The sequence below is a fragment of the Nansenia antarctica genome (assembly GCF_963989245.1).
Source record: "Nansenia antarctica genome assembly, chromosome: 6".
Taxonomy (NCBI): domain Eukaryota; kingdom Metazoa; phylum Chordata; class Actinopteri; order Argentiniformes; family Microstomatidae; genus Nansenia; species Nansenia antarctica.
The window spans coordinates 11307483-11373150 of record NC_137676.1 but is presented as its reverse complement, the minus strand read 5'-3'; the positions used below and the strand labels follow the sequence as shown (position 1 = coordinate 11373150).

At 46.3% G+C, this 65668-nt stretch overlaps 2 protein-coding genes across 4 annotated transcripts; both read left to right on the top strand.

Annotated features, from left to right (window-relative positions):
* The first annotated feature begins 17487 nt into the window (after window positions 1–17487).
* On the top strand, window positions 17488–29157 carry LOC308160162 (protein FAM110A). 2 transcript variants are annotated; one of them, XM_080534053.1, is made up of 3 exons: window positions 17488–17660; window positions 24801–25164; window positions 25628–29157. In XM_080534053.1, exon 3 carries the CDS (start codon window positions 25629–25631, stop codon window positions 27045–27047), a length of 1419 nt encoding a protein of 472 aa, XP_080390179.1. In that variant the 5' UTR covers window positions 17488–17660; window positions 24801–25164; window position 25628; the 3' UTR covers window positions 27048–29157. The 2 variants fall into 2 exon arrangements, with proteins under 2 accessions (XP_080390179.1, XP_080390178.1); XM_080534052.1 differs by having other exon boundaries at window positions 17488–17767.
* Window positions 29158–51337: 22180 nt separating this feature from the next.
* On the top strand, window positions 51338–62353 carry nsfl1c (NSFL1 (p97) cofactor (p47)). 2 transcript variants are annotated; one of them, XM_080534056.1, is made up of 9 exons: window positions 51338–51453; window positions 52127–52236; window positions 52628–52705; window positions 54399–54564; window positions 54854–54949; window positions 57604–57713; window positions 59630–59767; window positions 60537–60701; window positions 61096–62353. In XM_080534056.1, exons 1-9 carry the CDS (start codon window positions 51352–51354, stop codon window positions 61256–61258), a joined length of 1128 nt encoding a protein of 375 aa, XP_080390182.1. In that variant the 5' UTR covers window positions 51338–51351; the 3' UTR covers window positions 61259–62353. The 2 variants fall into 2 exon arrangements, with proteins under 2 accessions (XP_080390182.1, XP_080390181.1); XM_080534055.1 differs by having other exon boundaries at window positions 60525–60701.
* The last annotated feature ends 3315 nt before the right edge of the window (window positions 62354–65668 follow it).

The following is a 65668-nucleotide window of genomic DNA, read 5'->3' as shown; positions in this document are numbered from 1 at the left end:
CTCGAGTGTGATATTGCTTTTATACAACAGTTCTACAGCGCGATTTATTAGTTAACAGTAATAAGCGACAACAGATTATGATTTGTTTGTTTATTTATTTAATCATAAAAATAAACAAAAAATAGTTCCGCAACTGAACTTCAAATGGACTGTTGCCTAGTAACCTGAACACAAACATGTAGTCTAATTAACGGTCATTTAGTAGAACATCTGTGCGGCGGAGTGATACATATAGTTAAAGGTCCCAGTGCTGTTATACTGTATATCAGCACTCATGGAATGCCTCTTGTCCAATCAAATTACTTGGTCGGAACTAACTGTTGTATAATATAATATAGAATGATTGCAACCATCTCAAGTGATGAGCATGATCATTCCAGTTCTAATCCAGTAAGTGCCTGTCAGGTGTGAGTTCATAGTGGCCAGTCCGTCATGAGTCACAACATCAACAACGTGTGTATGATTAATATGCTTGGTTCGGAAAGTGATAGGATGCATTTTATCATTGTGCTTAGGTAAACCCTAAAATACTCTATCATTAGGAATTATGTTGTACAAGTTGTAATATCTGAACTGTTAAGATTGAGCAAACTCTCTGTCATGAACAAACTGACTTGTCAGCTTGTCGGTGTAACTGGACCTGAGCCAAACATAGAGACCACAGCTAGTGGGGACCAGCATAGAACCTGGGTCAATAGGTCAGTATATTTAGGACCAGCCAGTCAGCTGACCAGGGTCAGGTAGCTGGGTTGTCAGGACAATCAGCCACTTTTGGGAGATGGGGACTTCTCGTCAACAACCCTACCTAGACTCAACGGAGCCCTGTCTTTGGGAATGATTTGCATGACAAACAGCTGGCTGCTTGATCAGCAACTTTTGCCTATATCAAGCCGCTGCAAAGTGTCATTAGGTGCGAGTCTCTCACCGTTGCTTGCCGTGTATTGAGAGGCTGACCCAGCGCTGTAATGGAATAAATCTATCTTAATTGTCTACCTCGAGCATTAATTAATTATCATAAGGAAGCAACACATCTCGGCCTGCCGCCCTTCATCGAACATTCATCTTATCAATTGGCGTTTAACGAACAGGATCCTAGATTCAGCGAGACAGGTAGGGCAGATAAACACAGTGTGGTTGTGTGCTTAACCTGAATTGTTGTTCTAGAGGGAAAAACCTGTAATTTTTTTCCTTGAATGAAGGAAAGGGGATGAATTTGATGATGGGGGGGCCAATGATTAAATTTGACTAAATATTGAAGGTTGAGTATTGATGTGTACATAAAGGTCATTTATTCACACATAGGATAATACGGTATAAAAAGGACAGAGCTGCTAGGTGTCACTCTGGAGGAGATTAATACTGATACTGGATATTGATTAATTCATAGAAGAATTGATTAAACGGAATTGGGCATTCCGTGGGTTTTTATTTATGTTTTTATCTGTAAGGTACAGACATGTGTTTATCTGTATGGTACAGAAATATGGTATTGTGTTATAGCACAGGATTTGAAACTATGAAGTAGAATGTTGATTAAGATGGTTAAATGAATAAGGTATTGACACGCAAGTGGTTATGGTATGTAAGTTGAAGTGTGATCTAAAGAAAGTGTTTTAAAGTGGTCTAGTAATGTGGTATTATGTAGAGAAACAGGATAATGAAAGATATAGGTCAGCGGTAAAAAAGACAGTTGTAGGACGATAAGACGTTGAACGGATACGGCATTTGTGTTAATGGTAAAGCGCAACAGATTTGAGTGACAAGATTGATTTATTGAGACAGGAGAGAACAGATGAGACGTGGATTTAATTGACCTTGATGAAACGCAATACAACAGACTGAATTAAAGTATATAACACGAACGGTGTAACTATAAAGCTCTAACGAGACAATTTAGATAAAAGAATTCCTTTTTACTAACATTGTGTGCAGTGTAATTAATCAAACATGGGGAATCGAATGTCTAGGACGGCAAATTGTGAGAAACGGATTATTAAGTACAAGTCGGTTAGGGACTTGCCACGAGGGGAAAAGAAAGCTATTAATAAACTATTGGAAATTGATCCACACATAATTGATATTCCGATAAAATACACTGATACAGTGACACCAAAAGGATGGATTTTACTTAAATTAGGACCATTCTATGCAGAACCGTTTCTAACAAAGATTGCGGAATGGAGTGACGATAATTTCCCAAGTATCGGGAGTTTTGAAAAGAATAAACTAAAGATTATTGATGAATATTTGATATCAAACAAAAGCATTTGCGACCCATTATGGGATATTGATTACATGAAAGAAGTCTATCAAGCATGGGTAATAATGTCTAATCAATGGCCTGGTAATATTGTCAGAAAGAAGGAACACAATAGGTCTAACCCGATACCCAAGGTAAAGGAGATACAGAGCGTGTCTCCTCCTGTACAGCCGGAACAGGCGGAGCAGGCTGTGATACGCAGCGTGGTCCGGGTGCAGGCACCATTGTTAAATATAGAGGAGAAAGTACTGTATAAACCATTAACCCTGACTGACGTATCTGCAATCATAGTCGACGCACCCAGACCCTTGATTAACCCAAAAGGATTCATAAATTGGTATAAAACAATGTTGCTCCATGGTAATTTGAATGGCACGGATTTAAGATACATTCTGATCACGTTAATGCCAGATGTTGAAATTGATACTTTGATAAATGCTTGTGAAACTTTGAATGAAAATAATGATGGGCCATGTAGAGGTAATACAATTAATGAACGATTCCCATGGTTTAATAAACAACACAAAGTGACTCACATTGAACAATTAACCAAATTTCTAAACGAACATGCCAGCCAAAACCGTGATATCTCACAGATTCTGAACTGTAAACGTAAGCCTAATGAAACAATGTCTGACTTTGTAATCAGATTCCAAAATACCTGGAGAGAAAAGGCGAATTTGGAATTAGATGACAAACCTAACGCATTCTTTACAAATATGATTCTAGATGGTATTGGAGAAGATGCAAAGAACTTCAAATTATCAACACCAGACATTTTCTCAATGACACCAGCATTGATTGAAAAACGAATAAGGGAATTAGAAGCTTTGGGATTGTTTAATAAGCGACATCAACCACAAGTCTTGGAGCTTGCGCAATACGCGGACCTAGAGGGATGGAATGAATACTAAGCATTATGGGTAATGAAGTCTTACGTGAAGCATGTCGAGTGATAGAGTTATAGGGAAATCATTGAGTTAAGTAATAATAATCCTTGTATTGATTAACATATTGTAAACAAATGATAAAGAGTGAAATGAATAACTATTGTATTTTCAGGACAAGCTAAATAGCTTAGCACAAACAGCAAAAGGTGGTAAGAGACACGAGTGCACTTGTGCTCCACAACGCTGCACCAGGGACGACGCTCTGAACCAACACTATTAATAGAACTGCCCTTGCAAACAAGACGCAGCTCGGTGACACAGGGACAGACACGCAGAGAACACATAGAAGTGTTAGACATGAAAATGTAGTTGTCTCTTATTGTAATTATCATACAATTCTGCATTGACTCAGTAAACGTAACATTTGAATTTACTTAGTAAACAGAGACATGCATTGATGACTGTTGATGTTCACACAAGCAAAGAGGAATATGTGACATTTTGATTGATGAATAATCCCGAACGGACAACACAACTCTTGCCAATTCTATCTCCTGACAGACCCAAGAAAATGCAGAAACACTGAGCGACGGACTAAAAAAACGGGGGCGTTGCTGAGGGCCAATCTAACAGAAGTGGGGGCTGAAATGACAGTGAACGATTGACGGATGAGAGAAAGGGGAAACCACAAATAATAATTCTCTGTGTAACTGTAAATGAAAATGTTGTTTTTCTGTGTGGAAGCGGAAACATGATAATGACATGACAGACTACAGACTTTGATAAAGCAATTACACATACGAATATGACAGTACTTCACACGATCAACAGTGTTAATCGGCCAACAGCTGAATGCACGAGCATTACACATTGATGCAACATTTATGATAGAAAACCATTCACACTGACTCAAGAGTGTCTCTGATAAATCTACTAAAACCAACGGGTGATTGACTGAGAAATATTTGATTATAAGAGAGGGATAGAACATTTAAATGTTCACAGCAAATTTACACCTTAATGCAAAATAAGCTCATAGTGTACATAGACCAACGGGGAAGTATTCAAGCCATCAGTAACGATTGTGATCAGAATTTTTAACATACGGGTAGAATAGAACCTATCTACCTCATTAAAAGTATGCTTATGGGAATTGACTCAGATTGCACATTGACAGTAAATAAACTAAGTATTGAAGAACTGATTTGGATATTAAAGGGACGGTTCACGGTTTTTCACAACACACGTCCTAGTTTGATACCCATGGCATGAACTTCAAATGACAAATCCTTTTGTTTCCTCTAGGAGCATTGATGAAGGACGAGTTAACCATTTTGAGAGAAACTAAATGTCTGTCTACCTGTACTTAACGATTGTGCAATCCCTGTATCTAAAAATGTCTCAGCAGGCAAGTGCAGAACTCACTAGAGGGGGGGGACCACAGGGGGCCCAACCCACTCTCAACTCTGACGATGAGACCCAAGCAAAGGGGAAAACACGTATTATAACAAACGATTACTGATTCCAGTACCATAATGATGACTATCTCTGCTATTAACAATTATTCTTGATGTTGTTGTGAATTAAGATTGAAACTAGGACAAGAGATACCGGACAGACGATGCGGGCCGAGAGAAACCGTGTGATCCTGGCCTCGTGGGGGATAAGATGGATGGCCACAATTTTATCGGTTCTGTATACGATCTGGGTGTTAACTAACGAAACAGACTTTACTTTAACTGAAGACTCTGATACTAATCTTGTTCGCATGCGTCGTGACATCCAGGGAGTTAAACCAAATAGCGCACTAGACTCAGTTGCAGGAGTTTGCCAGTTTGTTGACAATTGTTGTACGTATTCACCACAACAGGAGTAAACCTTTAAGATCAGACAATGGGGACATAGAACAATAGGGGAGAGAAAAGTAGGGGGTAAGGATTTAGAGTTTCAATAACACTGTTAAAACATTTGAGCAAGCAGCATGAGGGTGAATGAAATAATTTCTACTGTGAGTCTCTCAATAACACAGCAACAATACAAGAGGACGACAAGGCGAAAGACAACAATGTTCCAGCGTCTCAGATAGTGCCTCATTGCGACCGGAAAAGCATGATGGTCCCTCTGTTGAAGATCGACCTAGGATATCGAAGAACCAAGAAACTGATTGACGATATCCCTATTTGTTAAAAATGTACAATTATGTAACAAACTATGGAAAAACATTTGATTTGACTTAATGATGGAAATGATATCTACTTTATTTGTAATGAGTAGTTAGACATAGCAATGAGAAACCTATTTGGATATTTTCTCCTTTAAACAACAAAGGTTTTTATCCAAAGAAGGTGATTATTAATCAGAGTAGTTAACCACAAAGTGACCTTTTACTCATGCCAAGTCAATTGTGGAGTGAGATGTTTGTTCACTTTGTCAGGCCACATGACTGAGAAATTGTATTTGTCTATGGGGAAAGTCCTTTGATGACAATTCCGGGGGAGGAATGCAAGATCTCAGCCATGTGGAAAGAAAGAGAAATAATTAAAGTTACTATCCATTAGAGAAGAAAAAAAAGAGTGGGCTGATAGGATGCATTTTATCATTGTGCTTAGGTAAACCCTAAAATACTCTATCATTAGGAATTATGTTGTACAAGTTGTAATATCTGAACTGTTAAGATTGAGCAAACTCTCTGTCATGAACAAACTGACTTGTCAGCTTGTCGGTGTAACTGGACCTGAGCCAAACATAGAGACCACAGCTAGTGGGGACCAGCATAGAACCTGGGTCAATAGGTCAGTATATTTAGGACCAGCCAGTCAGCTGACCAGGGTCAGGTAGCTGGGTTGTCAGGACAATCAGCCACTTTTGGGAGATGGGGACTTCTCGTCAACAACCCTACCTAGACTCAACGGAGCCCTGTCTTTGGGAATGATTTGCATGACAAACAGCTGGCTGCTTGATCAGCAACTTTTGCCTATATCAAGCCGCTGCAAAGTGTCATTAGGTGCGAGTCTCTCACCGTTGCTTGCCGTGTATTGAGAGGCTGACCCAGCGCTGTAATGGAATAAATCTATCTTAATTGTCTACCTCGAGCATTAATTAATTATCATAAGGAAGCAACACATCTCGGCCTGCCGCCCTTCATCGAACATTCATCTTATCAGAAAGCTAAACCAGCAGTGAAGAAATCCAGGAAAGCTTTTGTGACTTATCGGGGCTAGCTGAAATAAACATGGTAATTATATAAGGGAGTCAAAACAGAATCAAAACAAAGACTCTATTTCTGCTTGAGGAGGGCTAAGAATAGATACGTTAAGGAGAGGAAGCAACGTGCTGAGCAGAGGGGAGTAGAGGAATACAGCACAACAGAGTTGTGATTCATTTACACATACAAACACACACACACACACACACATTTTACATTTACATTTTAGACATTTAGAAGCCTTTATCCGAAGTGACTTACAACAAGTACATTTGTCTAACTAAGGGAATCAACTATACATCAGTCATCATAAGAAAAACAAATCTATGCTAGGACCAGGGGCCATTTGCAGTCACAATGCTTGGAGAGGGAAGAATTACGTTTTTTTCATAGTAGAGAAACTGTACAGGAGGGTAGTGGGGATGAACAGACGCACACACACACACGCACACACGCACACACACACGCACACACACACACGCACGCACACGCACACAGAGGAGCTGTCAGCTGTGACAGAGTACCTACGTCCTGGCCCGGCCTTCTACTGCCACACCAACTGTGAATGCCAGGAAACCAGATGTATAAATAGTTGGTCTGATGGGGAGGAGTGATAAACCCAGGGAGAGACAGCCAGATGGATGGATGAATGGACAAACAGACAGACAGAGGCAGGCAGGCAGGCAGGCAGGCAGATAGACAGACAGACAGACAGACAGACAGATAGGCAGGCAGACAGACAGACAGACAGACAGACAGATAGGCAGATAGACAGACAGGTAGGCAGGCAGGCAGACAGACAGACAGACAGGCAGGCAGGCAGGCAGGCAGGCAGGCAGGCAGGCTGGCAGGCAGGCAGGCAGGCTGGCAGGCTGGCAGGCAGATAAACAGACAGGGGACAGGAGACGGATGAAAGATAGTTCACTCCAAACCTTTGTTATTGTCTTCCGTGGCGTCTGTTTGTTTGTTGTAGAAACCTTGAAGAAGTGTGTGAAGAGATGCCTTGACAACCAAACCTCGACACCATCAGGATTCCAGGAACAGTCTAGACCGTGATGGTTCTGGCACAGGACCTTCACACTGTAAACAATGAACGTAAACACATGCATTTATGGGAATGTGTCATATGTGTCATAATGTGTTCCCGAGTTATCCTGGGAATCTTTACCAGTAATGAGGTACCAGTAATTAGTACAGACAGTAGAACCAAGTTATATCAACAACTCCCTATTAAAACACCCAGCCAAGGAAATTATGTTAGATCGCATGGTTGGTGGGACTGGGAGTTAGATCCCATGGTTGGTGTGAGTGGTCTAAGAGAGTTCACTTCAGGGAAAAGGGAAGAGAGGGACACAGGACTAAATAAATAAACACATGTGGGACAGGAAGTGATGTCACTGCCCTCTGGATCCCTGGAGCACTGGGTCCCTCTGTGTGATGTCCGTCCTCCAGCTTGGCCCCCAGCTCAATGCTGAGCAGTGATGAGGTTCCTGGCACTTCACTGGAAGTCATTGACAACACAATCATCTGGCAGAGGTGCACCATAGCAAAATAGACCCCCCCCCCCCACACACACACACACCCACCTTCCTATCCCCCACACCCACCTTCCTCTTCCACACACCCCCTCTCCCAAGCTCCCCACCCCCTTAAAGAGTGCTTAAAGTCTGTGGAAATAAGCTCCTGTTATAGATGGAGGAAAACTGTGTCATAAGGAAGGAAGGTGAACATCATCACTGACGGTAAAGACCTTGTTGTCAAGCTTATCAGAGTCAGAATCACAAACAGAATTGCTTTTATTACATCTAATGTACAGGTACACAAGAGTAAAGTTCTTAGGCTTCGGTTCAAGTGATAAAGTGATGGTAGTCGTACTACAGTGGGACCAGTCGTACGGCAGTAGAAACAGTAGTGCAGTAGGAACAGTAGGTTTCAATATATATTTAACCAGGCTGCTCTTCCATGTTCACATACTGTACATAGCCCAGTAGAACAGCGGAGGCTGGTGGAGGCGGAAATCATAGGGCGGGCTAAAACCATGTGATTTCTACCTCCACCAGCCTCCCCTGCAGTAGAAAGACCTACAGGAGATGGATGCAGCAGCACATCCGTGAGAACTTTGACCTTTGCAGAACACTTGTTTTGTTACTGACTTCGTCAGAGCTTCCCTCAGGCACCTCCACACACACACGCACACACACACACACATGCACACACACACACACACACACACACACACACACGCACACACACACACACACGCACATGCACATGCACATGCACACACACACATGCACACACACACACACACACACACACACACACACACATGCACACACACACACACACACACACACACACACACACACTCTCTCTCTCTCTCTCTCTCTCTCTCTCTCTCTCTCCCCCCTGTTCCCTGTCCCGGCTGCTCTTTGATGTGGAAAGCACACTAATTGCATCATGGTTGTTGTGAGAGGGACATCTAAGACCACTTATCCAAATGTTTTGCTTCTTTCCTCTAATTGAATGACTGAAGGTTTCTGCAGAGGAGAGTAACTATTAATTATTGCTGCAGCAACAGAGTCAAGTGCTCTCTGCTCTATTCTTAGTCTGTATCAGGGGAGGCTGTTGGAGGTAGAAATTGGAGGACGGGCTCATTGTAATGCATGGAATGGAATGAGGAATAGTATCAAACATGTGTGTTTGATACCATTCCTGATACCATTCCTCATTCTGTTCCATGCATTACAATGAGCCTGTCCTCCGATGTCTACCTCCAACAGCCTCCCTTGGTCTGTATACACCTAAACAATGAAGTGAAAGAAACACATCACTTCCCCTCTGAGTTTAGGTTCTCCTGAATTAGTTCATTAAAGCAGTTTGGTGCCAAAACATTAGGTCATCCTTCTGCTTGCTTTGCATAACGTTAGCTTTATTATCCCCTATCTCTCTCACACTCATTCGCTTGCTCGTGCATGCACGTGCGAGAGCACGCACACACACACACACACACACACACAGCTGCTAATGAAAGTGTGTGTCAGTGTGTGAGCTCCCCTCCCCCTAGCTCTTCTTGGCTGGTGTCCAGTGGCCAGCTATGGTTGTGACTGTGCCTTTGAGCTGTTGAGATAACACATGTTAATAAGACTCTCTCCTTGTGATGGCCAACACAGGGACCTTGAGGGTGCAAAAGATATGGGTCATGGAGGTATCAGTGAAGCGATCCTGGCTTTAACTTAGATGTATACATAGATATTGGCACATAATGAAGTCTTTGTATTTAACCTTTATTTATACTGGGGAAACACACACAAACACACACACTTTTGCAGGTGCACAATATAATTGCAAAAAAAAAAATACAACACAGTAACATACAGAAATCAATACATCATATAAAGCCACAACATTATGGGCCAGTTTCACAGACAAGGCTTAAGCCTAATCCTGGACTAAAAAGCATCTTCAATGGAGATTTTACATTGAAAGTGTGATTTAGTCCAGGACTAGGCTTAAGCCTTGTCTGTGAAACCGGCCCAATATGTTATAATTGTAATAATATATACTGTATATATATATATATATATATATATATATATATATATATATATTAATAAAGTTGTCAGTAGCCCGTCTAGTTGAGCTTTTAGTTCCCCCGTGACGTCAGCAGCATTGGAAAGATAATGGAACGCCAGTGTTCTAATCATTTAGAATTCAATAAAATAAAATAAAGTTTTCTAATCTTCACTCTTTTCACACATGTCACCTTTAACCTACTACAGCAAATTGGCTGTGCAATCTGTAGCGTGGGCCTACCTTTATGTGAGTGAGAGAAGGATAGACTACGATATAATAATACTCTGTGTCAGATTGGATAACGTTGGAAACACTGCTGCTATTGTTCCAATGTTCACAGTCTTGTCACCCAAGCAACGAGATGCAGCTTTTTCCAAACTGGGAACGGACCAATAGTGGGATTGTGAACGTACCAACGTGGGACAATGTGGGGGACGGGTGCCCGGTTTTGAAAATAGATCAAATAAACCTTAGTCGCAAATGTAATGGTTAAATGGTCTTATATATACATATATCTAAACAATAAAATAATATATAGAAATATATTCAGAAATATATTAGGAAGTTCGTGAAATAATGTCGCGATATTCGAATCAGTGCACGGTCTACACTTGGTATGGCCCGCGCCAAAGTTGAATGTTGCCCATAGCGTACCAATCCTCACCACACCACCGGACACGTTTTACGGTTCTACCGTTAATCTGGAGTTGCCTGTACCAACACATCGCGGTTTGATACTGGAGCTCGCGGAATCCTTGTGAAAGATAAACAAGTTGATGTCAGTCTCTCTTTAGCCTAAGAAAGGTGAGTTCACGACGGCTGATAGTATCACACGTTTGAGTTTCCCAGTAACAACAATTCAATAGCGGTCTCTCATACGGGAGTGGCGTCATATCGGCACGGGTTTAAAAGCTTTAGCCGCAGGTTACGGGTTTGAGTCATCCTAACAACGTGTTACCTTTTACCTGCCAGCTTGCCGACAACCTATGAATGAATGGTCTTTATTGTCATTGATATAGTACAGGTACCATACAACGACATTTGGGGAAAATCAAATGTGTACGCATGTTGGGGGGCGGGGATTGTTGCGCAACTTTACGACTTGTGATTTTGTTTTAAGAGGCTACAGACAGTAGTTGGCCTAACATTTTTGCCTGAGGAAATGTGAAGGTGTGAAAGAGATTGAGTGGAAGGAGAGGTGTCTGTCGTTTGAACGGGTCAAGATGGACGTGACGTGTAGCTGACTGACGTCGTGACATGTGTATTGTCACCTCAGTGTCAGGCCTGGCTATGGGGGAGATTGTGTATGAAATTCATTGTGTGAGTTCTTGTTTTGTGGGTTGATGCAGTAATGCAAAAGCCCTTTAGTAGTAATAAGTAATATATAATTATTATTATAATCATGATGCATGCAGTTTACTCAGTGCTCAAAGACACTAGCTAGGCCTGCAGCATCTCCTAGTAGGCCTGTTCACACGGTCCAGGGCTTCTGTACATCTGACCTCTGGAGAATAATGTCTACTTCTCCAAGTAGAAGGGAGACCTGGAGGATATGAGGGGTCAGTCAAGCCAGCAAATGGAGAGGGGGGGGGGTACTCATACACACACAGTTAGTTTATTTACCATCCACAGGGTTTATGTGGAAGGGCTGTAGTTCCTCTGTTTCCCTGAGAGGAAAGGAAGTGTGTGTGTGTGAGAGAAACGGCGGTGGTTTCCTGTATTGGCCTGAGTACTGGCCCCTCTCTTCCTTTGAAATAGAGTCAACTCAGACACCTCATCTAGTTGCTTTTCTGTTATCTAGAGTTTGAACATAGTTTAGCTATGTTGATACTTGTCATTAAACCAAAGATTTGAACTCTTTGACTGCCCCCCGGCAAAATGAAATAACCCAGGCTACATAAATCCATAGTTCCCTTTGGCTCACAACAGCAACATCAACAACAAAAGCAAACTCGAACCCTGTCATTTACATTCCTCATCCTCCCCAGGAATGTGCCTCCTCACACTAGAGCTATTCCCAGCTAGCGCTAGCTTCCTTAGCTAGGCCTCAGTTTGGTACCATTCTCTCTTGTTTTCCCGGGAACATTTTGCAGAGATCTCTGGAAATGTGTGGGCGGTGACCAAGTGTGCTCCACTGCATGCGCCAACGTGCTGCGAGCTACAGAGGTTGTCCTGATATGATCTGTCAGACGGCACAGCAAGACAACACCACAGGGGATGGAACTGCTCGTGCCTCTGAAATAGAGACAGAGCGTCTGTTAACGCGTTTGACAGCCTAGACACACTCAGAGCCTTTTGGCATACTTGACTGATGAGCATGCGCCCAAACTGACTATAGTGGGAGAGGTCTTGCGTTCCAGCTCGACGCTCACACGGGCAATTGGGATGCGGTATTACCCAGGAACACGTTGATGTCTGGGAGGCTTCTCCACCAGCCTGACAGGGTGTCCCGACCCTGACCCCTGACCCCGAACCTGCACACTGCCTTTACAGCACATATAACACCGGACGTCCTTAGACAAGTCACAACAAGGTATTTTGGGATGTTCTCTGGAATAGAAGACAACAAGACGATGCCCCTCACTAACTTTGTCACCATAGTCATTTAGGAGGTTTAACACAGGTTCTGAGTGAAGGACAGTTTCCAACAATGAGATGATGCGACTCGGGAGACGCCCATGCGCACCTGCACCTGCTTTCATCATCCTAAACACACTCACACACACACACACACACACACACATTCAACTAATCAGCCCCCCCCCCCCCACACACACACACACACACATAATGTAAACATTCAACTAATCAGCCGCACATAGTATAACCATCTTATAGGTTTCAAACTGCTGCTCAGGGTTTGACTAGCCTAGTCTTCACTGCGCCATCTGGGTAGTGGGATTGCTTGATCACCAGTCAGACAGTTTCTCTAGTTTTCATTATTTCTTTATGGGAGCTTTGCTGCAGTTGCATGGCTTCACATTACATGTGTGGTTGGCAGGCTGGCTAGCTGGTTGGCTGACTGGCCCATTGAAACAGATCTCTTGCTTATTGAAGCAGATGTCTTCTAGAGTCATAATTATGACTCTTATATGCTATTTAAGCACTCATAATGATAATTATGAGTGCTTAAATAGCATAGTGTAGACACATACTGACATGTCATTACATTGGTGTGACCAGGTTGTGTCATTGCAGAATGTAATTAACACAGTGATTAGCAGTCTATCTGAGTTGACCCTCTGATTGGACACTCTCCAGATGATTTCTGGCCTTTTAACTAACACCACAGAGTAGATTCAACATCTAGTTTACACAGCTAGTTGAGTCCTCTCCTCCCTTCTCCTGACTCAGACACACAGCAGAGGAGACACTGGCTTTGTGGGATTTCGTAGGAAAAACCCCACATTGCTGCTGTGGTAAAATTGTTACCGTTTGTCATGTCTGGGAATCCCTCCTCCTCTCTCCCTCCCTGTTTTCTCTCTCTCTCCACTCCTCGCACTCTCTCTCCCTCCCCCTCCCTCTGTGTGTGTAAATGGTAAACAGACTGCACTTATATAGCGCCTTTTTTGCTGCTCCAAAGCGCTTTACAACGGCCTCTCATTCACCCATTCACACACCAATGGCGACAAGCTGCGATGCAAGGCGCTGGCCCGCTCACTGGGAGCAATTTTGGGGTTCAGTGTCCTTGTCAAGGATACTTCGACACGTGGCCAGCCGGGGCTCAAACCGCCGATCTGCCAACCTTGTGATCATTAGGCGGCGAGGCGAGGAACTGTGAGTGTCAGGACGTCTGACCTGGCCTGTGTGGCCTATCAGGTGGTGAACAGTTTACGCTGCCACGCCAGCCCACTCTGTGTTACGGCACTCCTGGACAGGGAGAGTCACGTGTGTGTGTGTGTGTCTCATGCTTGCTTGTTGCAACACGTTAGTGAGTGTGAAGGTTGACCCTGTGGAACTGACACATTTCACAAACCTTGATAAGACATTAGAATTATAACTGTTGTTTATCATGACCCATACAAATGGACTGTTTCATAAGCAAATATGTGTGTGTGTGTGTGTGTGTGTGTGTGTGTGTGTGTGTGTGTGTGTGTGTGTGTGTGTGTGTGTGTGTTATAGAGAATCAGGGCCTGCTCGGGCAAGCTGATGTGTAATATGAGCTGTAATGTTAGACGTCAGCCTGGCAAAGTCAGATCTGTGGAATGTTTAGTGTGTGTGTGTGTGTGTGTGTGTGTGTGTGTGTGTGTGTGTGTGTGTGTGTGTGTGAGTGTGTGAGTGTGTGTGAGAGAGCTTTAGTAACCCTGTACTGTAGTATCCACTTTCTGTCTCCTATAAAAAGACTGAGAGCATCGATCAATATGGACATTTCTGAATGAACAGATACAGAGTTTGGTTTGGAGGAGGTCTGTCCTTTTGGGATGTGTGTGTGTGTGTGTGTGTGTGTGGTCATAGCCACGGGGTCTGTAAGGATTTAGGATGAAATATGGGGGGAGGGTTGGTGCAGAAGGAGGAGAGGGAGAAGGAGAGAAGGGTTACACCAGGGTTGATGTTAGGATGTCCCATAGTTGTAATGTCACAGTTAAGTATGACACCGTGTTCACCCTTCACTGCAGACCTGGTGTGTTGTCCCATGCAGAGTGTGTGTGAGGGGTAGGGTTGGGTACCGTTTGGGTTTTATCCGGTACCGGTACCTAACCGATACTTTAAAAACGGTACCGGTACCAAAACGGTACTTAATTCGGTACTTTAGATTTTTTAAAATGACATATATATATATATAATAATAACACGGTCGACAACATTAAACAGCTTTTCACTTTTTTATTGCTGAGGCACAATATATATTAGTTAAATATACACTCAAATTAAAATAAATGAAAATAAAACTCCTGAGCCTTGGGGACTCCATTAAGCTGGGCGTGCCTATCGTTGGTAATGACGTCGAACACGAGTACACACTTGTTCGGCAGCCCCTCAAGGACATCAGAATATTCTTAGAAAAGGGATCTAGTGAAGAGGCATGCCCCAGAACCAAGAAGACCAAGAGGAAATATAACTCTGATAAACTGGAGCCCTCCACCTCGTCAAAATCCAAACTCTGTTGCCGCTCAGCTACTACTACTCCCCTCCCCCTCTCTGGTCCATGATGACATGACGATTCATTTTTCAGACACAGTAGTAGGATAAGGACAGTACCCGAATATCAAGAGATCCCCGATCATGTTGTCCACCTCGCAGAGACGCAGCCACACATCCGCACAACGTCATCAACAGACCCGTCGAATCCTGGAGTGCACTGTCCAATCAAAGGCTTGCGTTCGTAAACTCGCTCTGAGAGCGTCGCAGCGCACACTGGACCCGACGTCATAAGGGGAGCAAGTCATTTGATTGGACAGAAGGCATTCCACGAGTGGTGATCAGAATTCCAGAACGAGTTTACGGAACGCACCCATAAGTCGAGCGTCGCGTTACGCCAACCCGCTAGCGGAAGTTGCTATTAGCAAAAGCCTTCTCGTTATCCTTCCGTACTCGCTGCTTTCACTGAGTGGAAATTTAACAGGCGATGTGACGTCACGACTTAGAAAAATAGAGAAAGAGATAGAAAAGTACCGAAATGAGGTACCGAAATCTCCTTTGCGATTCGGTACGGGTACATACCGAATGTAAACGTAACCGGTACCTACCGGTACCGATTTTCGGTACCCAACCCTAGTGAGGGGCCGTCTGTGTTGCCGTGGATGGAGGAGAGTTTCATAACCTTACGACCTGGGTGTGTGTGTGTGTGCGTGTGTGTGCGTGTGGATTCACATCAGCAGTTCATCGCCTTTCCTGTAATTCACACACACACACACTAGGGATGGACGGTTTTTCGGTTAAACCGAAAACCGGGGTTTATAAAAATAGAAACGGTTTTTTATCAAAACCGTCTGAAACCGTTTTTTTTTTTTTTTTTTTTTTTTTAGAAGAATAAAATAGAATAAGAATAAAACTGGAACATGTCACATGTTTGTCGTGTGTGAAAATAACAATGATACAGTCTGAATCTGCCGCGCAATGAGTGAGAGGTTTGGTCAGTTGTGAAGAATAACTGAGGATTAATATCTAATTGGGATTATATTTAAGGGTAACGAATCACTCTATGGGAAAGATAGTTGCCTTCAGTTATTGGTAGATAGGAAAGGTTTTTTACAATTACTCGCTTACATTTAATAAGATCATTTTCGCTGCTCTCTGTAAAGCGCATTGGGTCACTTTTGTGAGAAATGCGCTATAGAAATAAAATGTGATTTTGATTTGATATCAATCAATCAAACTTTATTTATGTTCTATAGCACAAATCATGCATTGAATGTAACTCCAAGTGCAGTATTTACTAAACCACAATATAATAAAACAAGAGCTATACGGATCAAGAGTGTTTGTGCACAGCGCCACTGTGTGTGAAGGCGCTACTGAAAGTGATGACAGAACGCATGTCTCAGAAGATACGCGGTCACTTAGTGACGCAAAGGTAGTTCTGTATTTATCTCTATCTGTATTAGTACATTTATTTTGAAAGCTCTATTTTGACAGCTCTACCATGGGCACTTTTATTTTGATGAGGCATTCTTTGTTGATTGACTTACGACAGTTCAGGACGAGTCAGTCTCGCGGCATGTGGTTTTTATGAAAAGCTTTAAGTATGTTCACTGCATAATTCTAAGTCTAATATTTCAGTGATTATTGAGCAGTATTCAAATATTTCAATACATTGAGCAGCAGCTGAAACTTTGTCTGAGAACCAAGATATTGAGAAAGCAGTTCATTCAATGAAGACGCTGTTCCAAGAGATGATCTTCCGTGCAGGCGTGCACCCTGGATCAGCGGAGCTGGTGTGTTAAGTGTTCATGTGTTTTCATGTATGGTGTAGCTTACAAAAGTCTGCCTTTCCACTTATATTTGTGAAACTAAGTAGCCTAAATGTGTTGCGACTGTGCTTACGGTGTTTTAATGGTGTTCGACATGAGTGTATTGTAGCAGTAGGGCTCAATTATTTGATATTGGCGCTCTTTTTTGTTTTTCTGTAAAAATAAATAAATATATATATATTTTTCGGTTAACCGGAAAACCGCGGTTTTACTCTCTGACGGTTTTTCGGTTTCAATAATTGGAAACCGTCCATCCCTAACACACACACACACACACACACAGCCAGCCTAGTCGTTCCTAGGTATTCCCTCTGCAGCTGAGGTAGTGTAAGGAGGGGATATCCTCTCCGTCTCTCTATGAGGTGATTGTCTTTAATGACATGGCTGACTGGCATCTGCTCACTGAGAATGGCCAGAGGGACAGGGAAGAGGAGAGGGGAGGGGGAGGAGAGAGAGAAGGGGGGGGGGTCAGAAAGTGTGAGGGAAGGGACTTGGAGGAAAGGAGCCTGTTCCTGTCTCCAGAGCACCACTTTCTGGTTGGAGGCATGGAGGTGGAGTCAGAGGAGGAGGAGTCAGGGCAGGAAGAAGAGTATTAGAACTGAGGGAGAGGGAGTTACAGGTTAGTGTTCAGAGTTACTCACCACACACACACACACACACACACTCTCACACGGAGGAGACAGGATACACACACACACACACACACACACTCGGCTGCGCCGGTCTCTCTCCTAGTGAGCTCTCTGTCCGGAGGACTTCAGGTTGCAGGATAGAAGAATTCTAGAAACTTCTGTGGATTCCTCTCTCTAACACACACAGTAAGTCACCTGGGACTGGAGGAGGAGAGTTCCTCTCTCTAACACACACAGTAAGTCACCTGGGACTGGAGGAGGAGAGCTGTGGATTCCTCTCTCTAACACACACAGTAAGTCACCTGGGACTGGAGGAGGAGAGTTGAGGAACTGACAACAGGAACTGACACAAGGTCTTTTGTGGAGGAGGAGTGTTTTGTGTGTGTGTGTGTGTGTGTGTGTGTGTGTCTGTCTGTCTGTGTCTGGGTGTAGGTCTGTCAGTTCTGTTAGTAGAGGTAACAGCTCTGAATCGTCAAGGACCAGCTGAATGTAGATGACAGTCAGTCACCATACACTGTTTATGACTAGAAACAAGGGATTAGCAGTTGGCTAGACAATTATGTTTCTTTTCTGTGTGTGTGTGTGTGTGTGTGTGTCTCATGCCTCTATCTCGCTTGTGTGTGTCTCAAGGCTCTGTTTTGTGTGTGTGTGTGTGTGTGTGTGTGTGCGCGTGCGTGTGTGTGTGCGTGCGTGTGTGTGTCTCCCCCATGCCCTCGTGCTGTAGGAATGTTCCTCCTCTAAAAATACTGGCCTTGATTATAATACTTAACAGCCTCGCTCCAAAACTATTCTCCCTCTCTCTCTCTCTCTCTCTCTCTCTCTCTCTCTCTCTCTCTCTCTCTCTCTCTCTCTCTCTCTCTCTCTCTCTCTCTCTCTCTGTCTCTCCCCCTTTCTCTCCCCCATAAATTGGGTGAAAGTTTTGGCCCAGTGAAAGTGAAGGTATTTGAGAGTCGACAGGTTTTTAATCAGGCATGAGTTCAGATCACGTTGTTCAGCGTTATCACACTGTTTATGTACACGTGTGTGTGTGTGTGTGTGTGTGTGTGTTTAGTGTAGATTGAGTTGAGAGCACGTTGTTCAGTGTTATCTGAGGTTCCATCTAGTTGAACCCCGCAGCTCTGGGCAGGGGTCAACAGGTTGGAGAGGGAGTGTGTGTGTGTGTGTGTGTGTGTGTGTGTTTAGTGGCCGTATCTCCTAGGTCGACAGCTAAAACAAACAGTAACTGGGCCTCTCTCTGCCCTGCTCTGGACTTTGACTGCCAGGGTTCCTCTGTCTGCCACAGCACCCCAAGGGTTAATCATTGGATCGTGTGTGTGTGTGTGTGTGTGTGTGATGTTGCGGCGTGGTGTTGGTTGTGTACGTGTGTGTGTGTGACTGGCTGCAGGCGTCAGCGCGGTGTTGGAATGCTCTCTCACACTCTTGTTGATTCTGCTGCCGTGTTTAATACCCTTCCTCATTCCGTTCCTGCACTACAATGAGCCTGTCAGTCTGACATGCCGGCTAGTCAGAGACAGTTAGGGACAGGGAGCTGATGGGAATCCTTTTTTTTCTCGGGTTTTGGACTTCAGGGGAACACGGTTGCTGTTGCACATCATCATGATTATGTTAAAAGAGGAAGGTGTGTGTGTGTTCATTGGTGGGGGGAGGGAAGGGAGAGAGGTAGCACGTACAGCAGGTGAGGGAGGGGGGGGGGCAGTGAAAATGAAAGAGCTTGATGCTATGATAACTGTGTTACGCTCTAATAGACAAGCAGGCTTTTGGCGTGGGGGGTGCTAGGGGTCTCTGGTTGACTATCTTCCTCCCCAAACTGGAGGCTGGAGGTGTGTATACAGTGCAGCTTATGTGTGGAGCAGATAGCCTGACCCCTGACCCCTAAGGTCATCGGACTGGACGTCTGAATCCCAGGAGATATGCTGATGTGGCGTCTCTACAGCATCAGCCTTTCTGTGTGTGTGTGTGTGTGTGTGTGTGTGTGTGTGTGTGTGTGTGTGTGTGTGTGCGTGCGTGCGTGTCCCTGTGTGTGTGTATCCATCTTCTCCTGTCTTCCTGACTCCAGTTAAAAGCTCCTAAATCCTCCCTAGACGAGGGCCTGATAACCTTTGACCTCTCCATTGTGGTCAGCGTGGGACCGTCTGATCTGTCCAGCCTTTAGTCAGGCCCTTGGCCTGGGCCTGCTACTGGGTTCTAGTGGAGATGTCCAGTCTTTAGTCAGGCCCTTGGCCTGGGCCTGCTACTGTGTTCCAGGGTGTAAATGCTAAGGGTTATGATTAGGGATGCTCCGATCTGGATTTTTGGGGCCGATACCGATCACCGATTTGTTTCCTCAAGATCAACCGATACCGATACCGATACCGATTTTTAAAAAAATACATAACTGACTGGATAGCCTAAATATTTTTTGCTTTTTAGACAAAAGTTTTGATCCATTAGGCACCAAGCAAACGCAGACCCATTTTTATGGCATAGTAAAGGTCTGGCCTATCACCCAGTTAGGGCCTGAAGCCCAAGTCAGTCGATATGGCTGTATAAAAGACATCATAAACGTGGCCTTCATGGTTTACATACTGTTACGTCCTCCTATGTTTTCTGTTCAGTTATCTGTCTTCCCCAGGAAAAGGAAAAAAAAAAAAAAAAAGATCGGTTTTTGCGATCGGCCATTTTTGCCGATCACCGATCGAGTCATTTGGAGTGAAATCGGCCGATTTAAATCGGTGGCCGATAAATCGGAGCATCCCTAGTTATGATTAGGGTTAAGGGATCGTCGCCCACTTAGCATCTACTGTCTACAGAAGCTGTCCAGCCCTTTGGCCTTCCTGACAATGTTGTTATTCCTGGAGGTCCGAGGACACAGAGACAGAGAGGTCTATGACCAGCAGGTCAAAGCTTTGATTGGCCAGCTGGCTTATCTACTGTACTCCACCCCCCCGCCTCCCCCGTGGTCGGCGTGACAACCTGAGGAATATTCATTCATATGTCATTTCTTTATCTGCAGGAATTCCTCTGTGAGGTATAAACAACACTGTTCAGTCCTGCCCTCTTCCTCTCTCTCACTTGCTTTCTCTTGCTCTCTTTCTCTCAATCTCTCTCTCTCTTCCTCGCTCTTTCTCATCTCTCTCTCTTTCTCTCCCTCACTCCCTCTCCCCCTCCCCCTCACATGTGTGTAGAATGGTGTGTACTATATGGTATTCTGGTAACCATGGCACCCAGTGACAGTCATTTTTGGATGGCAGGGAGCAGCCCCAGCGGTCCTCTGTAATTATCCCTCAGCTGTTAACTGTCCCTCTCTCTCTAAGTCCTCTCTCTCTAGTCCTCTCTCTCTAGTCCTCTCTCTCTAGTCCTCTCTCTCTAGTCCCTGTCCCTCTCTCTCTAGTCCTCCTCTCTCTCTCTCTCTCTCTCTCTCTCTCTCTCTCTCTCTCTCTCTCTCTCTCTTTCTCTCTCTCTCTCTCTCTCTCTCTCTCTCTCTCTCTCTCTCTTTCTCTCTCTCTCTCTCTCTCTCTCTCTCTCTCTCTCTCTCATCCCTCAGCTGTTCTCTGGGACTTATTCGTGCTGCTCCACCCTTACCCAGCATGCTCAGTGGTGCCTGAGCTTTTCCACTGTCACTGTCGGCACCAGTGATTGGCCCAAAGCCTCAGACTGCTATGTTTCCATTTCTGAGAACCAGCCCCAGAGGGTAGACTTGGGCAGGGTTTGGGGGGTAGACTTGGGCAGGGTTTGGGGGGTAGACTTGGGCAGGGTTTGGGGGGTAGACTTGGGCAGGGTTTGGGGGGTAGACTTGGGCAGGGTTTGGGGGGTAGACTTGGGCAGGTTTTGTGTTGGGGGTTATGTGTTGCTTGGCTAGGCTAGTCTACAGGAGGCTACTGTACTTGTTATGTTACAAAAGAGTGGGACTCTTGTCTCTAGTGGAAAAGTGCTGTGAGATGATGTGTGTGTGTGTGTGTGTGTGTGTGTGTGTGTGTCTGTGTGTGTGTCTGTGTGTGTGTCTGCGTGTGCGTCTGCGTGTGTGTGTGTCTGCGCGTGTGTGTGTGTGTGTGTGTGTCTGTGTGTGTGTGTCATGTTTGCAATATTGGGGTACGGATAACAAAGAGAGGATTAGAGGATTATGGTAGAGGGAGAATATAGAGAATATAGACCCATTAAGAATGAAGGGATAGATACAGGGATGGTTAAATGAAGGGGTGGAGGGATGGATAGATGATGTGGTGGGTGGGTGGAGGGATGAAGCCATGGGGTGAGTGGAGTGAGGGGTGGATGGATGGATGCAGGGATGGGTTTATATGGGTGTTGGTACCAAGGGAGGAGGAGAGTTTTTTTCAGCGTCGCCAGCAGAGGTTTACCATAATCACCAGAACAATGAGTCTGTCTCTGTGTGATTACAGCCAGCATGGGAACACATCACAGACACAGCACATGATTAAGGTCAAGTTGTGTGTGTCTGTGTGTGTATGTGTGTGTATGTGTGTGTATGTGTGTGTCTGTGTGTGTCTGTGTGTGTCTGTGTGTGTCTGTGTGTCTGGAGTGCTTTACCGTCGCTGTGGATGTGAGTGACCCACTCTTCATCATCATCATCACCACCTTCATCAGTCAGGTCAAACCCTGCTGCTGCCAGCTAGTCATCAGCAACTGTGTTACTATTATAAGCCTGCATCTCTGAGACAGCTGTGTGTGTGTGTGTGTGTGCGTGTGTGCGTGCGCGCGCATGTCCTTCCTAACCACTATACCGTAGATATCCTGTTCTTCGTTATGATGGCAGGAAGATCAAAGGAGTGTGTTATGGTAGAGAATGTGCTGTCAGGCCTGCTCTCTCTCTTTCTCTCTCTCACCCCCTCTCTCTGATGATGATGCTGTGTGTGTGTCTGTGTGTCTGTGTGTCTGTGTGTGTGTGTGTGTGTGTCTGTGTCTGTGTCTGTGTCTGTGTCTGTGTCTGTGTCTGTGTCTGTGTCTGTGTGTGTGTGTGTGTGTGTGTGTGTGTGTGTGTGTGTGTGTGTAGGGATCGGGGACAGGGGCTCAGGGATGGAAGGAGGGGAAATATGGAGGCAGGGAGGGAAGGATGGTGGGAGAGAGGGAAGATGTCTATAAAAAGACTAATTAAAAATGTGCGTATGAATACGATCAGAGTGTTGAGGAGGGGAAAAGCAGGAAGAGGAGGAGAAGCACTGTCGCTCTTCATGTAATGTAATCCAACGGTCTGATGATGTATCAGACGTAAATAAATGGGGAAAAAAGCTATTTTTCTATTTATTTTCTAAGACTGAAAGTGAAGAAGGAGAGAAGAGAGGATGAGAGCTGGAGAGAAAAGATAGGAGAGAGAAGGGAAAAGAGAGAGAAGAGCAGCTGTAATCTTGGACCAGGAAAGATAAAGGAGCAGGATCAGTCCTCTCTTTCTTTCTTTCTCTCTCTCTCTCTCTCTCTCTCTCTCTCTCTCTCTCTCTCTCTCTCTCTCTCTCTCTCTCTCTCTCTCTCTCTCTCTCTGTATGTATTAATACAGGATCATAGAGCATTACACTCATCTTTGTCAGACAGTGGTCAAGCTACTGACTGTTAACCTGGGCTTAGAGGCTTAGGCTGGAGAGGAGAGGACAGGAGAAGACAGGAGAGGACAGGAGAGGACAGGAGAGGAGAGGAGAGGACAGGAGAGGAGAGGACAGGACAGGAGAAGAGGGGAGGGGACAGGAGAGGAGGGGACAGGAGAAGAGGGGAGGGGACAGGAGAGGAGGGGACAGGAGAGGAGAGGACAGGAGAGGAGGGGAGAGGACAGGAGAGGAGAGGAGGGGACAGGAGAGGAGGGGACAGGAGAGGAGAGGAGAGGAGAGGAGGGGACAGGAGAGGACAGGAGAGGACAGGAGAGGAGAGGAGGGGACAGGAGAGGAGAGGAGAGGAGGGGACAGGAGAGGAGGGGACAGGGGGGGTGGAGGGGACAGGAGAGGAGGGGACAGGAGAGGACAGGAGAGGAGAGGAGAGGAGAGGAGAGGACGGGAGAGGAGAGGAGAGGAGAGGAGGGGACAGGAGAGGAGAGGACGGGAGAGGAGAGGAGAGGAGAGGAGGGGACAGGAGAGGAGAGGACGGGAGAGGAGGGGAGAGGAGAGGAGAGGACAGGAGAGGAGGGGACAGGAGAGGAGGGGACAGGAGAGGAGAGGACAGGAGAGGAGGGGACAGGAGAGGAGGGGACAGGAGAGGAGAGGACAGGAGAGGAGAGGAGAGGACAGGAGAGGAGGGGACAGGAGAGGAGGGGACGAGACGGAAGGGGAGGGGAGGGGAGGTGAGGTGTGGGGACAGGAGAGGAGAGGACAGGAGAGGACAGGACGGGAGAGGAGGGGACAGGAGAGGAGAGGACAGGACGGGAGAGGAGGGGACAGGAGAGGAGAGGAGGGGACAGGAGAGGAGAGGACGGGAGAGAAGGGGAGAGGAGAGGACAGGAGAGGAGGGGACGGGACGGAAGGGAAGGGGAGGGGAGGTGAGGTGAGGGGATGTGTTTGTTTGTTCCCTGTATGATTGAATAGATAGCGCTGCACTACAAATGAAAACTTTATTCATATTGCCCATTTCATACAACAGGGCTTAACAGGAAAAATAAACAACTTTTCACTCAGACTTTCTCTCTCTCTCTCTGTCTTTCACTCTTTCTCTCTCTCTCTCTCTCTCTCTCTCTCTCTCTCTCTCTCTCTCTCTCTCTCTCTCTCTTTCTCTTGTTGAACAAAGAGCAGCAAGTTGAGGATGTCAATGTTTTCATAATGTTTTTATCATGTTGTAAACATTTTTTCCTATGACTGAAGGTTTGATGCAACTGCATGTAAAAGGTTGCAGCTGTTTCACCCCTCCTTTCTCTCTCTTTTTCCCCTCCCCTCTTTCTCTCTCTCCTTTTTTCCCCATTCTCTGCTGCCTTTGAAAGAATTTCATTTGAATGAAAATTCAGTCCAAGTGTTTTGTTGTCAGTGGGGGGAGGGGTGCAATTGGTCGGAATCCTTTCCACCACAGCCAATAGCAGCCCAGCTCCCAGCCTCCCCCCCTCCCCCCTGTCCTGCTGAGCGTCCCAGGCCGGCTGCTGATTGGCTGTGCTGGGAGGCCGCAGCCGGGGGTTGTGTGTGTGGGGGGGGAGGAGTTAGCCAGTGTATTAAAGCCTCTCGTTCCGTCTGTCTCTCTTGACTGTAGAGAGAGAGAAGCTCTGTGCGCGTGTGTGTGTGTGAGTGAGTGACGCTATCGCTCCCTGTGTGTGTGTGTACACTGTGGCTCTGTGTGTCTGATAAAGTAGGGCAGAGAGAGAGAGAGGGAGAGGAGCTGGTTCCTGTGTTTCTCGTTCTCGGTCTGACTTTCTCCTCTCTCTCTCACCAGAAGCAGGGAAAACCTGCGGAGCGGCAACGGGAATCTGTCTGTCTGAGGATTACAGGACGGACGGACGGACGGACGGGAGGCTGAGACAGTGTGACCCGGAGGTCAGTTCGTCTGTCTGTCTGTCCGGCAGCGCTGGAGTTAAAGGACCCGGTTAGTCACGGCTAAGCGTTAGCAGCTAACGCCGGGAGTCCACTGCTGTTCGCCTGGGTCGGTGGTCCGGACCGATGTGGAATGCGACCTCTGACCCTGGCCCACTAGAAGCCTTTCACTGAGGAGAGCACAGATTAAAGAACAGAGGCACGGAAGAGAGGTGGAAGAAGAAAAGGAGGAGTGAGAAGTGAGACCAGCAGGAGAAGATAAACGGGTAAGGAAGTTAAAGGGTTCTGGGGACGGGGGGGAGGGGGGGGAGAGAAGAAGAAAAGAGGAGATACAAAGGGGAGTTTTCTGAGGCTTAGAAAGACGTGTGGTAGCTAGTCTCACCCCTCCCTGACTCTGCCGTCTAGTCCCCTCAGACTTGACCCTCTGTCTCACCCTCTGTCTCGTCCTTGTATTCTCACCGCTCTCACCTGTCTCATGTTGATAGACTACACTCTAGATGCCCCCCCCCCCCCACACACACACACATACAGTATACACTCTAAACCATGAAGCCTTCTAGGTTTCCTTATCCTGTCTCTAACCCTGCTTCTCCTGTCAGTAGGTCTCTGGGGGTCTTGGCCGTAACTACAAAGCACTTAGTGATAAAAACCTCATAACAAAAGAGATCTCTGTAAATACATTACATTTATTTATGTATTAATCCCGCACCCTCCCTTTCCAATCCGCAGTATGCCTGTGGAGACCCTACATCCACCGTCTGGCCGTCTGGCCGGGGGCCCCTTCACCTCCGCCATGCCCTTCCGCATCCTCAACAAGGGGCCGGACTACTTCCGACGGCCGGCGGATCACGGGGCACGCAAGCTGAGCGCCGTGGAGCGCCTGGAGGCCGACAAGGCCAAGTACGTGAAGAGCCAACAAGTAGTCCTCACACGACAGGAGCCTGTCAAACCGCCAATCATCCGCAAGCCCCTCCTCTCTCCCGGCATGATGATGCAGTGCCGGATAAACACGCCCCCGGCGCGCAAGACCCCCCGCCGGCTGGCCGATGCCGAGAATGGTGGGGGTACTGGCTGGGGGGGCAGGAGGGGACCCCCTCTGAACCTGGAGATACTCAACAACCTGATCAACAACGTGTGTGACGGACCACCCCCCTCCTCCTCCTCGCCCTCCCCCGTCCCCTCCTCCCCCTCTGCCTCCTCCCCCTCCTCGGGGGGGAAGAGCATCGGGAGTGCAGGCCTCTCATTGGACCAGGACAGGGGCGGACGCCTCCTCAACAACCTCAAACCGGCCAATCAGTGCAGCACCTCCTCCACCACCTCTTCCTGCGGCTCCTCCCCACTCAGACCCCCCCACCTCCAGACTCCCCCGGCTGAGCCCAGCCGCAGGCCCCCCCCTGTCCCGGCCAGGGCCTCCAGGGCGGGGGTCCCAGCCCCCTACAGCTCCCCTAACTCAGTGACGGTGCGGCGGGTGGATGTCCGGCCCCAGGCCGAGGTGAGGAAGCCCCTCCAGAGGCCTCCACTCCAGTCGCTGGTCAAACCCCCGGTCCCAGTCAAGCCCAGGCAGACCGCCCAGCCCCAGGTAGCCCAGCCCCAAGCCCCCCCTCCACACCAACCTCCCAACAACACCCTTGCCCAGACCCTCCCAGCCCCTCCGGCCTACCCTCCAGCCAGCCCCAGCCCCATGCTTCTCCGGGCGGGCATGATGCCCCCAGCCTCCCCCGCCTTCACCCGCCTGTCCTCGGCCAGTTCCCGCGGGTCCCGTAAGCACCCCTCGCTGCACCGCTCCAAGTCGGACCTCAGTGATCGCTACTCGCGCGCCACGGCCGACCTGGAGCGCTTCTTCAACTACTGCGGCCTGGACCCTGGAGAGGTGGACGGGCTAGGCGGCGTGGAACGCTTCGTCAGGGCCAGCTCCGACATCGTGTCCGTTTCCAAGCTCCGTAGCGTCAGCACGCCCAGCTCCGAGTGCGGCGGCGGCGGGGACCGGGCCTGGGAGGAGGGGGAGGAGGACAGGGAGGAGGAGGGGCCGGTCGCAGCCAATGAGCGTGTTCCGTACGGGATCTCGGTCATCGAGAGGAACGCTCGCGTCATTAAGTGGCTCTACGGGATCCGGCAGGCGAAGGATGTCAACGCAGTTTCTAACGTTTAGACCCTGGGGGGTGGAGGGAGGGGGGAGAGGCGCTGGAACCACACCCAGGCCCTCTCCATGTTGAGGTGATTATTTATTGCTAGTTCCCACAGGCCGTAGAGGTCCAGGTGGTTGTCTGAGCTGTAGGACAGGCGCTGTTCTGTTGCCTTATGTCACGTTTACCGAGTTCTAGATTTTTGGTGTTTAATGTTGTTTTTGGAGGGGGAGGAGCTTGTTCACTTGGAACTCTAGAACATTCTACGGAACATTCTGTGGGGAACATTTGATTGAACGTTGTGTGGAGAACATTCTGCGGAGACCATTTTGTGGAGCGTCTTGTAGAGAACATTTTATTGAACATTGTGTGGAGAAGGTGGAAGATGACTTTACCTAGGCTGCAGGTCAGGTCTGCTCCGCTAAGAGACAAGATGGAGGACATGTCTGCCTGGTCCTCAGAACACAGACTGAAAGCAATAATAGCGGTCCTAGTGACTGGTGCGAATGATGCTGATGGTAGAGGGGCTGTGAGACTGGTCCCTACTGCCAGCCAGGTACGGAGGGTGTGTGTGTGTGTGTGTGTGTGTGTGTGTGTGTGTGTGTGTGTGTGTGTGATTGTGTGTGACTGTGTGTGTGTGTGTGTGTGTGACTGGAAGATGAGTACTACATTGATACTGTGAAAATCAGAGGCTTCCATGTTTGTTTTTGTATTTTCGAACCGTTGGCTGAAAGACTGTTAAAGAACAGACACTGTTGCTGTCGGCACGCCAACGGACGGGTGTTGGGGTGTTTATATCTCAATTAAGCACAATCATCTTCACCTATAAACCCACAGACACACGCACACGCATACACACACACACACACACACACGTTCAGGTCAGCGGTAGAATGCTGTTATAGTTGTTTTGTTGTTGCTGTTGTTGTTGTTGTTGGTATTGTTGTACTGAGTTGTAACAATGTTTCTTGTACTCCAGTTGAACATGGTCTCTAGTCATCTCGGTTAACTCTGGTCTGTTCTAGACACAGTCCTACTCTCAGTACTCTCAAGTCTACTCCCAGACTAGAAAACCACCACTGAAGGTCAAATGTAGGGATGGCTTCATCTGTGTCTGGGAACGCTCCTATATGTCTGGGCACAGGTCTGATGTGATGTCATAGATGGATGGTTGGATGAAGTAAGTGACGGGTGGATGAGGCGGAGGTGAGGAAAGAAGGTGATGAGTGTGACGAGAGATGGGCTGAATTCCAAGTCAACCCCATGTCCCCTAATCCTATTAGTAGTTTTGTCTTAATAAGACCGGTAGAATTATTGCCATATTTTTCATCCATCCATCCATCCTTCCATCCCAGGTCTATGTTTGGCGCTCTGCCAGGGGCTAGGGGTTGATGTGGGGTTCTGAGACCGGGTGGTAGGACTGACGGACAGCTCTGAGAGGGGAACACAAAAATGGTGTTGGTGATGGAAGTGTTGGAAGGTTGTGTAGACCGGGAGAGGCTGGCGGAGGTAGGAATTGGAGGACGGGCTCATTGTAATGTTTGCAGTGGAATGAGGAGTGGTATCAAACACAAACTGATTCCATTCCACGTATTGTACAATGAGCCCGTCCTCTGGTATCGAGGCCTGCCTCCACCAGCCTCTCCTGGGTTGTACCCTGGATTGACATACTGGAAAGATGGACCAATATTTATTTAGAAAATACAATATTACATTAACATTGTTACAAACTACCTCAGACAGCTGATACATAGCTTTCAAGTCTTGTGCTAAGGTCAGCAGAATCTGACCGTATCTAGATATACACACACACACACACACACACACACACACACACTACACAGTTGTACACAGGTACAGGCACCATCCCAAGTCATCAGTGTGTGTTGTGGATGTTGGTGTTGAATGCTGAACTATGTGGAATCACGATGCACTCTGGGAAGGAAAAGAGGGGAGAGGGAGGATGGGTAGAGTATTTATTTATTGGACTTCCTGTTTCTCTCAGAAGGAGAGGGGGGATTGGTCGTCCTCACATGGGTGTGTGAGCAAGGGCGAGCGAGCACTCTCTCTCTGTTAGTGTGTGCTGTTGAGTGCACCACCCAAAGAAGAGTCAAGGTAGCAACATGGTGTCTTCTTAACATGTCAATAAAGTTTTTGGAAAAAAAGTATTTACCTGGTCTGTCTCTGTTTGTGTATTTGGTATTTTCACACTTGATATTCTCCAGTGTATTTTTGCAAAACCTGATCCAGTCTCTCACCTGTTTTCTCCCGTGGCTAACTTAACAGCAAATTAATAAAATCAAATGAAAGTTTATTCATCATATTCACAAGATACAGCCGTAAACAGCACAATGAAATGCTTCAGGACCTCTCAACAGTGCAACACAAGGATAGAATAAAGTATGAGTAATAACAATACGACACACAATATCCAGTCACTAGAACTACCCATGAGGATGGGACTAGTCTGTACCCTAGTCTGTACCCTAGTCTGTATACTAGTCTGTACCCTAGTCTGTATCCTAGTCTGTATCCTAGTCTGTATCCTAGTCTGTACCCTAGTCTGTATCCTAGTCTGTACCCTAGTCTGTATCCTAGTCTGTATCCTAGTCTGTACCCTAGTCTGTATCCTAGTCTGTACCCTAGTCTGTATCATAGTCTCTATCCTAGTCTGTACCCTAGTCTGCACCCTAGTCTGTATCCTAGTCTGTATCATAGTCTGTACCCTAGTCTGTATCCTAGTCTGTATCCTAGTCTGTACCCTAGTCTGTATCCTAGTCTGTACCCTAGTCTGTATCATAGTCTGTATCATAGTCTGTATCATAGTCTGTACCCTAGTCTGTACCCTAGTCTGTATCCTAGTCTGTATCCTAGTCTGTACCCTAGTCTGTATCCTAGTCTGTATCCTAGTCTGTATCCTAGTCTGTACCCTAGTCTGTACCCTAGTCTGTACCTAATGCAGAGGTTTAGGGGGTGGTATTCAGGACCCAGATTAAGCTGTCTCCTGAACCACAAAGCAGCCTGCTTAATAGAGGTCCTCTCTCTACTCTTTAGAGCAGTTGCCAGGTAGGGTGACATCCAGTAGAGCAGGAGCAGAGTTGCCAGGTCGGTTGTTGGTCCATTACAACCGGAGCAGGTGATCTCTTTCTATTTTAAACATCAATTATTGACACGGCAGCACTCCCGTGTTCCTCTGGCCAAGTTTGTTGTCTTTTATCAGTGTTTCTCCATCTATTATTCACAAGGGCAAGGCAAAAATGTGGACACGCACAATCTCCACTCTCTCACTCTCTCTGTGTGTGTCTGTGTCTGTGTCTGTGTCTGTGTCTGTGTCTGTGTGTGTGTGTGTGTGTGTTGCCGTCTGGTATGATTAATAAATAGACAAACAAATAAATATTGTCTCCCGGAGGCTGGAGCAAAACGCTGTGACAACAACCACCTGTCACCATGGTCACCTGTGATTAATGCCCAGTTCTCTGCAGAGAGAGCGCGAGAGGGATTGAGACGGGGGGAGTGAGAGAGTGAGTGATACAGTGTATCCTTCTGCAGATGGCCTGTGGAGGGACACAGTAAGGAGTACTTGAAAAACATTTTTATTTTACTTAAAAGTGATGGTATTAAAAATCTAATTTGCTTTGATGGACTGCTGCCACTATTATTTGTTGTGCAGTAAAGTAAGTGTCTTGTGGAGTTTATTTGGGTGCTTTGTTGACAGACTGAATTTATAGCCCCCCCACTTTACTCAGCTATCAGCCGCTTCATATGAATGACAGCGACAGAGAGACAGGTAAAAGAGTACCCATCTATCTTCCTCATTCCATTCTATGCATTCCAATGAGCCCAACGTCTGATTTCTACCTCCACCAGCCTCCCCTGGGTTGTATCCTTAGTGTACTGTAAAGATGGACCAAAATTTGTTTTGAAAATACAATTTAACATCATTATAACCTGTACTTAAGACAGCTGATGCATAGCTTTCAAGCAATCTGACTGTATCTAGATAAACACACACACACACACACACACACTAAACACAGTTATACACAGACACACACACTAAGTAGAATACATAGAACTGACCCTTTAATGGAGAGGAACATACTGTATTTCCTGTTTTGTCATTCCCCAGTAAACAAACTGACAAACACTTAGAGGATCAGTCTCTCACACACACACACACACACACACACACACACGCACACGCCCGCACACACACACACACACACACACACACACACACACACACACACAGGCAGAGTGAGGGAGGGAGCCACACAGGAGGCCATATGTCCATATTTACTGAGAGATCAGCTGGGTTCTGGTGCTCTGTTGGGGTAAACATACACATACACACACACACACGCATCTGCACTCCTCACAAACAACTTCTGTGGAAATAACACCGTCTGTTTGTGTGTGATTTTGCATCTGTGCTCTACGAGGGCTGGGTTAAACGTGGGGCTAAGGGGAGTCATGTGTATGTGTGTGTGTGTGTGTATCTGGGGGGCTGGGGTATAGGAAGTGTAACCTAGGGCAAGCCCAGAGACTCCTGCTAATGTATGTCAAGCCCTCACACACACACACACACACACACACACACATCACCGGGGCATGAGGATAGGCAGTGATAAGCTGATTAGGGACATGGCACAGATGGGGTGTGTGTGTGTGTGTGTGTGTACGTGTGTGTGTGTGTGTGTGTATGTGTGTGTGTGTGTGTGTGTGTGTCTATGTGTGGTACACTGGGTGCTGTATCCTGTGGGAAAACTGTGTTGTGTGTTCTAGCTAAGCATGTTATCGCAGCGCTCCACTTTGCCTATCTATCTGTCTCGCTATCGCTCCATCGCTTCATCGCCCTATCTCTCCATCATTCTATCTCTCTCTCTTTTTCTATCCCCCTCTCTCTATATATCCACCACTTATCTGCCTCACTGCCGCACAGGAATCTGTGGGTTTATTTTGTTCTACCCAGCCTCTCTCTGGTGCTGTAGAGGCCAGGCCAGCCTCTCTCTGGTGCTGTAGAAGCCAGGCCAGCCTCTCTCTGGTGCTGTAGAGGCCAGGCCAGCCTCTCTCTGCTGCTGTAGAGGCCAGGCCAGCCTCTCTCTGCTGCTGTAGAGGCCAGGCCAGCCTCTCTCTGCTGCTGTAGAGGCCAGAACCATTTGAAGGAGAGAACCTGTAATTGGAAGAGACCACACGCACACACACACACACACACACACTAACACACACCAGACACACACTCACACACACAGACCCACACACACACCCAGACCCACACACACTGAGGTCTTTGTGCCAGGCATAGGGTGTGTTGTGTTTGAGGAACTTCCAGGACTGCTGCTCTGTTGAGAGAGAGAGAGAGAGAGAGAGAGAGAGAGAGAGAGAGAGAGAGAGAGAGAGAGAGAGAGAGAGAGAGAGAGAGAGAGACTGATAGGAAGTCTCCCACCCTGTTGTTATTGCCAACCCTGGCCTCACATCACGTGGACTTGACTTAGTTCAGACTTTCCCAAACTGTTTAAATCTGAAAGGTAAGGAGATAGCCTGTTAGCTAATCGGAGGTGCAGGCGTAGGGTGTGTTGTGTTTGAGGAAGCATTGGGCACTTCCAGGACTGTGTAGTAGAGAGAGAAAGAGAGAGTGTGAAAGTCTCCTACCCTGTTGTTATTGCCAACCCTGGCCCCCCCGCCATCCCTAACTCCCTCCCTCTCTCACTCCCTCCTATACCTGGTATGATTGGTTATGGACTGGTGTCTCTCTGGGAGGGATGAGCCCAACAGCACTCAGACAGGATGTGAGAAGAAGCTATCAAACTTGGTATGTAATATTGAACCGTGACAGATAGTGCCCTACAGGAAGTGAAGACCTAAGTGTGTCACTACGTCCTCCAGCAGAGACATGTAAACACGCCAGACTCCACAGATCAATCAGGGGCCGGGCTGATGGAGGGGGGACGCGCGCACGTGCACGTGTGGGTGTGGGCGTGTGTGTGTGTGTCCGCTGGTGGAACGAGCTTCCCATGGTATGGCTGTTAAAACTTCAGAATCACCCTCCATCTTCCATCAGAGACTGAAGACCCATCTCTTCAGTTTACACCTTAACTGCTCCTCCTGAGACATCTACTACCCCTCTGCACTGTGTCTCCAGAGACACCTGCTTCTCCCCCTATACTGTTTCTCCTGAGATATCTACTACCCCCTTGTACTGTTTCTCCAGTGTCTCTTACCCAAAAAAGTATCTTTCTTCTTCTAGCACGACAACTGCCAATGGTCACTGGCCTGAGCTAGATTACTTTTCCTGCTATGACTGGTGGATTGATGATTCACTGACTTAGTCAAATGTATTGATTGTAAGTTGCTTTGTAATAAGGCTAAGTCTGCTAAATTCCAAAAATATAAATGTAAGTGTGTGTGTGTGTGTGTGTGTGTGTGTGTGTCTGTGTCTGTGTCTGTGTGTGTCTATGTCTGTGTCCTTGCGTGTTGTGTGTGTGTGTGTGTGTGTGTGTGTGTGTGTGTGTGTGTCTGTGTGTGTCTATGTCTGTGTCCTTGTGTATTGTGTGTGTTGTTGGATGGTGCCAGTTTGGTGGCAGATGCAGACGTCCGTTGGACCACAGCTGGCGTCCTGGGCTGAGAGAAGAGCAGGAAGAGTGTTGAGAACAGCTGCATGTCGGGGCTGAACTGTGACTGTGGGAGGTTCTGGTGCACACTGAGACACGGTCCACCCCTCGTGTGTGTAGAACTCAACTAGAAAGTTCAACACAGTTTTACAGTTCTACAGATTTTCCATTGCATTTGTCACGATAGTCCCAAGCCGCTGCGCTTATCAGAAGTCCACTGAGAAGCAGAGAGACCGAGACAAAGAGAGACAGAAAGTGACAGAGAGAGAGAGAACGAAAACACTGGACCAAGACACACAGATACAGTATAGAGGAAAATATCCATGCAAATAATACAAACAAAGCAACCATCAACAACAACTTCTTTCTTTCTTTCTTTCTTTCTTTCCTTGTCTTCCTTTCATCCTTCTTTCTCTTCTTCCCCATTCACTCTATAGAGGAGCTTTTCCGGGGCTAAATCCCTGCTCTAATTAAGAATGCAGAATCTAGCCCACTTTTCCTCTCTCCACTAATGTCCCTAACACTGCCTCTGAAGCTCAGCTCTATCGCTCTATCTCTCCTTCTCTCTCTCTCTCTCTCTCTCTCTCTCTCTCTCTCTCTCTCTCTCTCTCTCTCTCTCTCTCTCTGCTGAAGTGGGTCGCCTCTGGAAGCAGAAAGACTGAAAAGTTTGTGAGGAAAAACTGGAAGGGCTTCATTAAGTTATAATGGCTCTGCTTGCCCGGGTGGAAAAGATGATTGTATCAGTGAGTCTAAGGGAACGTAACATCACGTGACACATCGTGTCATGATTATAATGGTGGAGCATTCAGTCATGTTAATTTTCTCCGTTTTCCCCCCCATTTAATTTTTTGTAATTTGTTTCTAATGTAGATTTGAGAGCTTGGAACAGATTTCAGCAAGATGGAGAAAATACCAGCCAGTCTATCAGAGGACAAGATGGTGCTTTTACCTTCTGCACACCAGCAGAAATCATCACATCTGCTTCTCCAGTACACCCCTACCCACAGTCTCCGGTCAGCTGATGCCAACCTCCTGGTTCCCATCACCTGGACTAAACACCAGACCTGGGGGGATCGGACCTGGGGGGACCGGGCTCCACTGCAGCCCTGACTCTTTGGAACACTCCCCCAAAACACAACAAAGAATCCAGCAGGCTCTCCTCCTTCTAAAGATCCCCCAATACCCATCGTTTTAAACTTGCCTTACTGTTTTGATTTATTTGTTATATATTTGTTATATATTTTTAATATGTGTTTTACTTGTTATTTATCTATCTCTTATTGTTTTCTCTATGGAATGGAATGTGTCTTTGAGTACTGAGAAAAGCACAATATAAAATAAATGCATTATTATTATTATTATTGTGCTAAGATCTACCTAATGCTCTCAGATCTACAGTGTGCTAATAGGTGACTGGGCTGGGTTCATTGGTCTTGGGTTATTGTGTCTTTTGAGTGAGGTGTCACATCATTAAGCACCCCCCCCCCCAGCGAGTCTGATGGTGAGGAGGGTTCCTCTGTCAGCTATGAGAACCGACCCCACGGGCCTTCTTAATGTGCTGCAGTCAAGCTAATGTTACTGATTGATACAATGTGTGTGTGTGTGTGTGTGTGTGTGTGTGTATGTGTGTGTGTGTGTGTGTGCGCGTATGCGTGTGTGTGTGTGTGTGTGCATGTGTGTGTGTGTGTGTGTGTATGTGTGTGTGTTGGTTAGTGTGTATGCGTGTGTGTGTGTGTGTGTGTGTGAGAGAGAGAGAGAGAGAGAGAGAGAGAGAGAGAGAGAGAGAGAGAGAGAGAGAGAGAGAGAGAGTGAAACATTGCACTCTAGGGTACAAAATTCGACCAGGATCCTCCATTAAGACTTCAGCTGCATATATTTGTCATGAAATATGTACGGTGCATCTCAGTAAGCATTTTAGTCACAGACCCAGCTCTGTGTGACTGTGTGTGTGTCTGTGTGTGTGTGTGTGTGTGTGTGTGTGTGTGTGTCAACTGCTGCTGCTACAGAAACACACTACTATAGCATGGCATGCCATACATGCCCACGATGCACAGATAGGAGGAGGTTCAGAGTATGTGTGTTCAGTGTGTGTGTGTGTGTGTGTGTGTGTGTTCAGTGTGTGTGTGTGTGTGTGTGTGTGTGTATGTGTGTGTGTGTGTGTGTATGTGTGTGTGTGTGTTTGATGTGATGGAACCAGGTCAGGTGGACTGACATCCTGCTGTGGATTACATGCCATAACTGGAGGTATAGAGAGGAGGAGTGGAGGAGGGGAACAAAAGGTGGGTAAGGGGAGATGGGGAGATGAAGAGAGGAGGAGAGTAGAGGGGGTTAGGATGGGAGAAGAGGAATGGAGAATAGAGGTTAGAGTAAACCAGTGTTGTTGTGTTGATTGTTCATCTGCCTGTGTGTCATGCTGGCAATGGAGAGGTCAAATGTCAGCGGTTCTCAGCTCACCCTCCCAGACCAATCCTCTTACATTCACCCCCAAGTAATCCATATACACACACTCGCGCGCACACACACACACACACACACAGACACACACACAACCCCTACACTCACCCCTCGGTAATCCATAACCACAGTACATAGCCCTGTCTATCTAATCTATACACCACCCCCCTCCACACACACACACACACACACACACACACACACACACACACACACACACACACACCATTCACCCTATCTGATCCAGACATGTAGGACACCATCTAACCAAACCATGCAATATAATCCATACAGAAGCCTTTCCATTTTCCTTTGTAATCCACAAATAGATACGCCCCCTAGCCTAGCATAGCCATATCACACAGCCCTGTCTATCTAATCCATACCCTAGATATCCCAGGTTAAACTGTATATCCCAGGTTAGACTGTATATCCCAGGTTAGACTGTATATCCCAGGTTCCATCTCTCTGTCTGGAGAAGTTCATGTTTGAACTGGTCTCTGACCATGTGACCACGAGGCTGCACTGTGCACACACAACCCTGAGAACAGTTATTCACACACCGGTGTGTTCACAAAGGGACAGTCATGAACCCCTGATGGCTGAATCATGCAGCAGGTTATTCCCTCGTGTGCTCCATGTATGAGTCATCCTCTGACTACACTGTACCCCTGTGCTCTCTCTGTCTCTGGGTGCTTCTGAACCAACCAGGAGGAATGGGAACGGTCTAATTCATGGACATATTTCGATAACTAATTCCAGGACATGGACACAGATTGGAATATTAGCGTCATTCGTTTTACAGGAGTGTTGCTGCATCGTAACTATAGAAACAACCACAGTGTTGCTGCATCGTAACTATAGAAACAGAACAACTAGAGTGTTCCTGCATCGTAACTATAGAAACAGAACAACTAGAGTGTTGCTGCTTTTTCTCCTCCTCTATAGCCGTGTCTCTGGATGTGACAACATACTGTAGTTACCCACTGTCCCAGGGTCGATGCTAATCTAATGTCAATACAGTAACTCTGTGTGTGTGTGTGTGTGTGTGTCTGTTCCTTCACATGTGTGTTCCTTCTCCACTGCTTCTGTCCCAGTAACCTTTCAACTCAATGTCACAAAAACTCCACGTTGAGTCTATGCAACAATAGTGAAGTAAAACATTGACTAACACATTATTATATCAGTGTGAGCTACAGAAGCTACAGCAGTGCGTTGCTCACTTGTTTTTGTCGGTGGCTCTTTTACTGGCAGCAGCTATTCATCCTCTGCTGTGTAACCTGAGGCAGAAACTGAGGGAAGGTGTGGAATTTCACCAAGCAGGGTGTGTGTGTGTGTGTGTGTGTGTGTGTGTGTGTGTGTGTGTGTGTGTGTGCGCGTGTGTGCGTGCGTGTGTGCGCGTGCGTGCGTGTGCGTGCGTGCGTGCGTGTGTGTGTGTGTGTGTGTGTGGTTTGTATTACTGTCTGTATTGTATCTCCCCAGGCTACGGAGGAATAATATCAGCAGTGCTTTCATAACTGTGGCCTTTCTGTTCAATGAGACGTTCTGATGACTCTGTCATACTCTCCTCTACACCACAAACCTCTTTTCTGGCTTCTCTCTCTCCCTCCCCCTCTCTCTTTCTCTCTCTCCCTCTTCTTTAGTTTTCTCTCTCTCTCTCTCTCTGTCTCCCTCTCTCTTCTTCACCCTTGACTTCCCCACACCAGTACAATGTCGAAACCGTTTTCGCTCAAGATTGTATCGTCATCCTCTACAGTCATCGCTAACTATAACTCCCACACACACACACACACACACACACACACACACACACACACACACACACACACTCCTCTGACTCACCTGTAGGCCCACGTCAGACCACGTCACACTAGACGAACCCTTGTGATGCTGCATGTGTGTTTGGTTACCTCCCTGACTTGCATCCTTGTCTCATTCACTAGTCTCCTACCCTTTTCTCCTCCTCCCTGATTAGCCTCCTTGTGTCCTTCACTAGTCTCCTCCTGACTAGCATCTTTGTCTTCTCCACTAGTCTCCTCCTGACTAGAATCCTTGTGTCCTTCACTAGTCTCCTACCTGTGTCTCCTTCACACATCTCCCACCTTGGTCTCTTGCTCCCTGACTAGCCTCCTTGTCTCCTTCACACACATCACACTCACACACACACACACACACACACACACACACACACACACACACACTAAAAAGAAAAGCATGCCTCTTGGTTAAAGGCCATTATTAAAAATGTAAGCCTGGTTAGAGCTTGTGGTGGTGTCTGCTGCATTAAATAAACAGACCATGTATGTAGGACAGGAAGTCATTGCCAGCCACTTCCTGTTTGATAAGATACAGCAGACCAGAGCCATAAGTGATGGGAGGAAACCCCACCTGAGAGAGAGAGATAGAGAGAGAGGGGGGGGGGGGGTTTATGTGGGCCGAAAGTGCTTTTTTTGTCACAACACACCTTATAGAAGGAAGCGTTGTCAATATAAAGAGGAAGGAGGTGTAGAGAAAGAAAAAGAAAATATGGAGACTAACAAGGCGGAAGAGAGAGAGAGGGGGTGGGGGGGAGTAGAGTTATATGATTATGCTTGAGGGTAGAAGAGATTAAGAAACAGAAAAAAAAGTGTAGATGCAGAAATAGGAGGATGGGGGTGGGTTGTGTAAGAGAGACAGCATTGGAAAAACACAGATTTACAGAATTCAGGAACTGTCATAAAACATTTATTTCCTGTTTTTGATCTTCCCTCGGGTGGTTGTTGAAGTGGGTCAGGAGACGCTACCTGTCAGAGAAGGAGCCAATCAGACGCAGAGAGTAGGAGGAGGAGGAGGAGGAGGAGGAGGAGGAGGGAGGTAGGGGGAGTGGGGGTGGGAAAGAAGATGAAGGAGAGGAAAAAGCCGGAGAAAGAGAGAGAGAGTCTGGTAGGAGCGTTGGATCCGAGGACTTGTTTTGTTTTCCAGACAGTGAGAAGCTGGAGAGAGGGGAGGGAGGAGGGAGGGAGGAGGGATGAAGGGAGGAAGGGAGGAAGGGGGAGATAAGGAGAGAGAGATTGGGGGACTCAAGGGAAACAGCCGGAACCACAATTCCTCCTCCTTCCCTCCCTCCCTCCCTCCTCTCCCCCTCCCAAGCCCTTTCATCTCTGTGATCTGGAGCTGTGTTGCTCTAGTTGTTCTCAGGACGTCACAACACCACTGTAAGGTCTAGAACCTTCTATAGATATAGATAGATATAGATATAGATAGATATTTAGCTAACACCTTTATCCAAAGCATCTTACATTACAGTGAGTGCATACAATCTATCAGGGAATCGAACCCACAACCTAAGCATTGTTAGTGCCACGCTCTACCAACTGAGCCACCGAGGAGTTCAGTAGGCAGCATCATCTCCTAGCCAAGCTAGCCAGAGACATATGTTTCCCAGGGTGGGTGGGTGTCATCCCTCACACCTCAGACCAGAGTAAACGATCCTCTGCACCTGCTGCTCTATTGATCGGGGATTGATTAAGTTATTATGTTAACTTAGTGATCTGCTTGACAGTGATTGGACTATCTTCACCAACGGGTGGTCATTCATCTGCTGTTCATCTCTTAGCCAAACAAAACATTCACACACGCACACACACACGCACACGCACACACGCACGCATACACGAACACATCAACACACACACACACACACACACACACACACACAGAGAGAGAGAGAGAGAGAGAGAGAGAGAGAGAGAGAGAGGTGTAGAGAGACAGAGAGGTGGAGAAAGAAACAGAAGGAATAGGAAAGCGGAACAGGAGGAGAGACCTTTAATACCCAAGATAGAATGTCAATTGAAGGACCCAGTTTCATCAGTCTTTTTCAGCTTCAACAACAACAACAACAACAACAACAACAACACTACTACATAACATACAGTCACAACACACAACAAAGAAGAATCTGATAATTCCTCAGATAGCTATGGTACATGATGAACCATTCCTCCCAAAAGCAACAACTAAGATGCTAACATAGCCCAGAGAGCTACTTCTCTGATTCACAATTGTACAGTGTCTTCATGCCGTACAGACATCATCATAGTTGCTGCTGCGACCCCCCCCCCCCCCCCCCCCCCCCCCACACACACACACATAGATTGAAAAGACTGCCAAATGTCAGCTGAGATCTGGGGCATTTACCCCAGGCACGTCCCTGACGCCTATTTGGCCAGATGAGGTCCTCGAGTGGAACATGTGGTTACCACGGTGACCCCACTCTCTTCATCACCAATAAAAAAGCCACAGAGGGGGAGGGGTTATCATCTGGGAGGCGGTTAGTGGAATGTCACATAGATCTACCTCCAGAGTGGATGAGCAGGGATGTGTGTGTGTGTGTGTGTGTGTGTGCGCGTGCATGCGTGCATGTGTGTGTGTGTGTTTGTGTGTGTGTTTGTGTACATTGGGTTGGGGGTTGGGGTTAAGGGCTACAGTTACACACTGAGAGCAGCTTTATACATTTATGGTGTGTTTTATGTGTGTTTGATTTGGCTTTACTGTCCATTAACACCCCCCAATCAAGAGTGCTGGGGGCCAGAGGGGTTTTATTGCTGAAGACATAATGTTCCATTGTTCTCCAACATGCATGTTTGATTCTATTGCTCCTGGCACTGTATGGGGGAGAGCAGTGATGAATTTAAATGAAATGAATGTGCATACTAAGACGTGTGCAGTTGTGTACACACACATTCGCACACGCATGCAGGCACGCACACACACACACACACACACACACACATTCCCTTATGTATTGCTTTGGGGTATGGGTATGGGGGTAAACCATCACTTGTCTGCATTTTAAACATAAACCAATTCAACCACAAATGCACATGAACGAATTAAGGGCAGCCGGGGATGCATTGTGCATAAACGACTCTTTAGACAACGTCATCAGCCCAGTAACATTACCATCAGACATTTCCATTTCATAAGCAGGTCTGACTCCGACTCTTTGGCTCTTCCCATGTCTCACGTAGCAGTTATTTACCACCTCCTACAGCATACTCACTGAGTTTAATTAAAATTACCAGAACTGGGCTGGTGTCCTTCAGTCTCCATGGAGTACTGAGAGAGGGGGGGGGAGACAAGTGAGGTGGGGGGAGGAGGAGAAGAAGAGAGAGAGAGAGAAGGGGGGACGAGAGAGAGAGAAGTGGGTGGGAGGAGGAGGAGAGAGAGAAAATCACTGATATTAAATCGGTTGAGTGTATCAGATTTATGCCCATGTGTCTGTCTGCTTGTTATAGATTAGATTGGATCCTCTACTTGCCCAGTACTGAACCAGACCAGAGGTACCAGACATGCCTGGCCCAGTACTAACCAGCCCAGTGGTACCAGACCAGAGGTACCAGTGGTACCAGACCAGAGATACCAGACCAGAGGTACCAGACCAGAGGTACCAGACCAGAGGTACCAGACCAGAGGTACCAGACCAGAGGTATCAGACCAGAGGTACCAGACCAGAGGTACCAGACCAGAGGTACCAGACCAGAGGTATCAGACCAGAGGTATCAGACCAGAGGTACCAGACCAGAGGTACCAGACCAGAGATAACAGAGATACCAGACCAGAGATACCAGACCAGAGATACCAGACCAGAGGTACCAGACCAGAGGTATCAGACCAGAGGTACCAGGCCAGAGGTATCAGACCAGAGATACCAGAGATACCAGACCAGAGATACCAGAGATACCAGACCAGAGATACCAGAGATACCAGACCAGAGGTATCAGACCAGAGGTACCAGGCCAGAGGTATCAGACCAGAGATACCAGAGATACCAGACCAGAGATACCAGAGATACCAGACCAGAGATACCAGAGATACCAGACCAGAGGTATCAGACCAGAGATACCAGACCAGAGGTATCAGACCAGAGGTACCAGACCAGAGGTATCAGACCAGTGGTACCAGACCAGAGATACCAGAGATACCAGACCAGAGGTATCAGACCAGAGGTACCAGACCAGAGATACCAGAGATACCAGACCAGAGGTATCAGACCAGAGATACCAGACCAGAGGTATCAGACCAGAGATACCAGAGATACCAGACCAGAGGTATCAGACCAGAGATACCAGACCGGAGGTATCAGACCAGAGGTACCAGACCAGAGGTACCAGACCAGAGGTATCAGACCAGAGGTATCAGACCAGAGGTACCAGACCAGAGGTATCAGACCAGAGGTACCAGACCAGAGATACCAGACCAGAGGTACCAGACCAGAGGTACCAGACCAGAGGTACCAGACCAGAGGTACCAGAGATACCAGACCAGAGGTATCAGACCAGAGATACCAGACCAGAGGTACCAGAGATACCAGACCAGAGGTATCAGACCAGAGATACCAGACCAGAGGTACCAGAGATACCAGACCAGAGATACCAGACCAGAGGTACCAGAGATACCAGAGGTATCAGACCAGAGGTACCAGACTAGAGGTACCAGACCAGAGGTACCAGACTAGAGGTACCAGACCAGAGGTACCAGACCAGAGATACCAGAGGTACCAGACCAGAGATACCAGACCAGAGATACCAGACCAGAGGTACCAGACCAGAGGTACCAGACCTCCCCCAGTACAGAACCAGACCAGTGGTACCAGAACTGCCTGGCCCAGTATTGCTCATGCAGTATCAATCACTTCCTGTTTGGTGGAACCACAGAAGTGAAGTCCAAGGGACACTTTGACCTTTAAACCTCCCAACACAAAGCAGGATGCACGTTCAGTGGTGGAGGTTCTTCTCTTTGGATGACTACTAAACTGTAGCTGATTATTCAGCTTGTCCCTGTGGCAAGGAACCCTGAGGAACCCTACTGGAATAGATGGATAGTAGATAGATGGACTGATGGATGGATGGATGGATGAATAGATAGATAGAAAAGAGGAAAGAATAGGGAAGGAGGGATAACTGCTGTTGATTAAAATGTCAGAATGACAAACGAGCAAGGTCACTATGTGCATGCGTGCGTGCGCGTGTGTGTGTGGACGTGAGTTGCGGCAGTGAGTTGCAGCAAGGGGGATTGGTCAGACAGATAAACCCTAGTTGGCCTCTTCCTGTTGTTCCTAGTCTCTATCTGCAGCATCAGAATAAAACTGAAGGCAAGGAAACAACTTGGAGGAAGATTACTTTCGTACTCAACGACACAATGTGACAGCAGCTTGTGAAACCGGGAACAAGACGTCAACCAATCAAAATGTTCACACATGCACACACATTTTAATCATTTATTTCTGTCCACATAGAAACAAGTATACAAGGACACAAATACTGAAGGCACAGATGGGATGCATTCACAAACAGACATGGACAATGTCTTTCACATACAACAGGACAAGACTCACGGGTACAAGTAACACCGTCTCCGCCATATTTGGCGGCTGCCAATAATCGCAGAGACAGAGCAATACTTGCTGAGCCTTTTTGCTTCTCCCTTGGACATTCCCAGTAGACGTAGTCCTCTGACAACCAATCTGTGCACATGTCCAAGACTGCCAAATATAAAGATTAATAGCGTACACCTATAGCCTAGCTCTGAGATGGTGTCTACAAGCTGCTGGTATTTCATGACCTTAGTCATGAAGGCTTCCTCTAGGCTTATATCAAAGGTGCATGCTACCTCTAATACAGACACCTCTCTGGACTCTTCATTAACAACAACAACATCACACACACACACACACACACACACACACACACACACACACACACACATGTGAGTTTTATTCAGATAATGTTTAGTACATTTCAACATTGTTGAAAATCAATGACACACTCGCTAGTCAAGCCAAAACATTGCAATGCGTTTTTACAACAAAGTTGAAATGTATTGACATTTTTCAGAATAAAAGTCTAAACATTTGGTTGGTTGGGAACTTGTTCCCGGTTTCACCAGCTGCTGTCACAAATGTAGTGTGTAAAACGTGAAATGCATCCGTCTGTGAGATGTTGATGATGATTATGATGGTGATGATAATGATGACGACGATAGTGGCGATGATGTTGATGACAGTGATGATGACGATGATGACAAGGAGGAGGAGGATGAGAGTGAAGCTAGGCCCTATAGTGTGCGTTCTCCACAGCAGTTTATAGACAGCAGCAACCAGGGCTCTGGTCTGTCCTGGGGATGCTGACGTCATACAAAGAAGAGTGAACACACGCTCCATTGCACTGAAGATGTACAGCTCAGCTCCTCAGCAGCTACCAGACCGTGTCAGCTGACATTTAGGTGGTGGTTAACATGTCACACAGCCCTGACCTCAGCACCATCAGAGCTGGTTCATCATGTAGCATAGCTAGCTGGTTACATCATGGTAGCGTAGCTTAGGATTGCCAACTATCCTGTATTAGCCGGGATGTCCTGTATTTTGGGCTGGATGATATACAGGACCTCCCTTGTCCCGTATATTCATCCAATCTCTGTATTTGGTAGTGAGAAAGTTGGCAACCCTAGCATAGCTAGCTGTTACACCATGGTAGTGTAGCTAGCTACTGTAGCGTATCTAGATGTTATATCATGGTAGCATAGCTAGCTGTTACACCATAGTAGCGTAGCTTAGCTGTGGCTGTGACTCAGGAGGTAGAGCCGGCGTCTAATGACCATGATGATGGTTTACGGTTCAATCCCCGGCTGGCCAAGTGTCGAGGTGTCCTTGGGCAAGACACTGAACCCCAAGTTGCTCCCAATGAGTGGGCCGGCTCCTTGCATGATAGCTTGTCACCATTGGTGTGTGAATGGGTCAATGAGAGGCCATTGTAAAGCACTTTGGAATAAGGAGCTATATAAGTGCAGACCATTTACCAATTTGTAGCATAGCTAGCTGTTACACCATTTCCAGAGGGGAAGGAGATGTATCATAACCTTATCACCATCCAGACTAAGGATTCACAGCCAAGAACACAGGTTGAGGAAGAGAGGAAAAGGAAAATTCTTAACTACAAATTAAAACTCTGGGAAGGACTCATTCTAGGCTCATTGGACTACAGTATGATGAAATCATCCTCTATCACTGCTCAATTCTGTTTTTGGTTTTATGACACATATCCTGGATGCCCCTCAGGTCAGATGGTTAGTCATTTTACATCAACTGACAAGTAGGGTGGAGAGAAAGAGAGAAAGAGAGGGAGAGAGGGAGAGAGGGAGAGGGAGAAGAGGATAAAGGATACACCCTCTCAAACTGTCAGGAGTCATAAAGAATCCAACAGTCGTTTATGCAGGCTATACCCTGGGGAGGGAAGAGCAAGCTGGGTGACTTCACCACTCTTTTGTCTGTGTGTGTGTGTGTGTGTGTGTGTGTGTGTGTGTGTGTGTGAGAGAGAGAGAGAGAGTGAGAGAGTGAGAGCGTGTGTGTCTGTGTGCGCGCATGCGTGTGTGTGTGTGTGCGCGCATGCGTGTGTGTGTGTGCATGTGTGTGCCTGTCTGTGTGTATGTGTATGTGTGTGTGTGTGTTATTCTTCCTACTGTAGTTTATAGGTGCTTGGCATCTGCCCTTATCAGCCACCACACGCTTCATGCTACTCATCTACATTCTGTTATTTTATGTGACTTCAGTATAGGTAACTATAACGACTGGAACCCAAGGGTTATAGAGACATCTAAACCCAACAGTGATTCTAAATGCCTCCATTGAACTGTCACTCATCTTATGCTCCTCTCTCTAGGCGTTCTATTAAATGAAACTAGAGACTATTGCCCTCTTGTGGAAAGCCTGTAGGCTGACATGTCCTGTCTCCTGTCTGTCCCTTCACCACATAATGATGGTAACAGTATAGGGACACCCTCCACTCAACCCCCCCCCCCCCTCTCACACCCTCAAGGGTCCTTGAAGCGACTCCCTCTAGATCTCTCTCCCTCTCTCTCTTCTTCCCGTTCTGTCTATGTCTCTCTCTCTCTTTCTCTTTCTCTGCCCCCCACTTTCTTCTTTCTTGCCCCCCCCTTCTCTTGCTCTCTATTCGGATGCTGTTGCCTCATCGTTCAGACCCAGAGAGAGACACTGAGACAAAACAAATGTCCTGAAACGGTGACTTGTTATTGTGTATTGTGCACTTAGTCAGAGTATTGCATGTGTTTTAGTATCTTCCCCCTATGTCTGTCTGTCTGTGTCTGTGTGTGTGTGTGTGTGTGTATGTGTGTGTGTGAGTGTGTGTGTGTGTGTGTGTGTGTGTGTGTGTGTGCATGTGTGTGTATATCTTTTATGTCACTTTGCCAGTGATTAATTAGCCTTGAAGATGAAACAGCTACCACCTCATAAAAAATCCATAATCTTTATTTCCCCCAGAAATAATTAAGATGCTCCTTGTCTGCTGTGTGTCTCCTGTCTACCGCCAAGGCACGAGTGTGTGTGTGTGTGTGTGTGTGTGTGTGTGTGTGCCTGTGTGTGCTCTGTCTGTTTCCCTGTGGCAGTACCGTGCTGTAGGTCTTGGAGGGAAACATCAGCCTTTACATGCCTGGAACAAAAGGTGTGTTGTAGTTGGCAAAAAAGCACCAAATTTGGCCTAGATGTAGCTCCGAGTATGCTCTAATGATTTAGCCAGGGCGCCCGAGCCAACGACCACCGGGGTCGCCATGGCGGCCAAATCAATATGGCCGCCCTCTGAAAAAGGTTTCGGCTATAACTTTTGAACCAAATGAACTAGAAATGCAAGCCTGGTGTCTATTTTATGTTTTTTGACTATTAGAAACACATTAGAATGCTTATATTCATGATTGGGTGTGCCTGGACCCCTAATTTGCATAATGCAATTTTTTGGTTTAGTTTGGCTTTTGGGTCAGGTCGATTGGCAAATGTCAATGTCCTTGCTGTGACGTATTGCGTCGGTCTTGCAGGTGTGATGGGTGCCGCCAAATGCATTGTACTTCTGACATTGACATTCTCGGTTGCAGGTTGGCATCTTCTGTATTAGCTGCACAGGGTTTGAGGAACTCTGGACCATGGAGGACGATATCATTGAACACTCGTAAGGGTTCAGCAACAGATGTTGTGAGACAGTTGGACAGGAAGGAGCCGTCAAATGTGTGACCTCGTTGTAAGCAGTACTTGTGTAAAACCAAGGCAGCCCTCATCAACAGAATTGCCTCATCCTGAGCCAATTGTTCCTCTTAGCCACTTGTTCCTTGTTTGCGATGTAGGTTTCCCTCCCCTTCTGGTGTTCACTCTATTCAGGCAGATGGCTGAGGAGATGTTGCTTGAAACACCTGCGTTCTTTCATAAGGTTCCTGTAGAGTTGCCGTAATAGGAGATTGTGAAGGAGGATCTGAATCGTCAACCAGAGCAACAATTTGTGCAATAGTTAGATGGTCAAGGGTTGTTCCCCACTCACTGGTAGATGCTTCCCCTTCTGACACCCTGGCCTGGCAGTGTCATGAGATGCTTGCCGTTTTGCTGCATATCGCAACATGAGATAACATTTGGCATGTAGTACACACCTGCTGTGTGCACATCGGAAGCTTGTGTAACTAATCTACCAAGAAGCTAAAAATGTTTACAGGATTCTGCCCAGCTTTTCAGATTGGAATCAACATTATCTGTTACTGCCTTGTGAAGGTCATCCATATCTCCCCCTAACATATGACACAATGAATGCCACAGGCTTTGGGTTGACATGATCGAAGCTTTTTAGGACTCACTACTAAGGAGGAGCCAACGTCATACTTTGGAGCCCTTTTGACACGACAACTACTACAGTAGCTTCTACAGCGTTTGTGATACATAGCATTATGTGTTTTAAGCGTTGCTGCAATACCTGAACCGTCATTCAACTGATCAAGTGTAACATTAACAGAAGAAGGAAGAACATTAGCAATAGCTAAGAAATAATTTTTTCCGTTTTGTCGTTGTATCTTGGGTCTTTGCAATGGTTCATCAGCATCTCATTGGCAGAGACAGCATAGGTCCCAATTAATGGTGCCGCTACTAGAGGTAGAGGTAGAGGCCATATTGTGATGACATAATACATGACTTACGTGAGATTGAGGAAATTGTAGCCTACATGTTGTCGTTGCAGGAAATAGTAGTTGTAGACAGAAGTAAAACAAGACAATACCTTATTTTCAGCATGTCTCCTATCAATTGAAATGATAAGAATGCATATGACAATGGGCTGTGTTCGTGTAAACAGAAGAAGGCATCAGTCATTGTTATCTTGATAGCTAGCTACTGTAGAATATTACAGGCTGGCTCCACTACCAGCGTTGCGTCACCTCGCCATCGGCGTTGCATTAACTTGACATTGTACCTGCTCCACCGTCATTTGTCGCATATAAAAATAAAGATTTTTCCACCTCAAGTATCAGCCGTTCGTCATCCATTTCTGCAACAAGCTTCAAGCACCTGTGGTGATTCACAATTCGCAATAGCTGCGACCAGGCACGAGCTATAGAGTAGTTGGCTACGTGCATTCTCAATCTGGTAGGCTATCTTCTCTATTAGTGGATTAACCGCTGTGGTGATTTAACTGATGATAAAAAGACATCAAGTAGACTATAAACAGAGCAAAACAAGAAAACAACACAAGAAAACAACCAATATACAATTATAACCAACAACCAATATACAATTGTAAATATACGTTTGCGTTTGCATTCAGAAATCAAACTTTGACGAATTTTTACTTTGGACGCAGCCATCGGCCACAGTGGAGCACCTTTCATTGATTACAAAAGAAACGTTCCCTGGCTGACAGCAATTCCGGACGCAACGCAACGCAGACGCAACGCTCGATGGCCATAGTGATTGATTGATTGAAACCTTTATTAGAAGATTTGCAGAAGTAGGTACATGAAAGTACATATTACATACAAGGTCAACTAAAAGGATAAAAACCCAAGAAAGCCACTGGCTTATTTCAATTGGGGTCCTTGAAAGTGGAGCCTGGGCGTTAGCTAGCCAGCTAACTAGCTAGCTAATGTTGTGAGGTGCAGAGAGCTGGATCCTGGAATATTATGAAAATGACTGATGATGAATGATGAATTATAACTTACGTGAGGAAGAAAATAGTAGTTGTACACGTTACTGTCCATCTTTATGACTTGCACACAAGCATGAAGTCACACTACTGTAAACAGTTTTTCAAATTCAAATTCAAATTGTAACTGTCTTTAAATTCACGAGCTCTGGCCCTCCCACATGCTCCCCAACATTCAAAATGGGTCAATATTGGATTTTAAAAAATTGTTGTGGTAAAACTCATTTTCGGGGAGCCGCCATCTTGGAAATATGCAAATTAGGGGTCCAGACACACCCAATTATAAATATAAGCATTCCAATGTGTTTCTAATGGCCAAGAAACATAAATAAGACACCAAGTTTTTATTTGAAGCTAATTTGGTTCAAAAGTTATAGCCAAAACCTTTTTCGGAGGGCGGCCATATTGATTTGGCCGCCATGGCGACCCCACTGGTCGCTGGCTCGGGCGCCCTGGCTAAATCATTAGAGCATACTCTGAGCTACATCTGGGCCAAATTCGGTGCCTTTGCACACATTTGCACGAACATAGCCTCATATAGCCCTAAGGCCCCCAACTATTGGATCAGACAAGTATTACACAGAATGGGGATTTTTATATAATTTATTTTGAACGTTTATTGAACAATTCAGACATTTTGCACCTGAGACAGATCAAGATATCATAGAAAGATGAGCTAGTTTTGGTAAGTAAATATTCTATTGGCTAAGGCTTATGTAGACTCACGCAAACCTAGGCAACCGTTTGCTTGTCTGGCTAGCCAGTCTGAAAAGTATTGCTAGCGTAGTTTATAATTGTTGAACTGAATAGATGCTCAATTTCAACAGGGAGGAATCAGGAGGGTTTTTTTGGAACCATTTGAAGCCTCCAGTAATTTAATTGGCGCCATTCTTCTAATACACCACACTGCCTATACATACCACTGGGCCTGTACTGTAGTTAAGGTATTCACATTGATTGGAATGGAAATCAAACCATTTGGGATAGGATGGGGTTATAAAACTGATCTCTGGCTATAGCATATGGCTTAGATCAGGGGTCCCCAAACTACGGCCCGCGGGCCGAACACGGCCCGCCCCCACACTTGGACCGGCCCTTTGAACAACGTGTAATTTCTAACTGCAATTGCGGCATTGCACCGACGTGGTGGCGGGGGCGCTGTTTCGCAAATAATTGGAAATAAATTTCCACCATAAATTGATGCAGAAAGGGCACAAATTGCATCTAAATTCACCAGAATGCAAGAAATTAAGTGTTTGATGCTCGTTTAAGGACCCCCAGACAGCCCTGCTTCATGGGTCCCCCCGTGTATGATGAGGGTCCTCCCTCAAGTATCAGACTGTAAAACTGATTATATTTCATTGACATATCACTATAGGTATAAATTCCATCCAAATTCAACTGTTTAGACTTTGTTCGCATCCACCAGTGCTCTCCTGCGCACAATTGCTTTGCGCAACCGCCTCCATTCCACTCCGTTCCATATTATTTTATGTTAGAGACCAACCCAGGCCCCCCATCACAGAAAGGAAAAATGATGTGGCCCTCACAGAAAAAAGTTTGGGGACCCCTGGCTTAGATGATCGTCAGTGTTGCTAATCTCACCAAATGAAATTAGACTACTGTTCCATCTGAAGGAGAGGCCTATCATTGCCTTTTTCATCTGACTATGTTCAACCAAGGATAGACCTATTCACGAGGCACAGACCACACATTGAATTAAGGCTTAGAGATGTATACTATATGTATGAGTTCACTTAATCCCTTGGATAAAGGATCTGCTCAATGACTAGTTGATGGTCTATGAGGCAGGTACACCCCACTGTGAGGTGCACTCGGTTTACATTTATAGAACTCTGTTGTCACCTAGTGGAGTGTAATTGTAACACAACAATACAATCATGCTGAAAGTTTATACTCCGAATTTGTTTGGATATTTTGTGAAAAGTCTGTGTTTGTAATTTCATTGTTATGGGGCTACTTATAGACATAATTTCCCTCAAATTGACAGGAAATATTTCGCGTTTTTTAATTTAATTGGCTACTACTAGAGTTTTGCACTAGTCATATGATTTAGACATGGCCTCAAAATGTATTAGGCCCACTAATATGATCATAAATCTGATCCGTCACTCCAGTCTGTCAGTCTCATATACTTTTACTACGGTCTGTTTATTGATCTAGTTTGTTGGCTCAGGTAGGAACCACGGAACGGTCGGTTGTTTCCCCGGGTCGAGTCGGACCACAGACTGAACGGGCAGAGCAAAATGGCGGACCACGACGAGTCGGTGAGGGAGTTCGTTGCTGTGACCGATGTGGACGAGGAGAGGGCCAGGTTCTTCTTGGAGTCAGCGGGCTGGGACCTGCAGGTAAGGGCCGGCGACACGGTCCTCCGAGGTGTCCAGAATGTGGCGTCGGGTTAAACCTGTCGAGATAGGAATGACAGTCGCTAGCAGTAGTTACCTGTCAAAGTATCTCACCCTGCTAGCTAGCTAGCCGGTTTCTGATGGCGAATTGTGCAAGTCACTCTTTCTTTACAAAGGACAGAGAAACTGTTATCATTTCATGGCCTGACGACAATCCGTGTTACACAGTTAGCAAAGTACAGTTGTTGTAACACTGCTATCCCTGTGTTTACTAAATCTTATCGCGTCAGTTTCATTTGCGAAGTATGATTCGTTTCATCCGCACTAGCTAGCCTGTTAGCTGTAGCCACCAGACCGGTGTTTGAGTTCAGTCTCATTGTCCAGTAGCAGAAGCTATGCGATGGCTGTTCTCCATCAGATCACGGAGAAACTACAGCTCAGTCCATTTCCTCAATGGAGCCAGTACTAGCGAACTACATCGATATATTGTATTATAAGTCCAGAGGCATCATTTGCCAGAGACCATCGATTTTTACTACTGTCTAGCATCCCATTCATTGTGTGTTACGTCCTAAATAGCTATAGTGACTATGATAGTCAGTTTAGAGCTAATGTTTACATCCCAGGCCTAGAGATAGTAAGGTAATGATGAATGACACTTCCTCCTTCTCCTCAGCTTGCCCTGGCCAGCTTCTTTGAGGATGGGGCTGAGGATGACATAGTGACTCTTCCCCAGCCAGAGAGTGGAGGTGGAGGATCCTCTGCGCCTCGACCCAGTGCACCCAGGTACCTTACCACCATAGGTCTCATCATATCGGCCAATCATACACATGATCGTTAGCTCCAACTGATCTCTGTTGTTGGTCCTTCCATCCGTCAACACTGTCACCATACTTAGCTAGCGCTGGTCGGCTGTCCCTCTCACAGCACCAGTCATCCTTTACCTGTTCCAGTTAAATCACAACATCCAAACATGGTTAGAACAATAATGCCATGCCAGAGTTATTTCAGCCTTGCTACAACTGGCTTGTTATGAATTATGCCATGTTATTACATATGGATTATGTTGATATTGTCTTCCTTTTGATCATGCAGCAGTCAGCCCAGGGTTAGGGTTAAATGTTATGAATGATGACATGTGATGTTGATGTTGTCTCTTCCTGGTTTGATGATGCAGCAGTAACCCCAGAGTGACCTCCTTCAGGGATCTGATGCATGAGGAAGAGGATGATAGTGATGAAGAGGAAGGTCAAAGGTCAGTCCATCGTGTGTGTGTGTGTGTGTGTGTGAGTGTGAGACTGGCTGGTCTTCTGCTCACGTGTTGCATATTCATGTTCCAGAATGCCCCAGACCATTTTATGTTTCTCTCTATTCACTGTGGTCTGGTGGGGCTTTGTGCAGCGTCAACACATTCTACTGTGTGTGTGTGTCTGTGCGTGCAGGCGTGTGCTTCTGCTGCTCCAGGTTTTCATCGCAGCCTAATGCTATCACATAGTTAACTCATCAACTGATCTTCAAAAGATTCATTAGCTGAATCAGGTGTGTCAGTGCTGAGCTGGAGAAAAAGTCTGCAGCACTGTGGCTCTCCAGGACCAGAAGTGAGGGTCATTGGTCTAGAGCAGCGGTTCCCAAGAGAGTACTGCAAGTGGGCTGCCAAATCATGGGCAAAAAATGGTTTTATTTACATTTTTTTGTTACAAAAACGTTTTAATTTTAAAAAGATAAAAAATCTTGGATTGAACAGCCTTGATCGTATTGTGTGTTGTGTGCGCCGAAATTTCCATCCGAAAAGAAGAAGTCAGCTCGCTTCTTGATTGGCTACATTCCATCCCGGACTCGCGAGCAGGGTTGCCAAATGGGATAGACATTTTCCACCCTAACCACAGTCTAAAACCGCTAATTCCACCCAAAAAACCAGAGCCCATCTGGCAACCCTAGTCGGGAGTTGCCCACACACATAAGGATGTTTGGTCGTAAATATTGAACACATACAACATTTACGATCTTGGTATTTGATCACCTGCTATATAAAACATCGCCGCTCGGCTTTAATGGTTTAACCGCAATTTATTTTTTATTGTTTTGCCACGCTCCCTCTAGTTTTTGGTGAAATTACGTTGTTGTTTTGAGCGCTCGTGCGCGTGCACGCGAAGAAAAAAATTGCGCGCTGCTGAGTGGGCCGCGAATACTGGAGAGATCTGTAAAGTGGGCCGTGAGTACTAAAAGGTTGGGAACCGCTGGTCTAGAGACTAGTACTTTGATAGGTGTAAGCAATTTGGTAAAAATCTCCTCCTTGTGCCATGTAGGGGATAGGTTGTTAGGGGTAGGGGTTAGGGGTGGGCATCGATGATCGATGATCGATTAATTGATCGATAAGGTCTTGGTCGATCACAAAATATTTTGCTCGATAATCGTTTTTTTTTTTATTATTATTTTTTTTTTAATAATAATAATAATAATGGAAATGAGTTTGTCCACGTTATGTGTGAGAAATGAACTTTGCATTTGCCTTCGCATTGAATTTCGCAACGCAGTACGGCATGACGGAAGTTCCCGTATGTTAGTGTAACCTGACCTCCGGTCAGCGCCATGGCACAGCTCCTCGGGGAGCAATACGCAGCAGGCGCTGCTGCTGACAAGTTTGCACCTTTCTGAGGGAGCCTTCTGCGGGCCTGAACTGCGACCCAACTAGGGATGGACGGTTTTTCGGTTATACCGAAAACCGGGGTTTATAAAAATAGAAACTGTTTTTTATCAAAACCGTCTGAAACCGGATTATTTTATTTATTTATTTTTTATGAAAAAAAAACCTTATTGATTAATCGATAATTGATCGTTAATTCGTTACGATGATCGAACAAAAAATGTTGATCGTTTGCCCACCCCTAGTAGGGGTTGATATGACCCAACCTACATGTCAACTCTCACCCTCCCCTACTTTCCTCCAGGTTCTTTGCTGGGGGTTCGGAGCGCAGCGGGCAGCAGATCGTGGGCCCCCCCAAGAAGAAGAGCTCCAACGAGGTGGTGGAGGACTTGTTTAAGGGGGCCAAGGAGCACGGAGCTGTGCCCGTGGAGCGGGCTGGGAGGGGGCCTGGCGAGCCCAGCAGGTCCAGGGTAAGGACTCCCCCCAACACCCCCTCGCCCAACTGGACCCTCCATGATGGTGGTCTAGGCCGTCTCAGTATTCAAGGGACTCATGTCTCTCTCATTGTTTAGTTTTACTAACGCTTCCTTTCTCCCTCTGTCTTGATATTTCTCTGTCTTCCCTCCCCTCCATCCATCGCGCTTTCCACCTCTCTCTCTCTCTCATATACTCCCATTCTTTATCCCACTCTCTTCCCCCTCTGTCTCTCTCCCCTTACCTCCTTCTCTCTCCTCTATCCATCCCCATCCCTCCCCCTAGCCGTTCATTGGAGGAGGATACCGTCTGGGTGCAGCACCAGAGGAGGAGTCAGCCTACGTAGCAGGGGAGAGGAGGGCAGCCAACAGCACACAGGACGTGAGTGTTCAGTCTCAACTTGTTTACATGGATTATAGGAGGGGGACGTCTGTGCTGATGTTGATGTGTTAGTGATAGGTGTGTGTGTATCAGTGGTGTGCGTGTGTGCTAGTGGCAGTTGTGTGTGTCAGTGACCTGCATGTGTGTTCAGTGTTTCCCCTAGGTTTGCTGCCTTGGGGGGGTGGCATGGACCCCCCCCCCCCCCCTCAGGGGGTAAGACCCTGCGACATACCAGCATGTCCAGGGGGTGTACTAACTTGTACATTAAGCCGCCTCACGCTACGGAAACAGGAGATAGGCTCCTTCCCTATGGGCCATTAGGCTCGAGAACCATCGGTTCAATGTCGTATTATTCTCCAGCGCGAACCGAAGTGTGGAGAGTAGGGCTGCCACGATTAGTCGACTAGTCGCGACGACGTCGATTACCAAAATCGTCGCCGACATAGACGTCGTCGCATGTTTTTTGGGAGTTTTTTTTTTCTTTTCTTTTTTTTCCTAGCACCACGGGAGCCCCCCCTCCCAAATTTCGTTGTTTGGTACCTGTACTATATCAATGACAATAAATTATTCATTCATTCATTCATTCATTCATTCATTCGAAATAAGCGATAAGCATTCGTTTTTCTTCCCTGAAGCTGCCACTGGCTAGCGTCTCCCAGTGTCTTTGATGTACATGCGCAGTGTCGGTCATCCGGGGCACACGTGACATCTCCGGAAAAACAAACGGAGAAATGTCTTCCCGTCCTCGTACGTCTAAAGTGTGGGAGCATTTCAACCACAACGTTGAAAAAAACTATGTAAAATGTAACAATTGCAAAGCTAAACTCGCTTATCATGGCAGCACGTCTATGATGCGCGAGCATCTCAAAAGGAAGCACGTTTGTGGCAGATGACGAGGAAGACGATGGCTCGTCTCGGTAAGCTAGTTAGCTTGTTATTGGCTAACGATATCGTTACGTTAAAAGCCTTACATTATTTTACGTTATGTGCTGTAACGTTGTCATCAAAGCTATACTTATCAAATAGCTAAAAATGTTGTCTTAACGTTACAGTGCTAAGAAGGCGCGTTCTATGGATAGTTATCTTGTCAAGATGCCAACGTGCACACCCCAGCAAGCCACCGTCCTGACTGGATCAATCCTGAACATGTTGGTTAACAAGGGTCTCATATCCTTAACCAGCATGTTCAGGATTGATTAGGGGCGTTTCCCCACACTATCTAAGCTGGCAAAATCTTTTCTGTGCATCCCTGCAACCTCCACCCCATCCGAGAGGATCTTCTCTGCAGCAGGGAACATCTGCTCTCAAAAGAGCATGTTCTCCAGAACATGTGGAAATGCTGACTTTCCTCGCTATGAATGAATAGTCCACACAGGAGAGAAACAATTTCTTTGCTCAGTCTCCTGCACTTTTCTTTGTTATGTTATTTGATTGAGACCAAACCTTTTCTCTACAAACATTTCTTTTTGTGGATAATTGCTCTTTTTTAGTTGCCTTAGTGCCTACCTCATTTTATTTTGCAGCACTATTCAATACATTAAAATGTATGTTTGATGCCAGAGATGAGTGAAGCAAAACAAAACTTTTGTACTCTGTACAAGTATTTATTTTTGTTTTTGTATTCTTTTGGTTGCCTAGTGCCTAGCCTACCTCATTTTACTCAGCAGTTTGCACTCTCTACTACTCTTTACATTACATTACATGCAAGTGATGCCAGAAATAAATCTGCAAAGTTCATTAAAATATCTATTTTTGAGTGAACAATAATTTTAATTGTCTTTATTTTTAGTTAGCACATGCCTACAACAACAACTAACAACTTCAAGCTAAATTTAGAAGCTGATTTAGAAGATGATAGCTAAATAAGAGCGATTGAGTAATTGTGCGATAAGCTGTAATTTATGATCCGATTAGTCGACTAATCGCTAAAATAATCGGTGACTAGTCGACTATGAAAATAATCGTTTGTGGCAGCCCTAGTGGAGAGATAGGTCTGGCTATGCGAGACTACTGGCGGACTAATGTTACCAACGCTTTCCACTTGCCAGATTCGGTTTGGGTGCGTTTAAAAAACGTGGATATTTTAGCTTGTCAGATGTTTGGTGTTTATGTCCGTAATAATTCCTCTTTCTTGGGGGGGCGGGTGGTTCCGTTGGGGGGGCGGCCCGGTAGGGGAAACACTGGTGTTAGTGGCAGGTGCAGAGAACCACCAGTGTGTGTTGGTGACAGTTATGTGTGTGTGTATATATATATATGCCATTTAGCTGACGCTTTTATCCAAAGTGACTTACATTGCAGTGAGTGCATACACGACTGAGTGTGACTGTGTGACAAGTGTGTGTGACAAGTGTGTTGGTGATGTGTGTGTGTGTTAGGGATGTGTGACAGGTGCGAGTGTGTTAGTGACAGATGTTTACATTTCTGGCATTTAGCAGACGCCTTTATCCAAAGCGACTTTGCAAACAAATAGTTTGTCTAAGTGATTTATCTATCCATCAGTCATTGCAAGAAAAAGTAATCTATGCTCGGGCCAGGGGCAGTCATAATGCTAAAAGAAGGAAGTGTGTGTGTGTGTCTCTGTCTGTGTGTGTCTGTGTCTGTGTGTGTCTGTGACAGGTGTGTTAGTGACAGGTGTGTGTGTGTGTGTGTTGCAGGTTCACGTGGTGCTGAAGCTGTGGAAGACGGGGTTCAGCCTTGACGACGGGGAGCTAAGGAACTACAGTGACCCCGCCAACGCCATCTTCCTGGAGTCCATCCGCAGGGGGTGAGTAGACATACATAACCATGGGAACGCTGACCCTAACCCCAACAGGACCATGGGAACCTGACCCCGAACCCAACCTCAACCCCAACCCCTGCTCCGATAGAGGAGGTGGACTCACTGACCAATCACAGCTCAGATAGAGGAGGTGGACTCACACTAATATAATATTTCTAGGGATGCACGATATTATCGGCACCGATATTTATCGGCCCGATATTGGGGAATTAATGTTTATCGGTATTTATCGGTTTTATAAAATTTTAGCCGATATTTAACCGATAATATGAAGCCGGAAACATTTCTGCTTCCGGTTTCCGGTTTCCGCGCTCTGCTTCCGGTTTCCGCGCTCAGGCACGCAGTTTGTATAGACGAGACGCGAGCGAAACATGCCTTCCCCGGTGTGGACATTCTTCACAGTTTCTGAGGCAGATATTGCGTTTGCAATTTGCAATACATGTTCAACAAAAGTTCGGAGAGGAGGGCAAAGGTCTACGAGTTACAACACAACAAATCTAATAAGTCACCTGAAGAATCACCATTGCAAGCACGCTGTATGGAAGGAATATCAAGCACTCGTAGTAGCAGAACACGGTAGCCCAGCCGCGAACAAAAAATCTGCGGTGCCTATTGAACACGCATTTGAAAACTGCATTGCAAAGGTTCTATGAGGTAGGAATTGTATTCAGTTTGTATATTAGGGAACACCAATGGAAAACGTGTCTATTATTTAGGTGAGAATGTGAATGTAGGCTATACAAGACAAGTTGTTTACAAGGAAAACATGCACTTTTTGTTTTTCCATGTCAGTGCAATTTATTTTGAATTCTTATGCAAAACGTTTGATGGGCTTTATCACAACCTACCTCATCCTCATGCACTAAAAGTAGCATAGCCCAGCCCTTTTCAGTTGCTTTATTAAGCATACTAGTGTAGCCTACTATGTGCCTTGTATCATTCTGTTTATCTGCAGACTAAGCAGCCATTTGGCACTAGTTTCTGTACAAGTTCTATACAACTTTTGGTTCTTTAAAAGTCTTTATTTTTGTATTGACTGATGCACAAGGTGCACTTTATTTTTGACACTTTTTTGATCTAATTACTCTTAGGTGAGCCTTTTTTGTTTTCATAAAAGGAGGCCAGATCTTGGCTAAAAAAAGCATTGTGCACTGTATAACAGATTCTGTTTGTTAGAGGAAATAATAAATGAACATTTGAAGACTCAGAAGTGTTCTCTTTGTTGTGTTAACAATAGTGATGTAAGTTAGATTTGGTGAGATCACTATGGAATATTAAATCATCAATCTTTGCTCACTACATAGCCTTTCTTACCTTCAGGTGTGCATGAACTACAGGTTATCAACTGTGAAATGATATCTGAATGGTCTTTATTGTCATTGATATAGTACAGGTACCAAACAACGAAATTTGGGAGGGGGAGCTCCCCTGGTGCTAGGAAAGAAAAAATAAAATAAAAATAATATCGGTATCGGTATCGGTTATCGGCCACGAGAAGCGGGTAAATATCGGTATCGGTATCGGTTGGAAAAAATGCATATCGTGCATCCCTAAATATTTCTATAGTTTGCTGCTCCTTCTCCCTCAAGCCTTAACACACTGTGTCAAAACAGACTCTTACCCATGGGACATTGGAAAGCTCTACCAGCGCGTGTGCATGGTGGAACTGCTGCGGCTCTAACTGCGGAGATGCTACTGCCAGCCCTATCTTTGTAGATTGTTCTGGGTTCAGTCTCTGCTGGCTTTTCGTGGCAGTGTGTGGCTGCTCTAACCTGTTAACATGGGCGCCGAAATGAAACGCACACGCGCTACTGAGGTTGACGCCTTACTGGTTCTCATGTCTACGGTGTGCGCCTCCTAATAGTGTCTGTATGTGTCTGTCTGTCTCTACGTGTGTTCAGGGAGATTCCTCTGGAGTTGCGACAGCGTTCTCGAGGCGGCCAGGTCAACCTGGATATGGAGGACCACCGCGACGAGGACTTCTCTAAGCCCAAGGTGGCCTTCAAGGCCTTCGGAGGAGAGGGACAGAAGCTGGGCAGGTGAGCTCCCTAGCCTGTGCTTCTCAACTGGCTCCCAAGGTGGTTGTACTGTAACCTGCATGTCCTTGTGATTTCTTTCTTTTCTGTCTGGCAACATCAAATCTTCATCTTCATACCTAATTTTACCAAGGTATATGGTATTACCACTAATTCTTTCTTTTTTATTACGTTGTGTGGGGATGGCGGGAGCTGTCTTTGGCTTTGCTAATCTAATTTAATTTAATCTACGGTACATTGAAAAGCTGAATTATTTATGTGTTGACTGCTATACGATATGACATTTAGCCTAAACTATGATTTAAACTTTACATCCCGATCACAGCTTGACAAACTAAATTAAACAGTTGGATAATATAATGGCTTGATAAGAAGCCTCACACACTGCATTAGTAATAATATAACTTGTCTCATGTCCTATGACCTCATGGACCTATGTCATATAGCCTATAGGCTATCATTTGTCTATTATATTGATTTAGTTACCGTTATGAGGTAAATGCCTGCTAAACGCTTTTGGAACTGCAAGACATCTAGGGCCAGTTTCACAGACAAGCCTTAAGACTCCTGGACTAAAAAGCAGCGTCAATGGAGATTTTACATTGAAAGTGTGATTTAGTCCAGGACAAGGAGGAAGCCTTGTCTGTGAAACCGGCCCCTAATTTCACAAGGGTGAAATTCCTATATAGCATATATTTTATCGGCATATTTGTGAAGCACTTACAAACACTTTGAAAGGTGCTATATAAATAAAAAAAAGTGTCGCCCCCAGTGCAACACCAGAGCTTGTGTCGGCCCCCTCTGTCGGGCCGCAGGTGGCCAACGAGGCCGAGGCCAGCGCCGCTGTGACCCTTGACCCCTCCCAGCCCATTACCAACATCCAGATCAGACTGGCCGACGGAGGACGACTGGTACAGAGGTTCAACCACACCCACAGGTAGGAGACGACGGTCCACACACACACACACACACTCACACACATACACACACATAGGGCTTTCACACCGGCAAAGAACCGTGCCGGTTCGCGTTCGCGTTTGGGAACCTCCGAACGTTGGCGTTGTCTGGCGAACGAGCCCGCGTTCATACACTGGTTCGTTCGGCAGACAGCGCCAACGTTCGGAGGTTTCCGAACGCGAACCGTAACAGTTCTTTGCCGGTGTGAATGCCCTATCAGATGCAAGACGACAGGCACAAATACACGTAGGAGACGACACACACACACAAACACACACACACACACACACACACACACAAGATGTGGAGGAGGGAATTATACAAATATGAAGTCCATGACTAACTCCTAACTCCTGCCCCCCCCCCCCCCCCAGGGTATCAGACGTGCGTCAGTATGTGGTGGCAGCACGTCCCCTCATGGGAGCCACAGAGTTCGTGCTCATGACGACCTTCCCCAACAAGGAGCTGACCGATGAGAGCCAGACTCTCAACGACGCCAACCTTCTCAACGCTGTCATCGTGCAGCGGCTAAAGTGATGTCGCCCCCTGGTGGCCTGGCTGAATAATCACAGCCATCTGAACCCTCCCCTGCCCCCCCCCCCCCCCCACCAAGGGAGACCTTACGGACTCATATATGGACTTCTAATTCCTTGTTTTTTTCTATAGTGAAACATTCTCCCCCCCTTCATTGGTTTGTGGTGAGAGGTGTTTGTGTGAAAGAGGGATACAGGTTGGGGGGGGAGGCTGGGGGCGGGGGGTGGGCGAAGAGACGGTGGATTTGGGTGGTGATACGTGAACCTGTGTTGGAGTTATTGGGTCAAACACGCAGTAACAATAAAGCTTTCTGAAGAGATGATTTGCTTGGGTTTTCCATAGACGTTTATAAGCCTGCTGGTTATTTGTCTGCTGCTTTCCCCCCATCTCCTTTTTTAAAGATGTCTCTCCCACCCAGCGCTGTCTAGTGTTGAGTTCCAGATCTGCCCCTAGATGTCTTCCCCTGTAGACACTCCTGTAGATCTGTAGGAATGAATAGGTCTAAGCAACATGGAGCCATTTCCCCCCAGCCTATCAGAGGGCTGTATGGAGCTGCTACCTCATGGCTTACACCCATCCATTGCTCACAGATCTGTGTGGAGGGAGCTGGAACTCACACAGCGTACAGTCCAATCAGACCAAGTCAACCACTGACCTATTCCCAGGCCATTCATACCCACAGACCAACTAAGCCGCATACCTATCCATCCATCCCTATTTTGCCAGCTCGGTATTCCAGTAGCCTTATGCTCCCAAACACCTTCTAAATCACAGAAAAACCCCTGACATTAAAAACAAAAGAATTAATTATTTTTTTAACTGACTTTTTTTTCTTCTTCTCTTCTTTACAGAAACTAGGATTGTAAAATCCCAATACTAAGACAGTGGGGTTTTGATATGTGTAACATTATTACTAGTTAGAATTTGCTTTACTATCAAACTGATGATTGACCAGAAAGTGGAGATTGTTGGACACTGGACTTTAGTGGCAGGCTGATCTCTATGCATCCTTTGACAGAACAGAACTGGATGACTGGTGGAACGATTGTTTGGACCTAGAGTACTAATTAAACCCATTTTTGTTTAGCGTATAAGTAACCTCTTGTCTTGTGTTTATTTAACCTGGGAAATGTCACTTACTTCCATCTGTAAACTAGGTCTGTTAACAAATCCTCTCCAGGGTCTGCCAGGCTGGTTGCTCACATGTAAGATGCTTTGTTGTGAAGGAATGTACTTTTTCACTCAAGATAAGGAGTGTCAGAGAGAGACCCACATACTCTTACCCCAGGGTCATCGCTGTCTAAATTTCTCACTTATGTCATGTTTTCAAAACGTATCGATTCTGGTTATCGGTCCCATTCTTTATCAATTCCTGATAAACTTTCTGTGTGGAAAGAAAATAGGCCCCCACAGGTTTTCAGCGTCAATGCAGCTGTTTTATTATCTCTTGAGTGTCTGAAGACAGTGTAAAATGTCTGCCTAATAACATTTGAACATGTTAAAATAAATTGCAATGCTCCTTTTCTTAAAAGGATATAACATGGAAAACAAATCTTTTATCTGACTGCCTAGTAACATTTGAATAAATTACAATACTCGTTTTTATGTAGAACACTTTGGTGCCATGTAGAACACTTTGGTTCCATGTAGAACACTTTGGTGCCATGTAGAACACCGTGTTGCCATGTAGAACACTTTGCTGCCACGTAGAACACTTTGGAGCCATGTAGAACTCATTGGTGCCATGTAGAACACTTGGAACACTTTGGTACCATGTAGAAAATGTTGGTGGCATGTAGAACAATTGGAACACTTTGGTGCCATGTAGAAAATGTTGGTGGCGTGTAGAACACTTTAGTGCCATGTAGAACTCTTGGAACACTTTGGTGCCATGCATAACACTACAAGTTCTATAGGGACCGATCAAGAACCCCTTTCCCTTAGAGTACCATGGAGATATTATATCCCAGGGTGCCTTAAGGCTGTGGAACTGGTCAATGGTGGGGTCGGAGGAGGGGTTCTCCTCTTCATCCCCGGGAAAGCCTGCCCTCTCCAAGACTTCTCTATCACAGTGGAGAACTCTACTGTAACCCCCTCCCTGATAGCCAAGAATCTTGGAGTGATCCTGGATAACCGACTATCCTGTGCGCAGAACATTGCAGCAACGGCTCGCTCCTGCAGATTCTTCCTCTACAACATCAGAAGGATACGACCATTCCTTACCAGAGAGACAGCGCAACTCTTGACCCAGGCACTGGTCATCTCCCGCCTGGATTACTGCAACGTACTCCTGGCTGGCCTCCCCGCCTACGCCATTAGACCTCTGCAGCTCATCCAGAACGCTGCTGCACGTCTGGTATTCAACCTCCCCAAATACTCATGTCACTCCTCTTCTTCACACCCTGCACTGGCTCCCGGTAGCAGCTTGCATCCGATTCAAGACCCTGGTGCTTGCATATCAGGCAGCTAAGGGACAGCCCCTGCCTACCTAAAGGAAATGGTAACCCCCCAAACCCCTGCCCGCTCACTCCGCTCCTCCACCTCGGCTGGCCGACTGGCCCCACCGGCAGAGTCACTACCCATCTTCCGTCGTAGACTGAAGACGCATCTCTTCAGGTTACACCTTAACTGCCAGGGAAAAAATTAAAACAATTTCTCTCCCTCTCGCTGCTTGCTCGTTCGCTCACACGCACACAGTGGCATAACGACGGGCCCCAAAGCACGGGCAATAATAGTTAAGGCCAGGGGCGGACTGGGATCAAAAAACAGCCCTGGCATTTGCGACACAACAGCCCTATTTCCAAAGGCAACACGCAACACGGATTGTTAACATAAAAAGTCAGAGGACAGATGCCAAACTACCGACATGTTTGCTGTAATTATATGTATTATCAGTAGGCAGTCATCAGTCAATATCTCTTTCAATAGCCTTTTCACACCGAATGTACTTTTTTGTGCTATTTTCGGCCCAATACATGCGAATTTCGGTGCATTCCTACTTCCAACTACACTTGCTCGCTGCATCCAGTTGTTGCACATTAACTGCATCGCTCTCATCAAATTCCCCCATTCTGAAAATGAAAGCAGTGTAACGTTAACTGCTGTTATAAACGGAATGATGACATGAGGTGCGTGTCCACTGGCGATACAGAGCTGACTACGATAGTTATGGAGATATACTCCAGTTCTATGAGTGGAGCGGAGCCCCATAGGGGAGCTCTGCTCCTATTGGTTTACCCCGCTACCTAAAGCTCTGCTCCTATTGGTTTACCCCGCTACCTAAAGCTCTGCTCCTATTGGTTTACCCCGCTACCTAAAGCTCTGCTCCTATTGGTTTACCCCGCTACATAAAGCTCTGCTCCTATTGGTTTACATACTCCAGTTCTATATCGTGGAGCTCCGCCCCATAGGGGAACTCTGCTCCTATTGGTTTAGGGCCCTGGGCATCCGCGATGCAGAACTGCGTGGATGGCCCGGCCGATATCAAACGTTTTGGGCCGCGGTCTGCTGAAATAAGTTATTAATTATTATTAATATATTGTAGTGACCGCTCGCTAGTGAGCAAAGTATTCCTAATTCACGGCGTTCCAGCCTTTCTTATATGTTGGTGTTGACTCAATCACCCAGGCTGCTTAGCGGCTGATATGACGGGATATAAGTGGGACAGAGTTGAATGAATGTTTGTTGTTGTCAGTACGCATGCAGAGAGTGAGAATAAAGCACATGATTGTTTTTCTACCGGCAAACCGACTACATCGTCCTGTTATTGCCGTCACTCCTACATTGGTGACCCTGAATTTCTCTCAAACGTTTTCGGAGATCATTGAACATGACAACAAACGCAGTTTCACTCAAGCTGCCCGAGTTTTGGGAACAAAACGCCATAGCATGGTTTGCACAAGCTGAAGCTCAATTCGCCCTCAGAGATGTTACCGTGGATAATACCAAATACTACTACGTGGTAGCAGCTCTTACCAATTCAACGGCAGCGAGAGTGGTGAGTCTTATTGAAAACCCACCGGCACAGCACAAATATGTTACCTTGAAGGCACACCTCATCGATACTTTTTGTCTGTCTGAATCTGAACGTGCACGCCAGCTCCTCTCTCTCCCTGGGCTCGGTGACACAAAACCCTCTGAACTGATGGACCACATGCTAGCTCTGCTGGGCGACCATCAGCCGTGTTTTCTTTTTAAAGAGCTTTTTTTGCAACAGTTGCCAGACCAGGTTCGTTTTTCTATGGCTAATTCAATCAAAACAGACTTTCGTCAGCTAGCCAAGGAAGCGGATATATTTTTCTCAGCTGGGAAGAGGTGTTTTACAGCCACCATGGATGAGTATGGGTTCCAACCACTGTCCATCTCCGCTACTGCTGTGGCCCGCCGGGTGAGGCCGGCGGGGTTGTGCTTTTA

Excerpts from the sequence above, each read along its gene's own strand:
- LOC308160162 (XM_080534053.1), top strand. The coding sequence starts at position 25,629 with ATGCCTGTGGAGACCCTACATCCACCGTCTGGCCGTCTGGCCGGGGGC.
- nsfl1c (XM_080534055.1), top strand. The coding sequence starts at position 51,352 with ATGGCGGACCACGACGAGTCGGTGAGGGAGTTCGTTGCTGTGACCGAT. Across the intron at positions 54,565-54,853 it reads GCGAGCCCAGCAGGTCCAGG|CCGTTCATTGGAGGAGGATA; the intron begins GTAAGGACTCCC and ends CCCTCCCCCTAG. Across the intron at positions 60,702-61,095 it reads AGGTTCAACCACACCCACAG|GGTATCAGACGTGCGTCAGT; the intron begins GTAGGAGACGAC and ends CCCCCCCCCCAG.